The sequence below is a fragment of the Rousettus aegyptiacus genome, unplaced genomic scaffold (genome assembly GCF_014176215.1).
Source record: "Rousettus aegyptiacus isolate mRouAeg1 unplaced genomic scaffold, mRouAeg1.p scaffold_m13_p_19, whole genome shotgun sequence".
NCBI lineage: Eukaryota > Metazoa > Chordata > Mammalia > Chiroptera > Pteropodidae > Rousettus > Rousettus aegyptiacus.
In genome coordinates, this window is record NW_023416294.1 from 4,886,364 (window position 1) to 4,954,236 (window position 67,873).

The window sequence follows — 67,873 nt, forward strand, 5'->3', positions numbered from 1 at the left end:
CAGCCACTGGAGCAAAAGCAGCCCCTGCACACAGCAAGCAGACCAGAACCGGCTCCCTCCTCAACCTGCTCCAGCAGGTGTGCACGGGCCACCTTCCAGGTGCCGCAGGTGCTGGATGAGACAGGCGGACGAACGCTGTGGTTCTGCGCCTGCAGGTGTGGGGCTGGGCGTGGGGTCGGTGGGCGGGGGGGGGGACGCACCGAGGAAATTAGTGAGGCCGTCTGCAGGTAAGCAGACTCGGGGGGAAAGGTGAAGGAGGCGAGAATGTCCGGCTGCGGCTTCGGAGTCTTGCGTGAGACCGGCCAGGAGAAGGACATTGGTGACATGGTAATGAGGTGGTCTCGGGAAGGTGGAGGTGAAGCGAGTCACTCGGCATCTCACCTCGAGGAGACTCCACTGCCCGTGGACACACATCACCATCCCTCAGCACCTGGCGTGGTGGGTCTCCCTGCCGACTTGCTCCAAAGCCTCCCACAGCTCTCGCCATCTGAGTTGTTAACAGCGTCCCCAAAGCGCCTTCCTTAGCGACACGCGGGGCCCTGCTTCCCCAGAGAAGGGCCCCGTGATTTCCGCCATGTTCTGGCGATGCCTCGACCTCCAAGTTCTGGTCTCCGGAACTGTGAGACAGTGAATCCCTGTGGCGTTAAGGCCCCCAACTTTGTGGTCACGGGTGACGCTCATAGAAAACCCACAGATACCCCAGCGAGATCATTATCCACACTGCAGGGCGAGAGTCCCAGGACGGCTTGGGATGATAAAGGAGCTGCCGGTGTCTGGAGAGAGGGGTCCATCCTGCAGCCAGATGGATCTGGGCCAAAGGGCCTGCGCAGCCAGGGGCACGCCGCCCAGCTGCGTCCTGCAGCCTCAAGGCCCGGATGTCCATCGCCAGGCTGCCGCGGGGGGACAAAGGCCCAGGCCTTCTGCAGCTGCCCTGGGCCTGGTCCTCTCTGCAGGGCCCATGCCATCCCCTCCAAGGAAGGGGCATCGCACATTATGGGCGAAAATACATGGGTGGGGGGGAGGGAGACAGATACAGATAGATGATAGGTAGGTAGCTAGATAGACAGACAGATATAGACAGATAATAGGTAGGCAGGTAGATAATACATAGATGACGGAGAGATACATGATAGATATTGATAGGTAGAGGTTATGCAGACTATGGATAGATCGTAGATATTGGATATTTGTGATACATAATAATAGACAGATAACAGATATCAATGGCCTGCTGGCTAGATAACAGATGGATAAATGATAGATAGACGATAGATACAGATAGATACTGCAGATGGTGGCTAGAGCGAGAGATGCCACACAGATGTATGTTGCAGATAATAAACAGATGATGCGCAAACGCAGAATAATGACAGAACTGTCCATAGTCCACAGAATGTGACATAATTGACGTGAGCATGGGCGGCAGGTACAGAGCGTCTGAGCCCCGCCTGCAGAATGTCACCTTGCAGCTGTAGACCGAAAGATGTCGCAACGTCCACAGCTTTACCGCGAGAAAGCAGATGCGTAGGTAGCACGCTTTTTTTTTTTTTTTTTTGCTTTTGTAATAATAAAAACAAAACAGAAATCTGTTAGTGGGCTGCCCGTGATAACGAAAGGGACAGGTCCTCCTCCCTCCTGGCGGAAGGGGTCCCCACAGCCTGCAGTCGTCCTGAGAGCGGCGAGAGGAAGCAGGTGTGTGTGGGGGGGTGCGGCTCGCGCCTCGGCGAGAGCGCAGACAGTTAGTTAGTTATACAGGAAATTTCATAACGGGCTTCCTTTTAGCTACCCCGGCTCTCCACGCAGCGCCGGCTGGCAGGTGGCCCTTGAAGAATTTGCATCCGCCGAGCGTGCCATGCCGCGTTTGCAGGTTTGCAGTGCGCCCGGGGCACAGAGCGGCCGCCGGGAGCGGGGCCGCCTGCGGACACCGGATCACTCCGGGACCCCCGCGACGGGAGCGCAGGGCTTGCGCAATGACGGCCACCTCCCTGAGACCGCGCTGTGAGGCGCGGCGGCGCGCAGCCTGCTGACCCGCTGTCTGCATCCAGGTGAGCTGGGCGCGCCTCGGGTTCAGTTAGCTGCGGGGTCAGGAGCACGGGGCGCGTTCGCGGCGGGTCGTAGCGGGCGCGAACGTGGGACACGCCGGGAGCGCAGGGGACACGCGCGCATCCCCACGTCGTTCAGAGGCGCAGACAGAACAGGAACACCTCACTCAGCTGGGGCACTGAACTGTGTGCTGCGGACACGGATTCGGGGACGCCGCGGGGCTCGGGGTCGCCCCACCCGCCGAGAGCGCACGCGCGCGCGGGGCAGGGGTCTGGAGGCAGAAAGGGTCCCCTGGGCGCCCAGGAGACCTCGCACAGCTCGCGGGCACCGTTTCCCTGACGAACCCCGCTTCTTGCTGCACCTTCAAACTCGTCCCAGAAGCGCGTGGGGACCGCCGAGCCCCGCGAGCTCGCTGGACTCCGGCCTGGGACACCTCGCGGCTGTGGGAGCCGGGCCAGCAGCGGCGGCTCGGCCATCAGACCCAGCGGGGTAGTTTTTTCTCTGTCCTTGTCATGCGTGTGGCGAGAAGCGGGGCTCCAGCCCAGGGAAGCTAAGGGGCTGGGCCGGGCGGGGCAGGGCGGGGCGGCGCCCCTGCACCCCTTCCCTCCCCCTCTCCCTGGAGGAAGACCAGGTGCTCCGCCCAGTGGGACCGCGCCCGCCGGCTGCACGGCGCATCAACTTTTCTTCTGAGCGTTTTCACGCTGGAAAAATGGTATTTTCCCTTGGGTGTCCCCACTGCAGGCCTTTGTGAAGGGAGGGAGATGTGCAAGGTGTACCCAGGACGTGGCGCCTGAACACTGGTGAATACCCCTTGCCCAGCACGCCGACGGGAACCCTGTGGTCAGAGGCATGTGACCTCCAGGTGTTTGCTTAATATGCAAGGCCACACTCAAGCAAGGGACGACCCAGCAGGCTGCGGTGTGACATAGGATGGGGGGGGTCCTTCCCTGAGCTGTGACCTTGTAGGAGAAGGACCGGAAGATATTGCCAGGGGCTTGGAATCTGTTTTGTTGCTGGATGCATTGTGGATGGATAGATGGATGGATGGATGCATGGATAAATTGATGAATGAATTGGTGGGTAGGTAGGTCATTAGGTGAGTAAGTGGGTGGATGGATGGATGGATGGGTGGATGGATGGACAGATGCATGGATGGATGGATGGATAGATGGATGGATGGATGGGTGGATGAATGGATGGGTGGATGGATGGGTGGATGGGTGGGTGGACGGGTGGGTGGGTAAACTGGTGGATGGTCATACGGATGGAAGGCCGGATGGAATAATGGGTGTGTGACTGGGTGGGTGTATGATGGATGGATAGCTGGGTGGATGGAAAAATGATGGATAAAAATGGCGGATGATGAGCGAATGAATACATGTTCAAGAATCTAGAATGGGTTTCTCTTTCTAGATTAAATGCAAAGAAAGTGGAAGGAGGGAAATGATGAGGATGAGAGTGGAGATGGGTGGACCAGAAATCAAAACTATGCACTGGAGGAGAATTCCGAGAGTAGCACCTACAGCCTGCGCCTGTTCTGAGGGCGACTGAGCTGCATCTGCTCAACACTAGCGCTGACAAAGTGATTGGTCAATGTCACGCTCACCGTGGAGGTTTATCCCATGCTGTGCAGAGCTCCCCGTTCTGGGGCCTTAATGTGGATGGACACATAGAACCCCCGCGACGTCCCCTCCGAGAAAATAGTTGACGTGACCTCATGCGTGGGGAAACTGAGGCACGGGGAGACCGAGTGAAGTACCCAAGGTTATGAGACCACCAGCCGATGGTCTATACCATGTGCTATTCTTACTGCTACATTATTGTTATTATTATTATTATTATTGTTACTATTGTTATTATTGCCCCAGGGCTGGGGAGTCTGAGCGTTCCATCTGATGACCGTATTTAAATGCAAGTTTGTTTCCTGTGGGGGTGACGGTAATGCTCTGGAAAGCGACACTGTGGCAAATGCCTCAGATGCCACTGGACCACTCACTCTACAAGGACGGGTCATGTCTCAATTTTTAAAGGATAGAGAGGGAACAGAGAAAAACAAACAAACAATCGTCCACAGCTCTGCTCAAACTTCCTCCTGCCCGACCGCTCACCAGCCTCCCGGCTTCCTCTGTGTTTGGAGTCACGCTTACAGGAAACCAGCCGACGGGCTGTCCCGAAGCCACAGCACCAGTGCCGGCCGCCGGGCACTGACTCCCCCCTAAATAAAGGCCACGGCTGCGTTTCTGGACAGCGGGCATGCAAATGCCCGGCCGGACAGCTCTCCGTGCTGGGGGCCGCGGGCGGCCGCTTCCTGCAGCCCGAGGCGGGCGTCCCCCCGCTGGTGGCTTGGGTTCCCCCCTTCACCTGACTCCGGGACGGTTTCTCGCGTCCGGGCGCCATGCTGGACACTCTGCGATGACGTCAGGCTTTGCCCGCAGTGCCCTGGATGAAAAAGGACTGTACGAGAGGGATGGTGGGCGACCGGGGAGGTGATGGGGGATCAGAAAGGATATTGGGGAGCACAGAAAATATTGGAGCCTGGGGAGAGAGCATGGAGGAAGACGAGGACAGTGGAGACCAGAGAGGATGTCGCAGACTAGTGGGATTATTAAGCATCAGAGAGATTATCGGGGGCCACACATTGGGGAGCAGACAGATTGTTGGGGCATGTGCCAAACACCTTGGTGTGGTTCCCCAGAGGTTGCGATCCCGTTTGGCTCCCAGCGCGGCCGAGCCCTTTGTTGACCCTGAGGACGACTGTGTGTGACCTGGCCCAAGGGCCCAAATTGGAAACTTGGTCTTCGCCCAAGCCCCACACACGAATTAGTCGCATATCCTCTTTTCCCACTGAAAGTGGTTTCCATTTTGCTCAGAGCGTCGGACAACTTCCTTAGCGCCTTATACTTGCTCCTCCGACCGACCGAGGCGGGGAGAGGAAATGGAGCATCAGGGCTTCCGTCGGGCCCTGGAGTGGGGTGGGTCCCCGTGCCTGGGGACATCTGTGTGGCGTGCTCAGGGCTGTGCTCAGCGCTGTCTGCCCCTCCTGAGTGTCCGGCTTCTCACCCGGCCCCAGCCCCACACCACCATCCTCACCTGTCCACTAGGGGCGCACCGAGCACCCCGCCCCACAACCCCCCCTCACTGAGTGCCAGCTCCGGTACTCCGGCGCCTCCCCTGGCTCCGTGACCCCTTCCTCCGACACGCAGATGGGCAGATGAACACGGAGGTGCGTGGTAGCGTGTGCCACAGCCCTCCGTGACACCCCCGATGCCCCCCGGACGGTCCGGCCCCAGCCCGGCTCCCGTATAAACACAGAGTGCCCCGGCTCCCAGCAACGCCCCCACCCTGTCATCCCGGCCATGGTCTGGGAGGGCAACAGCTATGGGACCGGAAACAAGTCGGCCTTCTTCCTAAACGCGGCCCTAAGTGCAGCAGCGCCAGACTGGACACCATGCCGACCCAGGCCATAGTGCAGGCTGGGCCACTGGCTGCCCTGTCCCCCTGCCCCGATGGCCTGGACCCCGGCCGGCGACCCCCTTAGGGGATCTATCCAACTCGGCTCACAGGTGAGCGGCTGGTGAAGAGGCAGTGTTAACTTCGCCTCATGGGCTGACCGTCCACGACACAGGAACAGACGCTTCGGCTTTACAAAGTTTGGGGGAGCACCTGCTTGTGCCCCGGAAAAAGCTATATCGAATCCACTGTGTCGAATGCAGTGGGTTGTGACCTAGGACAGTTTTCTCGCCCTCAGCACTTATGGACATTGCGGGCCAGATAATGTCGTGATGTGGGGCCGCCCTCTGCATTGTAGGGCGTTGAGTGGCATCCATGGTCTTCAGCCCCCGAGATGCCAGCAGTCCCCTCCCCTAAGTGGCGACAACCAAAAATGTGTCCACCTATTGCAAAGTTTCCTCCTAGGTGACCAAGTCATCCACAGTGATGGACCACTGTGGTACACAGACAGATGACAAGATAGATAGATAGGTAGATAGATAGATAGATAGATGATAGATAGATACATAGATACATAGATGATAGACAGATACATAGATACATAGATGGATGGATGGATAGATAGATAGATAATAGATAATAGATAGATTATAAATAGATAGATATATAGATAGATAGATAGATAGATACATAGATAGATAGATAGATACATAGATAGATAGATAGATGATAGATAGATAGATAGATAGATAGATACATAGATACATAGATACATAGATGATAGACAGATACATAGATACATAGATGGATGGATGGATAGATAGATAATAGATAATAGATAGGTTATAAATAGATAGATAGATAGATAGATAGATAGATAGATAGATAGATAGATAGATAGATATAGATAAAAGATAGATGGATGAATACATACATGGATGGATGGATGGATGGATAGATGGATGGTGGATGGATGGAGGGTGGATTGGATGGATGCTTGCTAGATACATAGACGGGTAGATAGACAGATAGATAGATAGATGATAGATAGATAGATAGATAGATAGACAGATAACAGATTGATGGATGAATATAAACATGGATGGATGGATGGTAGATTGGATGGATGGATGAATGCTTGCTAGACACATAGATGGATAGATAGATAGATAAAAATAGATAGATACATAGATAAATAGATACATAGATTCATAGATAGATAGATAGATTCATAGATAGATAGCTAAATGATACGTAATAGATACATAGATGGATAGATAGACAGACAGACAGATGACAGACAGAAGGATAGATGACATAGATCAAAGCAGTAGAGACAGAAAGGGGACAAGTAGAGTCCGTCATGCCGGCTCAGGGTCTCCCCAGCCCCCACATTGATGTGTGCGGCTCGTGGCTGTCGTGGGGTGTCCAGCGTCCTGTAGGGTGTTGAGCAGTGTCCCTGGCCTCAGCCCAGCAGATGCCAGGAGCATGGCCTCGCTCCCCAGCTGCGACAACAGAGCCGTCTGCAGACCTCGGCGAGAGTCCCTGCGGGTCTCGTTTGAGAGCCCGCGGCCGCCCCCGGCCTGAGTGGCAGGCGGCACAGGGACCGCCTCGTTGGCCGGCCGCCCACAGCTCTGGTCTCGGGGACCCATCCCCCTGTGCGCGCCGTCGGGTCTTCCCCCCAACCCGCAGGGCGTGCGTCTGGGGCTCCGTGGTGAGGGCGCGCCGGGCCCACGCTGTGGTCCCGTGTGACGTCACCGGCGCGGGAGGTGCGGACCGGGGGGCCGAGCCGGGCCTGGCGTCGCCACAAGGACGCGGGGCAGCAGGGTCGGGGGACGTGACATGACCTCGCCACTGCGTGTCGACCAGCATCCTCACTCGCGGTGTGTCTGACCGTGGCCGCTGTGACCTAATGACTCTAACCTCAATTTCCTCTTCTGGCAAACGAGAAGAGACAGACTTTCTCTCCCCTCACGGCGAGGGTGCCGGGCGGAGGCGCGGCCCCCGGGAGCGTCGAGCCAGGCGAACGCAGGAGGCGTGGGCCGGCGACTCGCGGTGACGCCGGGCGGCAGCGGCGCCCGTGGCAAGGGGAGGCTCGGCTGGGGTCTCCGGGAACTCCTCGTGGCTCCGGACGAGGTGCCCTCGGGTTCGCGATCCGCACGGTCGCTGAGTTGCCACCAGGCCAGGGCCTGGCATGTCAACTCAGCTCTGAGCCGTCGCCAATTCTTAAGTCGGCCGATTCCTAGCTGGACCTCGGCTTTCTGATACGAAGGCTTGGTGGGGTCCCATGGCAACCTGGTCGGTGAGCGAGGCGGGGATGTTTTCTCCAGGACTCAGGAAGCAGGGCTCGAATGTCCCCAGGGACACGGTGGCATTGAACCCCACCCTGCCTGGGGAGTCCCGGTGTAGGTAGGTGGCCTCTGGCGCACGCGCGCTCGGCACCGCATGCAGGTCACCGCCCCCGCCTGCAGCCTGCCCCGCTCTGCACCGGCTTGGCTCCGCCCACAGGCAGGGGTGACTCGCCCCCGGGAGGGGGAGCTCCAGGAACCGTGTGTGTGAGTGCGTGTGTGTGCGCGCGCGCGCGCGGTGGGGCGGGAGGTCTTCCCAGCACCGCCTCTGATCCCAACACTGAGGGAGCAAGTCCGAGTCCTCCCATCCCGCTCCGAACTGAGCCACCCCTCTCCTCGGTCTGGCCCAGCTCCTGGGACCCGCGAGTCCCTGCCACTTCTGGCAAAATTGCATCTTAATGTCCCCTATGCGGCATTCTGTTCCGCTGCCTGATCCACGCGGGGCGCTTAGAGGCGACCTCACTCCGTCATCGTGTGAGTCTCGCCATGCACGTAGGCGAGCCCGGAGGGAGCATAAGAGGGGGCTCCAGCGTGAGGCGGGCGGTGTCCTTGGCACGAAGCTGGCCCTGAGTCGGACAGAGAGAGGCGTCGCTCTGTGTGCTGGGGATAACCCCAAACGCCGCCGTCTGTGGTCCCGCTTCTCGGCCCTGCGTGGTAGGCACCACACCCCCCCTCCGGGAAACAGAACGTGCCGGTTAATCCTGTGTGTCTACTGGGCCGGATAACAGGCGCCCAGCTATCTGCTTAAACTTTGTTCTGGATGGTTCTGTGCAGGTGTTTCAGGGGAAGAGATTAACACTTAAATGAAAAGCAGGTCCCATTCCGCCCAGTGTGGGTGGGCCACACCCACAGGTCCCACCTGTCCGGAGACCTGAATAGAGCAAAAGTGGGGGGGGCCGGAGGGGGGGCGCCATGAGCTCCCTCCGCCTGCTTGCCTTCCCATGGGGACGTCTTTCTTCTCCTGGTCCTCGGATTGAGACTCACACCGCCAGCTCTCCTGGGTCTCCAGCTTGCAGACGGCAGGTCTCGGGACTCCTCGGTCCCTGTAATCACGGGAGCCAATTCCTTCTAATAGATCTCATCTGTATACATTTGTTCTGTTTCTCTGGAGATGCTAATGCAAGAACCAAGAGGAGATGAGAGATACATAGAAAGAAAGAGAGAGAGAGAAGAGAAAGAAAGAAAAAGAAACAAACAAAGAAAGAAAGAAACAAAGAAAGAACAAAAGAAACAAAGAAACAGAAAGGTAGGTAGACGATACATAGATAGATAGATAAATAGATACATACATACATACATACATACATACGTACTTACATTCATAGACGAATGAGGGGGAAGAGAAAGAGGTAGAAAGAGAGAGATTTATTCTAAGGAATTGACCCGTGTGGTTGTACAAGCTGATACTTCCCAGTTCTGCACGGTAGACCAGCAGGCCAGAGACCGAGAGATGAGCTGATGCTGCGTCTTGAGATCCAGGGGGTCCTCGGGGGACCCCGTCTGTTTCCTGCAAAGGTCTTCAAGTGATTGGACGAGCCCCACCCACATGGCGGAGGGCCGCCTCCTCTTCTGGAAGTCCACCGATGTAGACGATAATGTCACGTAAGAAACACCTTCGCAGCCGCACCCAGACTGCTGTGTGGCCACGTGTCTGCAGACCGTGTGGCCTGAGCAAGGCAATACATAAAGGTCACCCTTGCAGGTGGGCAGCAACCTGCTCGGCCGACACCTGGTCCCCAGGCCCTGCTCACAGCTGACACAGCCTCTCGCTCAGCCTCGCCCAACCCCTGGGGTCCAACCAGGCCCGCGAGTCTGCGACTTGTCCTCCACCAGGCCACCCCCACCCCCAGTCCGACGTCCACCCTGGGTGTCTGTGACCGGCCCCTCGTGCCTCGGGCTGGGCCCGGCTCTCTGTTCAGCTGCCCCCTGCATCCTTGTCTATGGCCGTGGGAAAGGTAGGGGCTCCGCGCGCCCCAGGGAAGAGCAACTCCCAAGGGAGGAAGGGGCTCAGTGACGTGGCGAGCTTCCGGGCACCGTGTCCGCACTGGAGAGGGGCTGTCGGCAGGCTCCCCGCGGCCCTCCTCCCTCGCTAAGCAGGTGCCTTTCTTGGCTCTCCTCTGTGAGCAAAAGCTACCCCGCTGACCTCGGAGAGCGAGGGCGCGCGAGGATGGGTTTGTGTCTGCTTTTCTCGCCCGAGTCCAGTGTGGCTTCTCCTTCCTTTCCCCAGTGGTATTTAGACATAACTGACATGGACATCGCGTGACTCCCAGGTGGACCACACGGCGGCACACGTGTGCGTACGGCAACCCGACGACAGGCAGAGGCAGACGGAACCGCGTTTCACGGGGGAAAGGGAGATGCTTTGTTTCCGATGCGCCGACGTAGTTTTCCGTCGTAAAGCGTGTAAATGGGAAGCGAGGAGGGAACGCGGCATTCGAGGAGTATTTACGCAGCGGCGGGGTTGTAACTACATCATTTGCAAACGCTCCGCACGTATTTTTTTTTTTTAATCCGAAGCCGAGTGATGCCACTCTGCACTTCCTCATCAGAGGTCAGCTGACCTGTTTGGCTACCTCTGCAAAGATTCTCATCAGATACACGAACCCAGAACGTCTAAAAGTCTCCACCCCCACCTTGGAGAACTCCAGGAAGTACACTGAGCAAATCGTATAGGTGCTTGTTCGGACCCCAAGATAAACAGGAAGGGCCCTGTGACATCCTCGTCCCTCCCTTAGCGGAAGGATAAGAGGATAACGGGCTGCTCGGGCGAGATCTCATCAGAGATCTTATCGACTGCACAGGGCGGAGCCCCGAGGCCCTCGCGTCACCCAGGAAGCCCAGCCGCCCTCCGCCGAGGGGCCGTGGGAGTTCATCGTAGGAGGCCGGTCGTACGATCTCGTATCTGTGGTCATTAACAGCCGAAATGCACAGATAAACACTGGGCACACACAGGGAAGTTTGACGTCATTCATTCAGCAGCGAAACAGCAGAGTAATGAGGTGCCTAGTTAGGGAAACACACGCTCAGCTCAGCAGCGTAGACACGGGACAGTGTCCCGAGCTGAGTCGTGTCCCTACCAAACGCAGGAGTTCTGACCCCCGCGACCCCAGAGGGCGACCTCATTCAGAAACAGGGCCTTGGCAGGTGTAATTCATTAAGACGGCGTCAGCCCGGGTTAACCGTGAGTCCCCAACCCCGTGTGACCGCCGTCCTTGTGAGAACAGGAGGTGAGGACAGAGACTCACGCAGAGGGATGACCGTGCGAGGACACAGGGAGGGGACGCGTCCACACGCCCGGGACAGAGGCCCCAGGTGGGACCGGCCCCGGCTGCAGCTGCGCCGCGGACGTCTGGCCTTCACAACCGTGGGAGAATACGTTTCCGTTTGTTGCTCCGTGAGAGGATAACTTCCAGCCTGGGGTCCTTTGGTAGAGCTTCCTCAGGAAGCCCGCACGACGGGCACGCTCCTGCCCAGCATGGCGACTCCCATGACGGGCCGTCTCTGCTTCCTGTGATAACCAGCCGTTCCTTAAAGATGGTGACCTGTCCCGGAGTGCAGACTCACAGCCCTGCCTCATGGGCGAGGCCTTCCGCCCGTAACTCTCTCACTGGCCTGGTGATGGCTTTCAGGGGACTCTCACTGTCTCCATGGCGACTTTCAGCTGGACCCTTCGCCGGAACGGATGGACCCCCCTGCTCTACACAGTCATGCCTCCCACCCACTATGGAAGCTGGGCACCAGGAAGGTGTATAGACAGACCTGGGCCTCACGCCTCCTAAGATCTCCTTACCGAGGCTCTGGAGGCCATGGGCATGACGGTGTTCTCGACAGTCACTGAACGGACCATCTGCTCGGGCCTCAGCCAGCTCCGCCCCTCTCAAGGGATGTAGTCATTCGTGACACATTCTCTGACCTCGGCGGAATTAGCCCGCAACTGAAAGACGACTAGAGAGTCTTCGACGGCCGCGCACTTTGAAACAACTCACGCGCTCAAGAAGAAATACGGATGAAAACATGCCAAAGGCTCTTAATAAATGATACAGCACACAGAATAAGGTCCCCAAAGATGTCCACGTCTTAATCCCTGTGCGGCAGGCAGAATAACGTCCACAAAGAATCTACATGCTGATCCTCGAAACCCGTAAACATGTGAGCTGACTAGGAATGGAAGATGATTCTGGGCCATCCAGGTGGGCTTAATGTCATCACGGGGGCCCTCAAAAGGGAGGCAAACATGGGAAAACGGAGAAGTGGAGACAGACATCGGCACGTGCTACGGAGCGGAGAGAATCCGAGGACTCAGGATGCTGACTTTGAAAATGGAGGAAGAAGCCACAAGTTCAGGAACTCCTCTAGAATCCGGAAAAAGCAAGGTTGTCAGGCCAAAGCTGATGTTAGACTTCTGGCCTCTGGAAAAGTAAGAGAATAAATTTTGTTTGCCTTCAGCTTTGGCTAACTTGGTACAGCAGCCACATACAACCCACGCAAATGATAATGAAGACGCGAACCGAATTGAGCGGGACGAAACCAAAGCCGTGAACATAGGCAGATTCGTAGCCTCGGCGGCGCCCATGAGACAAGAGAAAAGCTGCAAGTCCACGGACCAAGATTCCATCTCGAGACTCTAGACTGAGTCTCTCTTTCTACATCAAACGCAAAGGCCGTTGAGGGAGGGAAATGGCAATGAGGAGAGTGGAGGTGAGTTGAACGGAAAAGAAAAAGTCACTAGCGTAAAATCCACAAGAACAGCACCTGCATCGTGGGGTCCTTTGGAGGGTGGAATGAGATGCATCAGTTCGAGTCTGGTAAAAAGTAGGTGCCTGATAAACGCCCTCTGTTTAGACCGAGAAATCCCAAACCCCATGATACCACCCTGCTTCATTCGACGCCCTCCGAAAATAACGCATTTGCCACGGACACAGCGGAATTCAGAAATGCCTGCCTCCTGGCTACCCCCCAGTCAAATCAGAAAGAGAACAATGTTTGCAATGTTTCTGAGACCCAGAGATTCATTTTACTGATTCCACCATTATTCATTGTGTGTAGAAATGACTTTAAGTCATGCATTTTAGTAAACAGTAAAGCTGTACCTTCAAAGCAGTCATTCGCGTCCGAGGCACGGTTTTTGACTGCCACCCTCCGTGGGGGTGTGAGCTGGTGAGTCAGGAGCGAGTGTGTTCCCAGTGACACTTCTCCGGATGATGTCATTTACCCGGGACGGAGGTCAGTTTCGGACCGTCCTGGTGCACATTCTGAACCTCAGATAGAGTTATTCCCCTTCGAGCCCCCTTCTGGAAAATGCAGGAAATTTGTGTTCTCTCACGAAGTTGTTTAACCTTTGAACACACGTTTCCAATCGCACGAAATCGGAGCCATTTCGTCAGGCACGGGCTTTGCGCTCCGCCCCCTACCCTTGGGTCTTGGGATACAGCCTTTCTCTTCCTACAGGAAGGTTTAGGGCAATGAGGGGTCTTCAAACCGGAGCTCCCAGGGCACCAAAGACCGTCCTGGGGTCCCCTGTGTGCTCGTTTGTAGGAGATGCGACGTTCAGATCCCCTACAGTTGAAGAACCTGCCAGTGTTATAGCAGCCTATGTGCGACATCCTTTATCCTACACCCGCCCACCTCATAACAATCGGTTTTTTTCCAATGGACGTGATCGAGTTAAGCAGGAAAACAAACAAAAAAACACCTCGGAAAAATGCTGCTGTGGCACGTCTCCCCACTGCCCCCAAACGACAGCAACATGCACCTCCTTAACAATCAACCCAAGCACCTCAAACTCAGAGCGCCCCGCACCTCTGTCCTGAGGGTCCCTGTGTGCACGGTTCGCGGCTGACTCAGCAGGTGCGTGAGACTTTTCTTAAAGGCGTAAGAAAACCCTGCTCAGGGTCTGTCTCCTTGACAAAGTACCGTCCACACACGCTTTCTGCCTCTGTGTTCAGTGATGTGCATCAAAGTGCGCAATAAGTCTTTGTCACTTGGATCCATTTTGACCACACGAGCGTTTAGTCGGAAGACGGGTCTGAGCAGGGAGGCCCATCGGCACGGGAAACGGACCAGGTGTTCACGTTCCCGTGCTCACGTGGATTTTTGTGGCCATGACTTGGATGGTTTCAAACCAGCGAGAAAGAGTACCAAGCATGGGGGTACGTGCCCCCGGGATCAGGTCCCGGGGACAGATGCGTGAAGGAAACGCAACTTCAAGGAGAGAAGGGAACGATGCAAAACGCCCCGATCTTTAAAAAGAGCCCGTGAGGGGTTCGTTTCGAGAATGACGGCGTTTGTCAAAACCATGGCCGTTCACGGTCCAGCAGAGACCTTCGAAACGCTCACCAGCCGCTGTATTTTTAAGTGGCGATGTTCACTGTGTGGTAAAAGTTGTTTGCAACTGTTAAAATGTAACCTTTTAGGTGCCAGTTTTGAAATTCTTTTAGGGTGTGCAGAGAACGCTTTTTGTGCTGATTGCCGGGGGCGGGCCCGAACACGGGGCATTAAAACGACAGAAATTCATGGCGCAGAGGGCACTTAAAATCACAGACATCGTTCCTCCCCCAGTCCTGGGGACCAGCGGGGTGAGATCAGATGTCCCAGGGCCAAACTCCCTCCCGAGGCTCCAGGGGAGGGTCCTCCCGGCCTCTCCCAGTTTCCGGGGGCCCAGGCGTCCCTGGGCTGGTGGCCCCGTCCCTTCCACCTCTGCCTCCATCTGCATGTGGCTTCTCTGTGTCTGCGTCTCTTCTGTCCCTTAAAAGGGCACTGACACTGGGTTTAGGGCCACCTACCTCCAGGAGGACTCACGTCAGACCCTTCGCTAATCCCATCTGCAAAATCCTATCTGCCAATAACACTCTGCTTCTGGGTACCAGGGTCAGGATGTGGACAGCTGATGTGAGGACCCTCCACATGACTGAAAGCACCAAGTCCGGGTTAGCTCGGCAGAAGCTCCGCGTGTGGCCTCGTCCCTGTGGGGCCAGCTAGGGGGAGGGCTCAGAAAGGCAGAGCAGTTTGGGGCCACTGGGGAGTGTGTGGGCCGCAGGCAGGGGGCCCTGCAGCAGGGCACGTGGCGGAGAGGCAGGCAGGGTCCCCTGAGGCTGAGTGGAAAGAGGAACTAGCATTGTCACCAACAGAAAGGCCACATAACAGTGGGGGAGGGAAGAGCGTGGGGATGAGGATCAATAAACCCATCTCGGTGCAAGAGTCACCGGGTCCTTTTGCGCATAGCGAGACTACAAAGGGCGGCACTTCCGGATACGAAAATGAAAGATAATGCAGAACTTTGGGGTGGGCAGCGGTGTGAAATGACCCTCCCCGGGACGCTGCCGCCGTGCCTGGCATCCCTCGCCTGGGTCTGGCACGGCAGCCCCGTGACCCGTGGAAAGGTCGGGGTTGAAAATCCCCGCCTCCCCCAGCACAGAACCGAGATTGGCCGTGGCACACGGTCGGCAGCCGGGAACCCAGCAAAGGGCCACTTCCCCCTCGTCTCCCCGGGAGGCTGACAGCGGAGCGGCCGCTGTTTGTTCCTGCTGCAGACACCGAGCCCGCTTCGGGGCCGAAAGTCCCTTCTCCCGGGAAGCCCCTGCCTCCTGCAACGCCGGCCTGCTAGGCCCCCACCCCACAGTCCCGCAGGGGGTGCGGGACGAGCCCGCCCGCGCGGTGTGTCCGGTGTGTCCGGGCTGACGGCATGGAGAGGCCCCTGGGGCCCGCAGGGTCACGTGCCACTCCGAACAGGCACATGGGGGAGGCCACGTGACGAGCCACCACAGCTCGCTGAGGACACGGTGGCCTCAGTGTCGCTCCGAGCCTGGCGTGACCCAGGAATTCGCAGCGGCTCCTCCACTCAAAGCGACACCTGCAGCTTTGCGGTCGTGGCTCCCCTGCTTCCCGCCTGCACACGCGAGGACCCCGTGGTCACGTGGGGCCGCCCGGATCCCTGAGCCCTGGCCCCCACCTGCAATGCAGCCGGTGGCCGCCAGGGACACACGCGGTGTGCGCAGCGCCCCGCCGGCTCCGTCCACGGCGCAGCGGGGCGTTTACACCGGACCCGGCGGACAAATCACCTTTGCTGCGGCCAAGGCGGGAAACGGCTTCATTCCATTTTCTTAGCTGTCCCCCGAGAGCGCTTCCCGCGGGCTCTGGCTCCTCAGCACGTTTTGAAGGGCCGTGCGCTGTGCATAGTGCCCAGGACCTTGTCATGGTCCCAGACGGACCCCGTGTCCCCATGACGCACTGGCTGCCCTGCGCCCCCCAGCCCCGCGAGCGCGCGACTCCAGGCGCCTCCCGCGAGGGGGTCTGAAGGCTTGCTGCCTCGCCCGGCGCACGTGGCTCCGCTGCACCCTCCGTGAGTGGAAGGCGGAGGGACAGGGTCCCGCGCGTCCGTCCGCGTCCGCCTCCCGCGTCTGTCACAGCATCACGAGCAGAGCTGCGCCGTGACGCGGGAGCCGCAGCGCACACCGCGAAGGGGCGAGGCCGGCGCTCGCGGAGCGGGCTGCACCCGGGTCTGCACCCCGGGCGCGGACACGCGCGCGTCCCTGCGGCCCCGCCCCCCCACCCCGGAAACGGTATCTTAGTTCGCTAGGACGGCCATAACAAAGTGTCCCCGGAGGGGTGGCTTGGGCGACAGGCATTTATATGTCCCCGTCCTGCAGGCTGGACGTCTGAAATGCAGGTGTGGGCAGGGCTGGTCCCCCTGAGGCCTCTGGCCTTGGCATGGGGACGCCGTCCCCTCCCCGTGTCCTCACGGGGCCCCTCTCTGTGTATCCGCGTCCTCACCGCCTCTTCTCACAAGGACACAGTCCTGTGGGGTCAGGGCCAACTTGGTGACTCATTTGACCTCAATCCACTCTGTAAAGACTCATCTCCGCTTCCGGCCACATTCCGAGGTCCTGGGGTTGAGGGCTTCACTATAGGAATTTTAGGGGACACGGTCAGCCTGCAATGGGGGGAAGCTCAGCAAACTATGTGAGTCCACCTTCTTGCTTGAGAATAAACGGCACCCCGATCACAGTCCAATGAGGAAGCTTTTCAGTACTTAACATTCACACAGAGCTTTAAAAAAATATTGAACTTATAAACTAAGACTAAACACAGTCGAAGAAAGCCATGCCTACATCCTCTGCCTATTCTCGGGATAAACCAAGTCCCGGGAAATAATTCCTGTACATATCGAAGCGAAACCTAGTTTTGTAATAACATGTTTTTTTTTTTTAATGTATTTAAAAAAAATATGTAAAATCCCCCTTGCTGACCTCCTCCCTGGGGGCCCAGCACGAAAAAGAGGAACCTTTTCCATCCATTGTGCCTGTTTGTTTCGTAACCTTTGTGCGTTTGATTAAATTTGCAGATGACAGGTTGCCGTTAGAACGGCCCACTGGGTCCCTGGAGGGTTGGGGACTGTGTCAGCCGCATGTCCGGTGCTGGGGACAGACGGCGGGGTCTCCAGGAAGCCGGGGAGCTGTGTCTTGGCCTCAAAGCATCCACGTCTCTGCACCAGGGTGCAGGGCCCCCTGCCTGATTCAGCCCGGCTCCTCGGGGACCGCGCGCGAGGGACCACCGCCGGAAGTCACGGGCCAGGAGGGGGACAGCCAGGACACGGCCCCCCAGAAGCAGGGCAGACACAGGTGAGGGGACGCGTCTCCGTGTTAACTGGCCTCTGAATCAAGGGGACAGTGCTCAGCTCAGTTTGGCGGATGTCCACAATGTGTTATCTTTACCCGGGGCCCCTGAAACCCGCAGAGTGTTTGCGGTGTCTGCTCAGGAGCCCTGAGGCTCTGGCGCAGACTCGGGGGACAGCTGGGGGGCAGTCTGTGGGAACCCTGATTCTTGCCCATCTCAAGATGATGGAACCAGGAAATAGCATGAGTTCAGGAATTTCCCCAGAGTCCACACCCAGGGCCGGGGAGGGGGTGCTGGGGGCGCCTCACGCCTGCGGCCGCCAGGGAATGGTGACAAGCCGGCCGAGGTGGGAGCTGTGGGCTCCGTGGGGAACTCGTCCAGAATCTGCCCCCTGCGCTGTTCCGCCCCCCGCCTGCGGACGCACGGACTTTTACTGCACGACTTGTAAGTCTTTCTGCGGCGAACTTGACTTTCGGTAGCTTCGGTCACATGCAAGCTGTCAGATTCAAACATCGGGGTTCGCACTGAGCTTCGGGCACGGCCGGACCCAGGAGCCGCAGGGGCCGCGAGCTCCCGCTGTCTGTTGTCCCTTATTGCAGCTCCGCCCCCCCTCGCCCCCGGGTCCCGTAGCTGCAGGCTCTGGGGTGTCTTGACCGCGGTCACTGGCTCTCTGTGGGGGGAAAGAGGGTCGGCGCCTGCGCCCCCCCCCCCCCGCCCCCGTCTTTACAGGGAATGCGAAAGCAGGCTCTCTGCCTGCCGCAGGTGCTCACAGGTCTTGCCAGCAGCAGCTGGCCACCCCGCGGCCCGTCCCCAAGGACAGAGCGAAGGGCTCCAGATCGCTTCGTCGTGGGCCACATTCCACTGCGGGGCGGTTGACAGCCCTGTGGGGGACTGTCCTCCGCGGAGGGGGACATCAGCTTCCACGGCAGCGGGAGGGGGGGTGACAGGTGGCAGTTGGGGGGCGTGGCCGGGGGCGCAGGAAGACGGCTGCACAGACATCCAGGCAGCAGGCTTCCTGCCGTGCGCTCAGCGCGGCCTCGCCCGCCTCGGTTCCCCGCTCGCTGCCTCCCTCGCTCCGCGCTCAGGGGGAGCCCCTCCCCGTGCGCCCTGCGCCCACTCATCCCTCCGTTCGTTCCTCCGTTCGTTTGCACGTTGGGACCCCGGCGTGTGCGCGGCACATTCGTTAATTCGTGCGCGCCTTCCCCGCGGTGTCTCCACGGGCGTCGCCGCGCGCGCCGCGCGTTCGCTCAGTCTGCGCGCACGGAGCACGGCGCTGGGGCACGCGCGCCCCGCACGGTGGCCGCAGGCGTCGGCCCGGGACAGCAGGGTCAGCGACAGGCGTCGCTGCAGCCAGTGCGGGGCGTGGAGAGGACAGTGCTGGTCACGCGGGGCGAGCGGCGTCTGCCGCCTCCCAGCAGAAGCCCTGCGGCCTCGTGCGCGCGGCGCCTGCCGCTCACCGCGCATGCTCCCCAGGCCCCCCGTGCCTCCGTTTCCCCGTTCGGAAGCCGAGTCATCCAAGGAAGGTTCTAGAACACAGGACGTGAGACTCACTCAGAGGGTGAGAGTTCAAGAGATGCGTGGCCCGGGCCGCCCCGGTCACCCCCACATCTTGACGCCAGGAAGAACGCTGCCCGTGGCCTTGGGAGAGAAGGAAATTAAAACAATGGCCGCCCACCCCCTCCCCGCCCCCCGGGACCTGGGCGCCGTGGACGCTGGCTTCCTGGATGGGAGCGAGACGCCATCGGCGGGGACGTGGGGGTGGCGGGGCCGCCGCTTCCTCCCGACGCGGGGCCTGCCTGAGATGGATCGTCCCTGGGGACCGCAGAGCAGAGGCGGGCGGCCAGCTCCAGACACCCTGCCAGTGAGCAGAGGCTCGGGAACGCCACGTAAAGGGACGGGAGCCTGCGAGCATGGGGTGAGCAGGGAGCCGGAAGGTCGGAGGAACACACGGGAAAGTAGGGAAAGTAAGGCAGAAACGCGTTCAGCCTTCGCTGGCTAGTCGCCGCATGTTTTACGCTGAGATGCGGTTCCCACGACGGGCACTTAGCGTTTGTAAAGGGCACAAGTCCGCGGCAGGCGGCGCGTTCCCTGACCACCAACTCTCTGGGGTTCCGCATCCTCATCTCCTCCTAAGGCAACTCCGTGGTCACTAAGGAACCAACCGCACCCCGTTCCCCTGGCAACCATCATCCACTATCCGCCTGCAAGGGCTTGGCTGCTCTGCACCATTCGTACCAGTGGAATAAGGCGGCACGTGGCCTTGCGCGTCCACGTCTCTCACTGTGCGCCCAAGGTCCGTCCACGCGGCAGCGAGTGTCGGCGCCTCTGTCCTTTTCATGGCTGCGTACTATTCCATTGTGTGACCAGACTGCGTTTGGTCGATTTCTCCCTGTGTGGATGAGCACTTGGGTGGGGAGTGGACGGCGCAGCCGTGGACCCAAATTCACACGCCTCCGCAGGTGTGTCTCCTTCCGCCCGGCCTCCAGCCAGGGGCGGGATCGCTGCGGCCGGTCACAGCCCTGTGTCTCGCCGAGGCGCCGCCACGCGGTTCCCCTGTGGCTGTCTGCTACCAGGGAGGCGTGGAAGGCGACGGCGCTGGCTCTGGTCCTGGCTCGCAGACCGCGCGAGGCCTCCTGCTTCTCCTTTATACCGGAACGCTCAGGCCTCACCTCGGTCCGACTTGGCACGCAGCCCAGAGCGCAGACTCTGCCGGCACCGACGATCACCATGATGAACGGATGAAGGTCGTTCTGCTCTGAGGGGGTCACACAGAGTGTGCGGACAACCCCAGTTACGTCTTAGAACGGTCCTTGGGGTTACCGGCACCCCCGTGTTGGGCTGACACTATGTCCCCAAAGGCCACGTCCCACCCAGCACCTCAGAACAGGATCTTCTTTGGAAATACGGGCTTTGAAGGTTTAATTAAGTTACCGATGTCAAGAGGAAAGTGTCCTGGAGCAGGGTGGCCCCGAACCCAACGACAAGTTCACCCAGAAGATGTGACAGACGTAGAGGAAGCCAGTGGAAGGGACGGAGATGTTGGAAAGTCTAGAGAGAGGATAAGAAGATACAGATGCCTAAAAGATGGTAGATAGATGGGTGGTAGATTACATAGATAGATACGTACATATATAGTAGGTAGACAAATGGATAGATGATATGTAGTTAGATAAATAGATGATAGATACATAGGTAGATAGATGATAGACAGACAGACAGACAGCTAGTAGATAAATAGATAATACTTAAACACGGGTAGATACATGATAGAGATAGATAGAGAGAGAGAGACAGAGACAGAGAAAGAGATGATAGATATAGATAGATATAGATATAGATATAGATATAGATATAGATATAGATATAGATATACAACAGATGAGAGGTGGACAGACAGACAGACAGATCACAGACAGATGACGGGTGGGTGGATGATAGACAGGTGCGTGTATTCTCCAGCTGGGTGGGTGGAATGGTTGAGCACATTTGCTTCAGCCACTGCCCCCCCGCCCGGCCACTTGTCTCATTTCAACGCACAGTGTGTCATCTGATTTTAAAAAGGCCTCACCGGTCGCCGACCGCTCCTCCAGCAGGAACCGCCCCTGCTCACTCCTGGATCTCGCACGTGATTCTGGCCTTCAGAACGCGGAGAGGACACATGTGGATTGTTCTGAGCCACCGAATTGCGGTCATTCGTTCCAGGGGGCCCAGGGCACTGACGGAAGCCTGGCCTCCCACGCTCGCCCGGCCTCCCACAGGGAGGCTTCCGTCCAGGGTCACCCAGTTCGCCAGGCACAGAGCCGGGACGGCGACCGGGTCTGGCCACCTGCGCCTCTGTTGAAGCCGTGTACACCCCGAGCCACGTCATTGCTCACGGCTGGCGCGGGGCTTGGGCAGACTGGCTTCGGTGAGCAGGTGACGCCTGTCCTAAATGAGGCTGCAGGCTGTGCGCTGGAGTGAGACCATCAGCAGCAAAATGTGGGTGCAACCGTGCTTAATTTTGACACCCGCCTGTCTGCGCCATCTGTCTGTCCATCCATCCGTCCACCCACCCAGCCATCCATCCACACATCCATCGCGTATCACCTATGTGATCCTCTGCCTATATCTTTCATTCGTCTCTCTAATGTATCCATCTATCTATGCATCTGTGTATCTGTCTAGCTACCTATCTGTCTGTCCATCCATTCATCATCCATCTAACTATATCTATCCTCTACTTACCTGTGTATCCAATCCCACACTCTATCACCTATTTTTAATCTATCTATCATCTATCTATCTTATACTATCCTCTGTCTGCACTTTCCATTTGTCTCTCTAATGTATCCATCCATCTATACATCTGTGTATCTTTCTAGATGCCTATCTGTCTGTCCATCCATTCATCATCTATTTATCTGTGTATCTAATCCTGTCCTCTATTGCATATCAACTATCTATCCACATATGTTATACTATATTCTGCCTACACTTTCCATCAGTCTCTCTAATCTGTCATCTCTGTATTGTCTATCATCTATCCATCCATCCATCCCTCCATCCATCCATCCATCCATCTCTCCTGTCTATCATCTGTCTGTCTATCTGTCTATTTATTTATCTATCATCTATCTACCTACCTACCTATCATCATCAGCAGCATCATTTATCTTTCTAACATCTATCTGTATCCATCTATCCTGTCTATCAATTATCTATCTATCTATCTATATCTATCATGTATCTATCTATCTATCATCTATTATCTATCTATCTATTATCTATTCTATTCTTTGTCTCTCTGTCTCTCTCTCTGTCTCTCTGTCTCTCTCTCTCTCGCGCACACACACACACACACACACATCTATTAAGCAAATCTCTCCAGCTTATTAGCCCTGCTGTCTGCCTCAGTCCTGGCATAACGCCTTGAACTTCACACATGTGCTACCTGCAAACTCCCGATTCCCAGCAGTCCCCAGCCCGCAGACCAGCTGGGGCTGCCCAGCCCCCACCCACAGAATGGCGCTCTGCGTTAATTAATGCAGCCTCCTCCACCGGCTTCCTGCCTCTCACACACAGGCTGGTTTTGCAGCTGCGACTCAGACAGTGCTGCAGGGAGCACGTGCGTGTGTGGAGGGGCACAGTTCGCCAGTGGAATGAGCCCTGGATCGCTGACAGAAAGCGGGGGCTCCTTGCTCATCACAGAAGCTGGGCTCTGGCTAGTTAGGGCCCCGCGTGGCTCTGCCCCAGACTGGCAGCAGGAGACAGAAAGCAGAGAGCCTCGCACAGGCTACAGTGTTGCAAGAAGCACAAATGACATCTGCGCGGCGGCGTGCGGATGCAAATCACCCGTCGCTCGCGCGCGCCGCGGTTGTGCAATCGAGAGGCGGACGGACGAGGGGACCGAGATAAGAGACCGCGCGTGCGTCTGTGCTCGGCGGGGACGAGTCCCGCCCTGCTTCTGCCCGGCACGCAGACGGCGGTCCTCGGCCCCCAGCCGCCCACCTGTGGCCCCCGGGGGGCCACCGCTCCGCGCTCCCTTCGAGACGGGACGGCGGCCGTGGGCGGGCCCCAGACGTCGGGGCGCGCAAGGCGTCGTCAGCCACGCTGAAAGAGAAGGTGACGGCAGCCTCTGCAGTGACCCGGAGGCCACCAGCGGCGCCGTCCCCTGACGTCCAGCACCGCGTGACAAGGCCCGGTGCGCGCGCTCACCCGCGACGCGTCCGCGGGCGGCGCCGGGCGGTGCTGGGGCCGCCGGGCAGGGCGGTGACCAGCACGCGCTTCTCCGCCGTCCACCGGTGCGGTGTGGCGAGGCGTCTGCTCAGCTGCTTGGCCCAGCCTTAAACTTATTTTGTTGTTTTGTTATTGTGGAGAGTGCTTTTGGTGGTCGGTTTTAAGTATGTAGTTATTTATTCATTCTATGTACTAAGTGGCTTAACCGGCTGGTAGCTCCCCGTTGAGTTTTTTTTTTTTAACTTATTTATTTATTTATTTATTTATTTTATGGTGCCATTGGTTAACAAAATCCAGTAAGTTTCATTTCTACACTTCGAGAGCGTTCACGCTGCGTGTTCACCTCCCGCAGTTAGATTTCTTTCTGTCACCACATATTTGACCCCCTCGACCCTGTCTACCTTCCCCCTCCCCCGGTCACCACTACTCCATTGTCCATGTCCCTGAGTCTCTGTTTGTCTGTCCTGCTCATTCGTTGCTTTTAGGTTTTATCCCACATATAGGTGATATCAGGTGCTTTTCAGCTTCTTCTCTCTGGCTTATTTCTCTTAGCATGATTATCTCGAGATCCAAATGGCAGTATTTCATGTCTTCTTATGGCTGAGTCATACCCCATTGCATATATGTACCACGGCTTCTTTAGCCGGTCATCTATCGTAGGACGCTTCGGCTGCTTCCATGTCCCGGCCACTGTGACTAATGCTGCTATGAGCATCAGTGTGCCAATACCTTTTCGAATATGGGTTTCAAGTCTTTGGGGTAAATACGCAGTAGATGGATTGCCGGATCATATGGTAGACAGATTCTTAGTTTTTTTGAAGAAGCTCTGTACTGTCCTCCAGAGTGGCTGTAGCGATGTGCAGACCCACCAGGTCACCACTGAGTTTTAAGGGTTGTCTGTGTATGTCCGATACTGGTCTCTGTTCAGATGAGTCTTTTGCAAACACTTTTCCCAGTGCATGGCTGGCCTTCTCGCGCTCCTGTCCTTGCCTTCTGTAGATCAGAGTTTTTCATTTTAACGAAGTCCGGCTTATCAGTGATTTCTTCCACGAGTCGTGTCTCTGGCGTCGAATCTCAACAGTCCCTGGCGTACCTGAGGTCTCCCGGGCGTGTTTCTGAGTCCTCTTGGACGGGTTCTGAACTTTTGCACATTACGTTCAGGTCTGCGGACCCTTCGGAGTTCATTTTGGTGCAGGGGGCAGGGTCTGAGGCTGTGTTGCCTTTTTACACGTGGAGGTCCACATGTCCCGGAGCCCCTGGCCGACGAAAGCGTCTTTGCCAAGTCGCTGCCTCAGCTTCCTCGTCACAGAGCCGTTCAGGACGTTCACGACGGCCACAGCTGGGCTCCCGTTCTGCCCCCCACGCCCCGATCTCTCCGTCTGTTCCTCCGCCAACGCCACCACCCTGCCTGGAGTCCAGGAGCTCTGGAGGACGCCCCGAAGTGAGCCGGCGTCACCCCTCTGAGTCGCTCCTTCTCCTTCAACACTGTGTGGGCTGTGCGGGGTCTTTTTCCTTTCTGCATAAACTTCGAGGCCCGTGGGTGGGCGGGCACGTCTTGCAAGGTGGCGTTAGGATTGCAGGTGTGTTTCCTGTACTCTGTGAAAACCACAGCACCTTCAGATGGGGCCAGACAGCCCCAGGGCGGGGGACGGCCGGACTCGGGCGGGTGCATGAGCTCAGGAGTCTCTCAGGTCCCGTGGTGCCCGAGCATCTGTGATTTTATGCTGCGTTTTCTCGGATCCCACCGTGAGTTCGCTCTGCAGGCACTGAGCCTCTGCTAAGAGCAGGCCCATGACCATTGCCGTGTGTGACACCAGCAAAAATGACAGTGTGGCCTGGGCAACAGCATGGGGGTGACAAATGGAACAAGGAAAACCATTAAGGCGCTCAGAACAGAGGGAGGAGACCCTTTCAGAGCTACGGGAAGGAAGAGGCGATCCAGAGCAAGGCGTGGGGCACAGAAGCCACGGTGGGAATGCGCAGGGACACTAAGACATAACGCGTGAGCAATGCGGGCAATGCCACCAATGGAACCGAAGGGCGAAAGCAGGTGGAGAGAGCCCTTTGCGGCAGAGGTGGCAGGCGAGGGGTCGTGGCCCCGGGCAGCCAGCACAGGCCTGGAGGGGAAGGGCGCAGTCAGGCGACAGACATCGTCCGACGCCAAGACTTACATCAGGACAGGGTGGTGCAGGGGACAGAAGCACCCGTCCTGGGTGAGCACCGTCAGGGGAAGTCGGCAAAGGACGGCTAGCGCGGACGGGACAGACGGGCGGGTCAGCAGACGATGGACGCTGAGATGGATGATGGGTGGGTGGGTCAGCAGGTAGCTCGCTGGCTACCTAGATAGATGAATGGATAGATAGACAGATGATAGATGATGCTAGGTAGATAGATAGATAGATACATGCATACATACCTACATAGACAGAGATAGATAGATGATTGATAGATAGATAGATAGATAGATGATAGATAGGTAGATAGATATAGATAGATACATAGATACACAGATATATATGAATGACAGATAGACATGATAAATAGATATAGATAGATGATAGATGAATGAATAAATAGATAGATGATAGGTGATAGATAGATAGATAATAGATAAATAGATAGATAGCTAGATAGATAGACAGAGATAGATACATGATAAATACATAGATAGGTGATAGATAGATAGATAAACACATAGATAGATAGATGCTAGATAGATGATTGATAGATGATAGATGATAAAAGAATGGATAAATAGATAGACAGATGATAGATAATAGAAATAGATAGATACATAGATACACAGATATACATGAATGACAGATAGATATAGATGATAAATAGATACATGATAGATAGATACATGATAGATAGATGATAGGCGAGCCTCTTAGCCCGGACGAGGCTCTCTCGGCTGCATGCTGACGTCCGGGCTGATGGCCCTGTGAGGTGGCGTCTGTCTTTCGTGCGCTGCGGGGTGTCCAGCGGGGTCCTCGGCCTCCACCCGCAGAGGGCAGCAGCCCTGTTTCACGCACTGGCAACAAGCAAAAGTGTCGGCAGCCACGGCCGAGTCCCCGGGCGGGCCCGGCCACGTTGCGCGGGTGAGAACCCGTGTGCTGGGTGCCCTGCCCGCCACCCCTGTAGCAGCCCTCGCGGTGTAGACGGCCTGCCCTTCTTCCTAGTCGGTAATCAAGGGTCTCGCTGAAACAGGGCCGAGCACACAGCGGGTGAGTGAGGGGCCGCGCACCACCCCTGCCGACCCAGCGCAAAGCCGCATCCTCCTCGAGGCCAGCGTGCGTCTGCCTCCAGGCACACATCTGTCGCCCTGTCCACACCAGGGCTGCACGGGGTGCTGTGTCCAGGCGACGGGGGCGTCCCCCAGCGCCACGGGGCCCTGGGATGGGATGCGGGGCGCTGGGGAGCAGCAGAGCTGAGTGGGGGACCCCGTAGTTCCTTTAGTCCCCGGTGCCCGGCAAGGGCAGGGTGGTCCAAGCCCCACGTCCTGGGCTCCTGCAAACTCGTTGCGATGCGTACACTGAGCCCTCGAAGTTTGTTGGCCAAAAACAGGGTCCCCTGGAGGTGGTTCGCTGCTGCCGTCGCTTGCAGCGCAGTTTTGACAGCGAGCACGTCTGCCGTGCTCCTCCGTGCGCTGCCTGGGCCTGCGGCGGCTGCTCGTCGCGTCCGGGACCCCGCGGCCCTCGCGCCGCCCCGCTGCGCCTGCGCGCGCGGCTCCTGCCCTCGCTTCTGCGCCTCGCGGTCTGGTTGCCGCCGCGTCCCGGCTCAGCGGAACCCGCGGGCCGAACGCTTCTCGTCTTTCCTCGTGCGGGAGCCTCCAGCAGGTGCCAAGGTGCCGGCAAGCGGGGGACTTAACGACAGAATCGGGCTTCGCTCGCAGCCCGGAGACCGGCCCTCTAAAATCACGGGGTCCACAGCGCTGGTCGGCTCGGGGAGCCCCGGGTTAGGGCCTGCTGCAGCCCCGTGTGCAGCTCGCCGCGGGCGTCTGATGTCCCCTGGGCCTGTTGTTAACTCGAGTCACGCCCTGAGCTACGCACAGGTGTGACCCCAACACGTAGATCTGGGGGTCACATGTCTCAGCCCACGACAACCGCGGAGTGTCCTTGGTGCACCGCCCATGGTTGACCAGAAAACCTACAGCAGCTTCCTGTGCCGGCAATGTCTCCGCATGCGCCTCAGCCGTGGGCCGAGGACAAGAAGGGGGTGTCCCAGAGCACGCTGCGTGGCCAGGGGCCACTCTCAAGCTGATGGGGGTGAGCGTGCGGCCTGAGGAGAAGTCACCCGTGATGGATGCTTGCAGTCGATGGAAGTGGGGGCCCCGGAAAATCGTCCAAACACCCCTTAGCAGGATTCTCCTCCTTGACATGTGCAGTGGCCTGAATCCTGAGCCCCAAAACACAGGTCCGCATGCTGACCTGTGGGACGCGGAAGCGGGGGTGTTATTAGCAAACAGGGTCTGCAGATGGGGTCAGTGAAGGGTGTGAGGTGAGTCCTCCTGGAGCAGGTGGCCCTAAACCCAGAGGTAGGGTCCTTATAAGGGACAGAGGGGGAGACTCAGACACGGAGGTGACGGAGGCAGAGACGGGAGGGACGCGGCCCCCAGACGCTGGGAGAGGCAGGGAGGACCCTCCCCTGGGGCCTTTGGAGGGAGCGCCGCCTGACAGTCATTTCTTTACGACGGTCTCAGGAGACTCGCTTGGTTCTCGGCTGAGTTACTGTGTGGAGCTCAGCACAGGGCATGACCTGCTTCGTGGTCGGCAAGTCACTGTGTCACTGAACGTGGTGAGCCAACCCCCTGCTGTGGCAGATGAGGACCCTGAGGGTCCAGGGAGGGAGCCCCGCGCCCTGTGGTCACAGCCTTTGGCCCTCCAGCGCCTCCGCCTCAGGCTGCTGGCCAGCTCAGTTTGGCGCTGTCCACGCCCACGGGGGTGCTGAGGCCGGCAGAGGGGCCCGCCTGGAAGGGAAGGAAGCAGCCGGGTCGCTGCCAAGCTCAGCTCGGTGAGCTGCTGCGGGTTCGGTCCGCACCGCCGGATCTCCCCCTCCACGCCCTCGGGGGAGTATTACGCAGCCGTGAAAAGGAGGGAGTCGGCAACACCAGCTACGATGTGGACGGAGCTCGGACACACGATGCCCAGTGACAGACGCAGACGCGGAAGGTCACACGGTGCGAGGTCCCATTTACACGAAATGTCCAGAACGGGCACGTCCACGGACAGGAAGTGGGGGAGGGGCGCGGGGGGGAGACCGGTCAAGGGGACGTGTGTCCTTCCGGGGTGGCGGGCATTCTCTGCAAGCAGAGTCGAAGGCTGCAAGTGCTGTCACTGTGCTCCATGACACGTCAATCGTCCCCTTCACACCAGTTGCCACACTGGAACGTTTAATTTAAAACTGTTTATAGCTTGGGACTGGGGAGGGCGGCGTTGGGGGCTGAGGCCCTCGGCGGGCAGGATGTTTTTAGGGGCGATGCAAACATTGTGGGGTGGGTTGACGGTGACGCTCACACGTGTCGGGACACATTGAAAACCACGAAATTCTGTGCTTTAAACGGGGGAACCGTACGGTATGTAAATGACACCTCGCGGGGACTGTTCAGGAGGGCGAGAAGCAGAGGCGAGTGCGGAGAGGCACAGTCACCCCGGACGGCGACACGCAGCTGGAGCGGCTCTGGGAAGCTTCCACGCGTCGCCCCTGCCCGCCCCTGCCCGCCGCGACCGCCCACGCCGGGCCTTGCGCAAGAGCCGGCTCAGCTGGCCCCGCGCCCCGGGCAGCGCGCGGCAGCTGCCAAGAGCAGCCGTTTGTGCTCGACTCAGAAAATTTCCACCCTGCCGCCCAGGTCGCCTCCGGCCCCAAACCACAAGCCGCCCCTGTGTCAGCCGCGTCTGTGGTGGCGATTTCTTTATTAATCAGCCGTGCGCTCAGCACTCAGGCCGCGCGCCCGGCGGCCACTGCTCCCGGCGTGAGCTGGGCTGCCCGCCCCACGACAGGTGACGCGGATGGAGGCGCCAGGCAGAGTGGGGCGGAGCGCGGCGCCCACGGGTGCTCCGCAGCCGTCCCCGCGCTCACCGGCCCTGCGCCCTGAGCCGCGCGTGGCCTGTGCATTCGCCGTGACTCCCGCAGGCGGGGACGTCCACCGCAGTCTGTGCAGAAACGCAGAGAATTTCCCCCAAACGCGCGTGACCTCGGGAGCCCACAGCAGCACCTACTTCGCGGCCACCGTGTCCCGCGTCCAGCAGCGTCCACGGGGCGGGGCCCGCGGCAGGGTCCGCGCACACGCGCCCGCCGTCCCCATGAATTTCCTCCGCGCGCCCCACCCCCACCACCGCGGCGCGGCGCGGACCTGCTCCGAGGAGCATGCGTCCCTTTGGCCCCGGGGGCCCGAGGACGAGCCCGGGGAGGGGGAGCCAGGGACAGCCCCCAGAGGCGCCTGGGGCTTGCACCTGGGCGTGCACAGGCAGCGCGGAGCTGCACACTCAAAGCGAAACTCGCCGCCGTTTTTAAGTGGCTTCGGGGAAGCTGCCTGCACTCCGGCGGCAGATGGGGCGTCGTCCCCGAGGAAGAACTCAGCCGCTCCCGCCCAGCGGACAGAGGGCGACAGTCCAGACGTGCTCGCAAGGCCGTGCGGGCCTCTCCACACCCGGGCGGGAGGACACTGCTGTGGCCGGACGGCCGACGTCCCGGGGCGCCAGCGCCACCGTCCCTGGAGCGTCGGGGAACCGCCCCGCCCCGTGGCCCAGACAAGCCCGGAGGGGGGGGGCGGTGGCCGGCTCCGCCCCAAACTGCGTCCTGTCCCTCCGAAGTGATGAGCGGGCGGACGTCCCGCAGGCACCGAGGGAGGACACGGACCCGCGCCCCGCCCCCACTGGCACCCCGGGGCGCCTGCCCGTGAGGTGCATGACGCACGCGGCGTTCCGCGCTGGCTCCGGACCCGCCGACCACCGTTAGCTCGCGGCTCATCGCAGGAACGTGAGTCTCTGGCTTCTGAGTGGCCCATGGCCGTGGGGTGGGGGGCGGGCATATGGCCCGGACTGGACAAGGAAACGCCGCAGCTTTACTCCCCCTCGTCCTGGACGCGGGGATCCGGGGCGCGGATGTGCCCACGGACAGGTCCTGCGGACAAAGGTCGCAAGGCCCCAGACTTGCTGGACGTACCCCGCGCCTGCCGAGCTGCGTGGCCGGTGTTTCCCTGACCAACGAGTGTGGACCTGGGCCTGCCCTCCGCTCAGCCATGGCCCCCAGGGAGGGTCCAAGGGGCAGGCGGCGAGGAGCCGGGGGTGTGTGCACGTGCAGGGGGGTGGGTGGGGGTGGGGGACAGCAGGGCTCACAGAGCTGCAGAGGGAAACGGCCCGGGAGGCCGGGCATGCGTGCCCCAGCAGCTGTGACGGCCAGCACCCCGCCTCCGGTGGGTGTCTGTGTTCCTCCCGCCCGTCTGGCCCTCGGCGTAACGGGATGCACCCGAGCCTCCTCCTTCTGCCCAGAGCCTCGTGGAGCTCCGAGCTGGCCCCTCAGAGCAGCTGGAGCATGGGGCAGGCGGCCGGACAGCTGACAGGGGCCCAGCTGAACCGGCCAGCAGAGCTCCCAGACCGCTGGGCTACGGGCCTCTGCCGGTGCCAGGCGCCAGCACGTCGGGCCGGTCTGCGGTGTCTCTCAGGGTGCATGCATGCCATGGCCCGGGGGGAAGGCCTGTGCTCACGGGGACGGCCTTGCCTCCAGGCCTCAGGCGGCCGCTGCGGAGACATCGTCCCTTCGCCCGTGGCTGTCTGCGTTTGGGTGCTCCACAGCCCTGGGCACACGGGACGAGCCACGCAGGGCTCGGTGTGTGTCAGGGAGGGGGAAGGGCAGGTGGCGGAGGTGCCAGACCCGGTGAGGCCCTGGGACCCTCTGCACCGTGTGTGTGGGGGGGTCCCAGATAGCATCACAGGCAGCCCCGTCCCCCAAACTGTACCCTCTCTGTCCTGGCAGGAAGTGGCGGGGGGCAGGGTGGGGGCCTGGCTGTACAGACGGGGGGGACAGAGGTCAGAGGGTAGAGCCCGGCTGCAGAGACCCAGCCCTCGGACGCTCTGCTGACATGCGCGTCGGCGTGGGAACGGTCACGTCCGGTCACTGTCCCTGCAGCCCCCGGGAGGCCTGTCGGGACGTCACCTCTGTGTCAGCGAACGGTGTCCAGACAGCCGGAAACAAAAGGATGAGGAGAAATGGAGATCGAGATAGACACACAGATACGCAGACAGACGTACGGATACAGCTGTCGAGACAGACGGACAGAGGAGAGGGGCATACGCAGACAGACAGACGGACAGATGATAGAGGACAGGATGCAGGGGCAGATAGACGCAGGTAGATAGAGAGGTCGGTGGGCAGGCAGACGGACAGACAGACAGACAGACAGCAGACAGGATAGCTGGGTAGGTACAGAGAGATCGGTAGAGAGATGATGATGATGATGTAGATGATGATGATGATGATAGATAAACAGACAGACAGGTGATAGGTGGATTCACATCATAGGCATGGAAGACGATATACATGCATGGACCAGGAGACACACACGTGTGTCTATACACATGTATGCATGTAACAGAGCATGCACCTACGCACACGCATAGATGCAATCGGCCACGCATGGATGTGCATGTGTACACGCATGTGCAGTGGAAAGCCTGCACGGCCGCGTAGGCGTGTGCACACATGCATGCACACACACACGTATGATACGTGCAGCCGCGTGCACAGGTGTCTCCCGGCCTCCCTTCCTGTCAAGGCCAAACGCTCACACCGTGACAGGGTCACAGTGCCCAGGCCGGGGCGCCGGCTCGGTCAGGCGAGTGCAGCTGGCTCCTCCATCTCTTCCCAGCCCATTGTTACCTCTCATTCCAGCCTGCTGTCTGTCACCTCCCCTCCCAGCCCGGCGTCACCTGCTGCAGGGCTGAGCACATCATTTTGCTTTCTATTTCTAACTGTCTGGTGGAATCCACCAGAAGCAAGCAAAGGGCCCAGCAGAAAATGAAAGGCATGTCTCAGACGTGCTGGTGACCCGGCAGGCGGGTCCTCGGGCATCAGAGGCCTGCACGGGCACACCCCTGGGCATGCTCGCTCCTCCTCAGCCCAGGCGCCCAGCACACCCAGCTCCGGCCCGACCCGTGCCTCACAGGCAGGGCACAGGGGACACCCCACGTGGTCACCGGGTGGGGGCCGCAAGGCTGACAGCAGAAGCCTCAGAGAAATGGGTGAGCAAAACAAATAAACCAAGTAATTGTTCTCGGAAACCTCGGTAAACAAAACCCCCAGAGTCTGCTGTGCCCACACTCTCATTAGGGGTTCACACGGCGTGGTCCCCTGTCCCCAAAGAGCCCATTACATCCTAGGGCAAAGCTACAGGGGCTAATTTCAGAAAGATGTCCTATGCCGACGGCGACGCGGCGGCCGGTCAGGAGCTCGGCGTTCCGTGGTCTTCGGTGCGAGGCGGAACGTTCCGGAAGTCTCGCTGCCCCTCGGTCCTGAGTTACGGAGCATTCCCCAGGCGGCCGCCGGGCGGCTTGGCTTCAAAACCACGCCGGTCACGTGAGCCTAGACGCGTAGGCAGTGCGTCGTGTGTCGCCTCGAGCGTGCTCATGGCCTTGAGAGCCTTGCAGCATCTGGGGGTGGAGGGGGGAGGGGAGGGCGGACGAGGCATGAGGTCTGGGGCTCCGACATGCCCCCAGCCACTGTCTAGCGCCCCCCATGGGCGCACGTGGGTTCCGGGCGCAGAAGGAGTGGAGCCTGTGTGTCCAGACATAAGCACAAGGGGCCATGGGCAGGACAAGGCGCGGGGGGGCCCGGGCCCGGGGTGACGGGGACCAATGGCACAGCGCCCTCATGTGGCTGGGGAGCGAGGGCGGCGAGGACTCCCCAGGTTGGTCCTGGCGGAGACCCCGCTGTCTTCACCGCCTGCAAATGAGGGCCGCCCCCCCCCCCCGGGGCTGGGAGCTGCTTTGCATCAGCTGGTGACTTTGTAGCCTCGAAACTGGCGCTGTCGCCAGCATCCTGGTGGCCTCAGCGTTCACGCCCCGTGCGAGGTGCCTGTTGCACCCCCCGCGGAAGTTGGCAGGGGCGGCCGTGCGGCGACCTCATCGTGGGCTGTGACGGGAAGAGGCTCGTGCACTCTGCCTGCCCTGGTGGAGGCGTTGGCGCGCCTGGTGCCTGGGGGAGGGAGCGAGGGTCCGGCGCCCGGAGGGGGAAGCTGGAGCTGCCGGTCCGCGCCAGCCTGGGCGTGCGTCCCCCGTCTGCGGCTGCTCACAGAGCAGCCCGTGCCCTTGTCGCGGGGCCCCGTCCCTGCCCCCCTCACGCGCTGCGCTTTGCCTTGCAGAGCGGCGCTGAGCGCGCGCCGGGCGCCCGGCAGGATGGACATCAACATGACGCGTCCGGACAACGCCACGCTGCAGATGCTGAAGAACCCCGCCATCGCCGTGGTGCTGCCCGCCGTGTACTCCGTGGTGGCGCTGGTCAGCATCCCGGGCAACCTGTTCTCGCTGTGGGTGCTGTGCCGCCACATCGGGCCCAAGTCGCCGTCCGTCATCTTCATGATCAACCTGAGCGTCACGGACCTGGCGCTGGCCAGCGTGCTGCCCTTCCAGATCTACTACCACTGCAACGGCCACCACTGGGTGTTCGGCCGCTGGCTGTGCAACGTGGTCACCGTGGTCTTCTACGCCAACATGTACTCGTCCATCCTGACCATGACGTGCATCAGCGTGGACCGCTTCCTGGGCGTGGTCTACCCGCTGGGCTCGGCCCCCTGGCGCCGCCGGCGCTACGCCGCGGCTGCGTGCGCGGGCACATGGCTGCTGCTGCTGGCCGCGCTGTCGCCGCTGGCGCGCACGGACCTCACGTACGCCGTGGAGGAGCTGGGCATCGTCACCTGCTTCGACGTGCTCAAGTCCACCATGCTGCCCAGCGTGGCCATGTGGGCCATCTTCCTCTTCACGCTCTTCCTCGTGCTCTTCCTCGTGCCCTTCGTGGTCACGGTGGGCTGCTACACGGCCACCATCCTGACGCTGCTGCGCGCGCCCGACGGCCACGGCCGCGGCCAGAAGCGGCGGGCTGTGGGGCTGGCGGCCGTGGTGCTGCTGGCCTTCGTCACCTGCTTCGCGCCCAACAACTTCGTGCTGCTGGCGCACATGGTCAGCCGCCTGTTCCTGGGCAAGAGCTACTACCACGTGTACAAGCTCACGCTGTGCCTCAGCTGCCTCAACAACTGCCTGGACCCCTTCGTCTACTACTTCGCCTCGCACGAGTTCCAGCAGCGGCTGCGCGGCTACCTGCGCCCCCGGCCGCGCCCCGTGCGCGGCCCCGAAGTCAGACGCGACAGCCTCTTCTCCACCCGCGCGCTGCTGGTGCCCTCCGTGTCCAGCGGCCCCGCGGACGGGCCGGACGCGGCCAGCCGGCCCTGCCTCAAGAGACAGGAGAGTGTGTTCTGAGCCGCGCAACCCGGGCGGACTGCCGGGAGGAGGCGGCGCGATGCCTTCCTTTGTTCCAGCTGCAGCCGCTGTCTGGGAGCCACAGGGGACGGTGTGCAGGCTGCCGCAGAAGCCAGCCCTGACTGCCAGCCTCCAAACAGCTCCGCTGGCCCAGGGACAGGAGCAGCGGCACACACACACCCCACGACTTTTTGGGAGACGGTGGCCCCGTGCCGGATACAAGTGTCCCTGCTCCCCGGGGACGGTGGCCCAGCCTGTCCCCTCCTGAGGTTGAGCGAGTACTCGGCCAGCCCAGCCGTGTCCGCATCAGCCCCTGACATTCTACTAGGGCACCCGCCTGCCACCCTAGGGTAGGGATCCTCTGCTGTCCCCACCAGACACACCCTGGACCTGGATCCTCTCACCCTAAGTCACTCTGAGTGGCAGGCGACATGCACAGACCCCGCCAGCCCCGAGCTCAGGAAGCTCGCGCACCCCTTCCCGTCACCTCGTGCCCAGGAGCCAAGCGCGGGGCCTCCAGAGCTGCCGTCACTGCAGCCGGTGTGGGCTCACGTTCTCCCTCAATGTCACAAGCAGCAGCGATGGACGTCCGCCAGGCGTGGCTCAGGACCCGCACGGGCCGAGGGCTCCGGGCGGACGAGCAGCGGCCGAGGCCATGGCGTGGACGACAGCCACTGTCTGTATTGACAATGGGGCCCCCAAGATGGTCTGAGGTCCCACGCCCGAGACCCCTAGACCACGGCCAATCCCCCCTGGGCTCGAGGGGACTCCCCCACAGTGAGCACCCAGCAGGAGCCTTGTGGGGACCTGGGCCCTATGAGAACGCCCGCCACATGAGCCCGCGGGAGTGTCTGCGGCCGAGCCTCTCAGTGCCCCACGGCCAGGCCAGCGGAGAGGCTTCTGCACGTGTCTGGCCCCGACACCGTGTGCCCCCCTAGGGCCAGGACACGCTGCCCCTGGGGTGTCCAGGAGGCCGAATGATGGGCTCCCAGTGGCCAGGACTCACCTGGAATAGCAAAGTTCTGCATTCCACACATCACAAAGGGACACGAGGCCTTGGGCTCGGGGCTCTCTTAGGACAAGGGGCAGCCCCAGAGCCTGCAGGGCGAGAGCTCGGAGGGGCCAGAGGACTCCGGGGCCAATGAGGCAGACGGCAGAGGGACGGGCAGCCTCCTCACATGGGTCTCGGATGCCCACAGGTGGGTGAGCTGCCATACAGGGGCTCGGGAACCTCCTGCCCCCTGCCACCACTGCTTTGGAAGAAAGCAGACTCAGCTGTGCTGGGTAAATACTGTCCCCCAAAATCCATGGCCACCAGGGACCTCAGAATGTGACCTACTGGAGCGGGTGACCCTAAACCCAATGAGTGTCCTTATAAGGGACAGAAGAGGAGAGACACAGACACAGAGAAGCCACGTGGAGACGGAGGCAGAGACGGGAGGGACGTGGCCACCAGCTCAGGGACGCCTGGGGCCCCCAGGTGCTGGGAAAGGCAGGGAGGACCCTCCCCTAGGGCCTCCAGAGGGAGCGAGGCCCTGGGATCCCTGATGTCACCCTGCTTGTCCCCAGGACGAACTTGTGTTGTTTAAGCCCCTCCCCCCAGCCCAGGAATGTGAACGACCATTGGCCATCGGCCACAGCCTTCCAGCTGGGACATCCCCAAGGACAGCATCTGAGTCACTTGGTCCTGAATGTGCCCTGTTCACGGGCAGCTGACAGCCACCGTGGGAACCTTCGTGTGACAGCCCAACACTTACCTGACAGAGGACGTCCACAGAGAGTCAGAGGCGGCTCGGAGAAAGGCTGGCGGGAGGGACCCGGCTTCCCAAGTGTCCCAATGCCAAACTCTAGAAATCAGTGTCAACTCAGCAACGTCCAGACCTGGAGACCGTGACCAGCAAGACGCCGGCATCCGAGGCTTGGGTCTGGGCCTCCCGCATCTGACGCAGGAGAAAAAGAAAAAGCTGTGATAACCCTCAAACCAGCCACACGGAACACCCCTGGAAGAGGCTGACAGACCGTCTAGGTTATAATGTCGCCGCCGACAGACGTCACGTCCCTGGGGGCCTTCGTTTACCCAGGCTGCTGCAAGCAACGCGGTCCCTGCCTTTCGTCACTGTTATTATTTGGTGGTGACACCCCTCAGCCAACAAGGGCTACCGACACCCCCATTAGCTCCGCGTATTGGGACCCCAAAGCCACCGAAGTTACCTGGGGGCCCAGAGCATCTTCAGCACCGGCGAGAGCTCCATTCCGGAGCCTGCGGCTTCTGGCGACCGTCGGCCTGCCCTGGGGGTGTGTCCCGCAGCACGAGGCGCCAGGCTGGCTGCTGTGGTCCCGCCTCCGCATGCCCATAGCGCTTCCTGCATCTTTGCCCAAGAAATGCATTCCGTGTGCTCACCTGTTCAGCGTCAAGGAAACCGGAGCGCGTGTGTGTCCACGTCCACGTCCATGGGGGGGGGGCGGGGGGAGGGTCACACATTTGTCGGGTGGGATGCTGGTGCCGTGGGCTCGTCAGAAAATACGCCCCAGCCGGTTACAGGCGCGTCGGCCAGCGTCCCCGGCTGGAACGCGGTCCTGTCGACGTCTGCTTGAGTCACGAGAGCAGGCGTGTGGATGGACAGACGCGCCCGTGCGCGCGCGCACACGCCGTCGCTTCGGCCGCGTCCGCCACCATCACGCCTCCTGGACCCCCCCTGGCCGGACAGCCGCCACGTCCACCATCGCCAGGGGACCTCGTTTCCGTAATCACGGTGCTGATTTTTGTACGAGAAGCTGGAGAGGGAATCCCAATCGCCCAATGGCGGCCAGCTTGCTTGCTTTTTTTTTTCTTTTTTTCTCCAGAAGGGATCCCATCCAAATACTCCCCGACAACGAGCTGAAACAGCCAAGGCGCCCAAAACAAAACAAGCCAACGGCAAAAGCCCTGCTTCTGCCCGGAGCTGAGCCGCGGACACGTTTTTACCCCAACACTCTCGGCCCCCGCGGCCCACGGACGAGGCGGCGTGTGTGACATTTCCCGCCCCCTGCGAACGGCTCTAATTCCCCCCAAGCAGACGGGACTCGGTCCAGACGGGCTGTTCAAACGGCTTTCGCTTTGGACCTCGGCGGTTTTTTCTTTTTTCAATCCCAGCCTGTCTTTGGGAGAGCCGTGCGATCCCGGAACGCCGAGCAGATTCGTTAGTGCTATTCGTTAAAGAAGGCTCGGGGCGGAGGATCTGCGGGTCGACGACACGGTGACGTCGTGCCTGGGACTCAGGGGAAACCCTGAAAATGGCCAGCAGTGATTTAACCCGCGCGGAGCATGCGCACGCCAGCCTCCCACGGGGAGGACCCCTGTACCCCACTGCAGCGGAGGGGTGCTGGGCCCAGTTTTCAGAGGAGGGCACCCACGCACCCAGAGGTGGGGTCACCTGCCCGCTGCCCCCGAGCTCGTGAGTGGGAGGACCAGGATTCAAACCTGGTTCCTGCCTGTGAGCCCCGACCGCACGCCGCGGGAGCCCGCGACCGCTTCGCGATCCTCGCCTGAGGCCGGCGGCTCACGCCCTCCCGTGATCCGGGTCCTACCCCGCCCGCCGTCTCCTTCTTGCTCATTTTCTCGTCCGCTTTGTTGGGTCATTGACTGTCACAAAGACAAGATCACAGCGCCGGTCAGCCCATCGCCATCCTTGCAGGGTACCCCGAGACAGAAGGAAGTGGGGACCACCAAGGAACAAGGGACGGCCCCCGAGGGGACCCCGGAACAGGACGGAGAACGGGCGGGACTGGAGCACAGTCTGGACGCGGACCCTGGTCCTCGACTGGGACTGACGGAGCCCGTGACGTGGGCCGTTAACATCCCGGGGAGGACCCAGCGACCCTGAGCTGTTCGTGTTATTTCCACGGCCTGCCCGCACTTCTGAAACTATCGCCAAGGAAACTGTGACGATTTTTTTTTATTTTAACAAGATGGTCAACTCGTGCATGGAACACGATAGGAGACTTTTGGGGGGGCACTTCCTTGTACTTCATGCCACGACACAGACAGCTGGATTCTCGAAGGGCTGGTCTTTCAATAAATGGCTTTCAGGTTTGACCTTAAAATGTCTCCATTTCCTCTGTCTTCACGATATTTGAGTGAGATCATCGCTGGGTGTGGAAAGGAGGGGGCCCCCATCAGACTCAGTGGGCAGGAGCACGATTTTATGTCCCCTCTTGGGTACATGATCCAAAAACACATACATACACCTTAAACTTTCTGAACAGTTGTTGGCATTACTGAGATTGAATTATTCCATTATGAAGGCTTTATAATTGGCCTTGATTGTCCCTCGAATGCCCGTGCTTACAAATAATAATAACTAGTATCATTAAATATCAATGATTAATATTTGATTGAATATTTAATAGTTCAATATTAATACACCAACATAATTCATGTCTAATGAAATACATATTTGATAATAAAGTATTATTTCCAACACTTGAGGGAACTAGAAACTTCGACTGATGGGGAAATGACCACCCCGCAAATCTGTGGGACATTTGGGGGCACGCTGTCTCTGGTGAGGCCAAACGGTGACTCTGAAGCCACCCGCTTTTGAGAAACTGGCTGGCGAGTGGTCACCCCTCCAGTGGAAGTCACCAAGAGGGGCTCAGTGTGGAGTCATGGGGGACGAGTCGGACAGCGACAGGGACAGGCTAGGAACTCCAGGTCCTGTCCGGCAGTTCACAGCTCCAGGGACAAGCACAGAGGCCAGGGTGAGAGGCCAGGGTGAGAGGCCAGGGTGCAGCGTTACACTGCCCACCCAGCCCCCAGCTCTGAGAGGGGGCCGGCCAGACCCACCACTGACCCCAAACACCGTCCCCTGGCACCAAACCCTGGCATGAGGGACTGTCCAATGCCTCACAGGGAGTCAGCAGTGCAGAAAATTAAGGGGAAAAAGTAGGTAACAATGCCGTCATGATACATAACAGGATGCCACGCCAACATATACATAGACACCATGTATGCAGACACACGCACACACGTGCACATATATTGGTTTGCGTGCAATCGTGTGTACATGTCTAGGGACATTTTTGGTTGTCACAGCTGGGCCAAGTGCTGCTGGCACCTGGTGCGTGGAGGCCACAGACACTGCTCAACACCCTGCAATGCACAGGACACCGCACGTCAGAGTCATCGGCCCAGATGTCAGTGGGGAGGTTGAGAGAACGTAGTCTAGCATGTAAGATTGTGACTGTATATACATCTATCCATAATCTATCTATCTATCTATCTATCTATCTCTATCTATCCATCATCTATCTATCTATTCATCTATCTACCTATGTATCTATCATCTATCTATCTATCTATCTATCTATCTATCATCTATCTATCTATCTATCTATCATCTATCTATCTCTACGTGGTTCTCAACTGAGAATATTTCTATCACCAGGGAACAACACCTGGAGATGTCTGGTTTTTTTGGTTGTCACGACTTGGAAGGAAGGTGCTGCCATCTAGTGCAGAAACTAAATAAATACCTTGCAAAGCACAGGGAAGCTGCCCAAAACCAAAGACGTGACCCCAAACGTCACCAGTGCTGAGGCTGAGAAGCCCTGCGTATCTATCGACCTATCATCCATCATCTACCTATCTATCATCTATGTATCGACCTCATCTATGTATGTGTATCTATCCACCTATCGCCTACTACCTGTCATCCACTGGTCTATAGACACCATATCGCCCATCTCGACTTTCCACCTGGCCCCGGGAACCCTACGCCGATTAACAAGGGACGCCGCGACGCAGAGGTTCTGGGGGAATTGCACCCCCCCCACCCGGGCCAGGTCCCCCACCCACGGCCCAGCCCACGCCCACCTCCTGGAGGAGGTGGCCGGGCGGCGAGGCGGGGGGCGGGGGGGCCGAGGGCAGGGGGCCGAGAGCAGAGGGCGGGAGTCGGAGGGGCCGGGGCTCCAGCAGACATGCGCGGGCCGCTTCATGGGGGCGGGGCCACGCATGGGGCGGGGCTCCGGCGAGGCGGGGGCGGGGCCTCCTTCGGGGCGGGGCCGCGGCGTGGCGTGCGTGGGCGGGGCCGCGTTCCCGCCCCTCTGAAGCGGGGCCGGGACGTCCGGGGGCGGGGCTTCCGCGGCGAGTGGGCGTGCCCTCCGGCGGGGCGGGGCCTTCCGGGCTGCAATGTTGCCGAGCTCCGGTTGCAAGTCTCCCGTGTCCGCGGACACTTTACCGGGCCCGGTGCGGTCTAGCCGAGGCGACATTGCCGAGAGTTGGAGTCGGGCCCGACGATGATGTACCCGGTGATCCGGCGGTTGCTGCATAAGCGCGTGGTGTTGGCCAGCGCTTCCCCGCGCCGCCAGGAGATCCTTAGCAACGCGGTGAGCGGCAGGGGCGCGGGCGCGCTTTGGCCCAGGGTCTCTGGCCAGGGAGGGCCTGGGCTGCCGGTCTGCCTCCAGGACGGGCTTGGGTCCTGGGCTGGGGTCTGTGTCCAGGTTGGACTCGGGGCCTGGGGAGTGTGAAGGGGACTGCAACTGAGGCCTAGTGACCAGGGGACCTGGTGACCCCGAGGCCTGTTGACGGGATGGAGACTCTGTGACTGGGGGCCTGGGCCTAGGGACCTTGGGACCTGTGACCAGGGACCTTCTGATCCTGGGGCCCAGTGACTGCAGAGAAGGTCCTAAGGAAGGAGGTGGTCTGCCAGCTGTGTCCAGGGACCCTAGGGCCTGTGACCAAGGGTGGAGTCACTGGGGACTGGGGTCTGCCAGACAGGGTCTGGGGAATGGGGGCCAGGGTGTTCAGGGGCCAAGTGAGCAGGCTTGGGTCTAGTGACAGGGTCTAAACGCCAAGGCTCGGGGCCTAGTGACCTGCTCGGCTGGGGTGTGCGTGGCTACCAGGCCAAGCCAGGTCAGTGTGCCTGAGCTCATCTATCTGGGAGCTGGGCAGGTGTAGGGACAGAGCCCGTGGGCGCTCTGTGGGGGCAACTGAGGGGTAAAACTCCCCTCCGCTGAAGGCTCACACGCTCGGCCCACGTCCAGCCTCCCGTAGGGACTGTCTTTCCTGTTTGTAGAGTTAGGGGACCGAGAGGCCTGTGACAAGGAGACAGACAGAGGGACCAGGCATATTTCCCCCTCACGCAGCATTTATTTATTTATTTTTGCAGTTCTCGAGGGCAGCATATTTTTGGTCCCTCGGGCCCTGTGGGCTTAGGCACCGGGTTTGGGGTGCTCTGGGAGCCCTTTGACCCTGGGGATCTGTGCGCCCAGCACCTCAGTCAGTACCGACTCTTTGGCCCTTGTGTGTGTGACGGGCAGCAGATGTCGCCCTCCAGGCTCGCCAGCCCTGGGCAGTGTGGGCGTGCGCTCTGGGTGAAAATTCAGCGGACAGTGCGGAGAGTCGGGAAGGGGGACCCCGCACGGTGAAGGCCACACTCGTTGTACCCTTGTACATCCTAGTCCGCGTTGCATTTTTCTGACAAACCAACAGGACCCCTCCCCACTTCTCCTGTTCCAGGGTCTCAAGTTCGAGGTGGTTCCTTCCCAGTTTAAAGAGACGCTCACGAAAGCCTCGTTCCCCACCCCCTCCGCGTACGCCGTGGAGACCGCCAAGCAGAAGGCCCTGGAGGTGGCCCACAGGATCTACCAGGCAAGGGCTTCTGCTTCCGCGGCCTCGGGCTCTCTCGCTGCGAGGGGTTTGCAGGTTTCTGGTAGACGCACTGTGAGTAACTGACCTTTTCCGACGTGCGAGGACTGGACCTCATTTATCGCCGAGTGTTACTGTGAAGTACACTGTTACAAGTGTGTAATAGTACCGTTTGTGTAATAGAGCTTAGCTAGCACTTGGACACAATGTAACATTGTCGTAGTTAATATAACGGTATCATTTCTGATAAAGAATCAGTATAGCTTATCTATTACTCTGTTAATATTTACTATTGTAATTAACATTATGGTATCATTTACAACAAAGAATTAAAGTAGCTTATCTATTACTATGTGTTACTTTATAACATAGTGTTGAATTAATATAATAGTATCATTTATTTGGTAGAGTTTATGAGTTACTTTGTTAACGTGTAATGTACCTTGGCGATTAGCGTAGCAGTATCATTTGTTACATGGAACTAACGTAGCTTAGCTCGTCCATTACCGTTACCGGGACCCCCTACCACAATCCATACAGTAAGTGCGTTGCAGCTACTGCTGTGAAGAGCTCCGGTGTGAATAAACGGACACCGGCAGACGGGTTTTCGGCGTGGAAGATTAGCGTTTAAGGGCAGCCCAAGTTCACGGCTGTGTGCAGACTTCAGGTGACAGGCGACCGTGCGAGAGTCACACCGCTGTCCTTGTCCGGCACAGAGGAGAGACACGGGTCTTGCTTTTTGATAGAAGCCTGGCTCCCTGCCAGCGATGCTGTTTCATGCGCATCAGGACTCAGACTGTGTGTGCGACAGGGCGTCACCGCTAATGCTGAGTTTGGGTTTCTTGCAGAAGGACCTCAGGGCCCCCGACATCGTCATCGGAGCAGACACCATCGTGGTGAGTCCGGCCTCCGGTTCGGTCTGCACGTCCTTGGTGACCAAGGTCCAGGTGTGAGCGGGGCTGCACGGTGGCCTCTGTCCCGGGCCCCTCCACACTCTTCTGGGGGCTGCTGGCGGTCTGTGGCGTCTCTGGGTTTGTGGCTGCGTCACCACAGGGTCTCGCTTTGTGCCCACGTGTCTTCTCTCTCTGTGCCAGTCTGTGTCCAGATCTTTCTCTTCTTATGACTGCACCAGCTGTAACGACAGAGGGCCCGGCCAACTGCAGTAAGACCCCGTGGTCGATTCGACTGCATCTGCAGAGCCCCTCTTTGCATACGCTGGGGCAGCAGCCTCACAGGCCTGCTGGGGGGCACAGCTCTGCCACACACATGGATTTGGGCCACCGAGAGTGATTCTGTCCTGGGAGGTCACGGGCATCGGTCCTCACCGAAGTCCTGCTGGCGACAGCTCTCTGTCCCCATGCACAACTTGCCTGCTGGCCTCGGGGCCAAGCCCGCAGCACGGTCTGCAGGCGAGGGGCTGCCCCCGTGAGTCTGGACACGGCCCAGGGTCAGAATGTGCCGGCGGCGCGATCCTGGGGTCCGCCTCACTCCCGCACGGTCCTCGCGGCCCAGTCGGATGCTTGTGCTAAGGCGTCTCTGTGCGGAGCCTGCGGCCTGGACACGTGCTGCGGCCTTCTGGAAGGCGCGGCGTGGAGGCCCTGTGTCGTGCAGCGTGTCCACCGCTACGGGCTGCTCTGCGTCCCGTGAAACCCGCACGTGGAAGTCCCCAGCCCCAGGAGCTGGGGACGTGGCGGATGTGGAGATGAGGCTTTACGGGGGGGCGTGAAGGTGCAGTGAGGTCGCCAGGTGGGCCCTGGTCCCACAGGACTGTGTCCTTATAGGAAAAGGGGATGAGGACATGGACGCACACAGAGGGACGAGCGTGTGAGGACACGGGGAGGGGACGCGTCCACACGCCCGGGAGGGAGGCCTCAGGAGGGACCGGCCCTGCCCACACCTGGATCTCAGCTGTGCAGCCTCCAGGACGGGGACAAATCAATGTCTGTTTTAAGCTACCAAGTCTGGGGTCCCTTATGGCTGCCCGAGCAGCGTCATGCACCTCCTGTTGTTACGTATATACCCCAAGTAATTAAAAATGTGTGTTCGCAGACCCCCGGATATGGCAAACAAGCCGTTAGTTGCTGAAGGGGAGGGAGTTCGGGGTGGAGAAATATGTTTACTTGTCTGCAAACAGAACGTCGTCCACACACGGTCACAGCAGCGAGGTTTACAACAGCCGGAAAGTGGGAAAAGCTCAGATGCGCATCAGCTACTGAGTGGATAAGCAGAAGGGCCCCCATCCACACAGTGGAATATTAGGCAGCCAGGAAAAGGAGGCAGGTGCTGACGTGGGCTACGACGTGGCCGGACCTCGGACACGCGATGCTCAGTGACAGACGCAGACGCAGACGGTCACACGGAGGGTCCCATTTACGTGAAACGTCCACAGCGGGCATGTGCACAGGCAGGAGGTGGATTGGCAGTAGGTGGGGGGCAGGGGCGGGCAGGGGGGACCGCTCATGGCCTCCTCCCTGCGGTTCTCTCGCAGGTGATCGAGGGCCTGATCCTGGAGAAGCCGGTGGACAGGCAGGATGCCTACAGCATGCTGTGCAGGTGGGCGGCGTGGGGACCAGCCCCGTGTCAGGGCGAGCGAGCCCAGGGCGGGGGAGGGGCTGCGGGGCCTCGTGGGGTCACTGCCGTCGCTGGTCCCCCGCCCCCTCCTTGCCCTGCACGCCCATGTCCACGTGACAGGCTTGCACAGCCCTGCACATCGCGCTTCTGCCCAGGGGACGGGGAGGTGGGCCTGGGCAGCCGTGCGGGGTCCTCACAGCCAGCATCCCAGCCACTGCCAACGACACCCCAGAAAGAGGCAGCAGACAGCCGCCCGTCGGGGTCCTCTCGGCCTGGCCCGGGCCCCTGTGGGGTTTGTGTGCTCCCCGACCGCATGGACTTCCCGTCCTGTACACCCCTCTCCCCCAGGGGCCGTTCTGCTCCGAGATTCCCGAGCTTCTGCCTTGTCCTGCACCCCCGGGCCTCCCGGTTTCCCTGGAGACGCAGTGGCCAGCTGGGGGGGGCAGGGGGCGGGGCTGCGGGTTGCCGGGTAGCGAGGACCGAGCCTGTGGGGGTGGAGTGAGGGGCTGCGGGGGGCCGGGGAGTGAGGACCGAGCCTGCGGGGGTGGAGTGAGGGGCTGCGGGGGGCCGGGGAGTGAGGACCGAGCCTGCGGGGGTGGAGTGAGGGGCTGCGGGGGGCCGGGGAGCCCCGTTGCGGGCGGGGCGCGTGCTTCGCGGGGGCTCCGGCCTGAGCCGCGCCATGCGTGCGCGTGTGTTGCAGGCTCAACGGGAAGGAGCACAGCGTGTTCACGGGCGTCGCCATCGTCCACTGCTCCAGCCAAGGTGCCCGCGGCCGCTGCCCCCCCGGGGTCGGGGCGGGAGGGAGCGGGTGCTCTGCGGGGGGGACAGCTCCGGGTCACTCTCCCTACAGCGCGTCCCTCCCAGCCCGTCCCGGACAGTCGGGGCGACGTGCGGGTCTCGGGGTTTCCCTCTGAGCGCTGGGCGCAGTGTCCCCCAGGAGGAGGGGGGCCGCGCGGGTGTGGGAATCACGTGTAAGACCGCACTCAGCAGGAGCTGCCCATTGCCCCTGAGGTCTGTGGTCTGCAGGCCGGGGTGGTGCCCCACGCGGGTGTGTGCCAGTCACACCGCGGTGACGAGAAGCTTAAAAATCTAAGAAACCCCGAGGAATTACCGTGACAGCTCCTCTGAGGAGCGTTGTGAGGACGGCTCGACAGGACACAGACCCCGCGCTCCTGGCCCTCGGCCGCCTGGCCACGTGCCGCTGGGGGGCCGTCCCCTGCCTGCTGGGCAGCGACGGGGACGCCTCGGCCCGCCGTCCATCTCGGACTCACACAGGGCCCTTTGGGTGACGCCGGTCACTATCAGATGGTGTCTGATGCTCACCTGGGGGCCACAACCACAGACCAACATCCCCCCCCCCCCGTCCTGGGGGCCAGCAGGGTGACATCAGGGGTCCCGGGGCCTCGCTCCCTCCGCAGGCCCCAGGGGAGGGTCCTCCCTGCCTCTCCCAGCATCCGGGGGCCCCGGGCGTCCCTGGGCTGCTGGCCGCGTCCCTCCCGACTCTGCCTCCGTCTCCACGTGGCTTCTCTGTGTCTGATAAAGACACTGTCGCTGGGTCTAGGGCCACCTGCTCCAGGGGGACTCACCTCAGACCCCTCGCTTAGCCACGTCTGCACAGACCCTGTTTCCCCAGAGCGTCCCGTTCCCAGTCTGCAAGGGAGATGATTTTGGGGGCGCCGTGCACCCATAGGGCACCCGGCGTCGGGGACTTTCCCTGGGGACCCCGACGCCTAGTCGCCGTGCCGGTGGCTCCTCCAGCCCCACGGCGGAGGCCCGTGCGGCCTGAAGTCGTGGCCCGGGGACGGTCCCGTGAAAGCAGACGCTCCGCCTCGCTCAGCTGCCGGTGGCAGCTCCTCCTCCGAGCGGCCGAGCGGCCGAGCGGCCGGCGCGTCCGTGGTCTCTGTCACTCTCCCGCCTCTCGTTGTCCTTTGTCTGAAACAACCTCCCCCCACAGTGTTGCTGGCAAGTGCCCGAGTTGCACACGCGGCTCAGGCGCGGCCCCCCCCCCCCACACACACACGTGTGTCGCCGCAGACCCCGGGACGCCGCGGCCGCCCACGGCGCCATGCTCACCGCCCGGCTCTGTCCCCGCAGACGGCCGGCTGCACGTGGACGTGTCGGAGTTCCACGAGGAAACGGCGGTCACGTTCTCGCAGCTGTCGGACGAGCTGCTGTGGGACTACGTCGACAGCGGGGAGCCCATGTGCGTGCCTGGGCCTGGGTCCGGGGGGGGGGGGGACGCCGGAGGGGACGTGCCGGGCGCTGGGGCGCGGTGCGGGGGGGGGGCCCAGGCCCCTCTGCCCCCTGCGGTCGTGTCGGCAGCCGTCAGGACCCCCACAAAGACATCGGAATGGGGCGCCTAGGGCAGGGGGCCGGGCCCCGGCCTGCACCTTCGCCGGCCACCGGCACCAGGCCTGCGACGGGAGGGGGCACCTTCCCCTCGTGGGGACGGCCCGTGGCCAGGACCAGCTGTCACACAGACTGGGGCCTGGAGCTGGAGCAGAGGCGCTGGCTGCAGACCGTTCATGGGGTCACGTGCACTCACTGTGACAGGCCGCACCGGCCCCTGGGACCCGGGCCGCTTAGCTGAGCGCCCTAACCTCTCCCCTCCCCCTCTCGTCTCCCCCTCGTCCCCCGCACCCAGGGACAAAGCCGGCGGCTACGGCATCCAGGCCCTGGGCAGCGTGCTGGTGGAGCAGGTCCGTGGGGACGTCCTGAACGTCGTGGGCTTCCCCCTGAACCACTTCTGCAGGAAGATGGCCGAGCTGCACGGCCCGCCCCGCCCCGCGCACCGGCCGCAGGCCCAGCGCGACTCCGCCCCCACCACGGACACCTCTGAAAGCCTGAGCGACGTGGCCCCCGGGGGCGCTGGCTCGCACCGCGCTCGGAGTGACGAGGGCCGCGGCCACGGCAGGGCGCAGGGTGGGGCGCAGGGCCGCGGCCACCCAGGCAGCCGGGACGCAGATTGCGACCTGCCCCCGTTCCCGACGGGCCTCCTGGAACTCATAGACGGCTTCAAAGCATCGAAGGTACCTGCGCCCGTGTCCTGCGGTGGCCACAGACCGGGCTTGAAGCCGCAGGAACACGTCCTCCCCCGTCCCGGGGCCCAGCACTGTGACATCAGGTGCCCAGGGCCTCGCTCCCTCCGGAGGCCCCAGGGGAGGGTCCTCCCCACCTCTCCCAGCGTCTGGGGCCCCAGGCGTCCCTGGGCTGGTGGCTGTGTCCCTCCCGTCTCTGCCTCCGTCTGCTCTGTGTCTGTCTCTCCTCTTCTGTCCGTCATAAGGACACCGTCGCTGGCTCTAGGGTCACCTGCTCCGGGAGGACTCACCTCAGACCCCTGTAATCACATCTGCACAGACCCCGGTTCCCGATGAGGTCTGATGCAGAGGTCCTGGGCCGTTAGGTTTTCAGCAGACCTCCCCGAGGCCACCGCAGGGCTGTGCCGGGCCTGACTCTCTGCTGTCCCTAAATGGCTGGGGACAGAGATGGTCTCCTGGGCCTGGTGGAGGGTGGCGTCATCGGCCCAGGTTTCTGAAGGTGCACCCTGGGGAGCGAGGCCTGTGCCCGTGGCCACAGGAGCCATGCAGACGGGCTGGGCTCTCTGGGCGTTCGAAAGTAACTGGTGCCCGCGTGACCCCGGCGCGGGGCGCTTGGTGCTCACCCGCCCTGGGACGAGAGGCCAGCAGCTGGCTGAGCAGCAGCCGTGGGGAGCCCTCGACCCTGCCGACCAGGAGCAGGGGGCTGCGGCACCAGGTCCCGGGTGCCCAGGGCGCAGGCCAGGGCAGTGTGGCTGTTCTCCGTTCCCCTGGCCTCAGCCTCGCGGGCCGCTGTCCCCGCCGGAGGCTGCCGGGCGGACCAGGAGCCAGCGGCCAACAGGCGGCCTTGGCGGTGCGTCCGGCATCCGTCCCGCGTGGTCAGCGGTGCCGTGTCCGGCCACGCACTCACCTGTCTGCGCATTCATCCATGTGTCCATCACATACACGTCTGTCTGCCACCCGTCCGCTCACGCGCCCATATGTCTACGATCCGTTCATCCGTTTATGACCCTTCGTCTGTCCGTCCGTCCGTCCGCTTACCTGTCTACGTGTTCACTTATTTATCATCTGTCACTACCTATCCATTTTACCTGTCATCTGTTTGTCCATCGACCCACGATCAGTTTACGTATCTGTCTGTCTTCTGTCCATCTCTGCCTTCACTTATCTATCATCGACCGAGCTGTTCATTGATTCATCACGAATGCGTTACCCATCCACGTGTTCATCTGTCTGTCTAAGCATTTGTCCATTTGTTACCTAGTATCTGTTTAGCCCTCCATCCGCTATGTATCTATCATGTATCTACTTATCTGCTGTCTTTATCATCTACTCGTCTGTCCGTCCATCCACTTCTCTGTCACCCGTGGGGCGTAGGGATCTGCCTCCCCCCCTACTTATGCGTCACCCACCTATTCCATGGGTCGTGTTACCGGAGCCCCCCGCTGGCCACGCCCGCCGGCCCAGCGGGGGGCTGCAGGGGATCAGGGGACAGGTCACGCGCCAGGTCGATCCTGGTCACTCCAGACTCAGCGCAGTGCCCCGCCCTTCATGGAGGGGTCTCCGTGGCCACAGGAGGTCTTTGCGTGACGAGGGCACGGCTCGCGTGTGGCTTCTCAATGTCACATCCCGGGCAGAACAGGGAGTCAGTGCCGCTGGGGAGGGACCTCTGTCACCAGACGCGGCCACCTTCTGGAGTCCTGGCATCCGGCTTCCACATACGGATCTCGGGGTGCAGTGGGGGGCGGGGGGCACCATCCAGCCTGTGACAGCAGCATGTGGCTTTTCTCCCCGGGGACCGTGTTCCTGCTCGAGGTTCACCAGTTCGCTCTTGCCTTGCTCCGGCCGGAGCCTAAACGCGGTCTTCTGTGCAAATGTTTCGGTCGAGGACTGACTGTTGACAGTCAAGACGAGGAGAGGAGGAGCATTTGAGGAGTCGGTCATGTCGGGGGTCTGACTGTTCCCGGTTTCCACCGACAGGCCCTGTTCACGGCTTGCAAGCTGAAGGTGTTTGATTTACTAGATGATGAGGGTCCGCTGAGGGCCGTGGACGTTGCCAGCAAACTGGACATTTCTGAGTGTGGTGCCGGCCGCCTGCTGGACGTGTGCGTGGCCCTCGGCTTACTAGACAAGACAGACAGAGGTGAGGCCCCCCGGAGCCGCCTCGCCGAGGCCCGGCCTCCAGCAGGGAGTCACTGAGCGAAGGCGGCCTCCCAGCTCGGGTCCGGCGGGCCCGGCTGTCCATCCCTCTGTGGGCGGAGACGTGACTCCGCCCGAGGGCGGGAGGCAGAGGACGAGAGGAAGAAGAAATGGAGGCCATGTGCGTGTCCGTGTTTGGGGGGCAAGTCCTTATGGGCTCTGGTGTCAGACGGACCAGGCCAGCCAGGGCTCTCCAGAGAAAGGGGACCCACGGGGCGTGTGGATGCGCGGCATTTTCCCTCATTTATTTAGCTAGATAAGACGGAGGGGCAGATGCACAGATAGATAAATAACGGAAAATAGGGATGGATGGATAGATGGAAGGAAGGAAGGAGAGAGGGAGGGAGGGAGGGAGGGTGGGAGGGAGGAAGGAAGGAAGGAAGGAAAGGTCGATCGATTGGTAGGCGGAGGGACACACAGACACACAGACAGACAGCAGGTGACAGACAGCACAGTGGATGGGTGGAGAGACGGGTAGCTTGGCGGGTCAGCAGGTGGCCGGATGGCGGTCTGCCTTGCTGACCTGAACAGGACTCGCGCCTGCTGGCCGGGCAGGGGGTCCCGCAGGTGGGAAGGTCACGGGGGCAGAAGGCTCAGGACGGGCAGGCAGCGGTGCTTTGCGGGAGGAAGTGAGGCGGGGTGCTGGCGGAGGCCCCGGCACGTGCTCTTCACGCAGAGGCGCTGGGATGTGTCCCCACGAGGCGGAGCAGCAGACGCGGAGCCCCTTCCACCCCCAGCGAGCTCGCACGGGGCTGCCGTCTTCTGCGGGGATCGTGCTGAATGGCAGGACCATGGCCAGCTCCACGCGCTTGGTCCCTGGGCCCGCGGAGACCTGTCAGTCACGCTGGAGGGCATCTCGTGCGGCCCCCGCCCAGCAGCCTGTGCGCTGCTCCCCCGGTGTGCCCCGGGCCTGCTCGCTGCCCAGAAGACCTCGGGTCTCCAGGGTCGTTGGCATGAACACGGTGCTGTGCCTCTCGCCCGGTAGCTGGCGTTGTCGGGGCCTGTCTGGGTCTCCGCCAGAACCGCCTGTACCCCACCATGCCAGGGCTTCTATTCTGCAGTCGGGGGCGTCCTGGGAGGGCTCGTGGCTGGGCCTGCGGGCGGCCTACCAGGATGCAAGGTGGCTGCAGAGAGGGCGGGCCCCGGGTGGTCACGCTGCCCACAGAAACAGCCTATAGGGTGTGGACTCGAGTTGCCGGGAGGAGCTGGCCATGCAGCGGTGCGGCTGGCATGCCGCGCCCCGCACCCCGCACCCCGCGGCCGGACACTGGGCAGACACCGCCGCCGCTCACTGAAGCCCGTCTGTGCCTTCGCGGCCTGCCCCGCTGGGCGCGGCCACCCACACGCCCAGGCGGCGTCTTGCGGGACACTCAGCCGCCCGCAGATGCCGACGGCAGCTACAGCCCAGCCGCGTGGCGCCGTCTAGCCCGGGGCTGCTCTGCCCCGTGGGGACCGCAGGGGCCGGTCCAGCGGGATGGCCGGCGGGGACGCGAGCCCGCGGGGGGCTCTGACGTCAGTCTGCGGCTGCTCTCGGTGTGGCGGCTGCCCCGGCGCGTGGGGTTCGCCCCAGTCGGCTGCATGGTGGTTGTGTGGCCCTTCCCGGGCCCCCGGGTGGTGGCTCGCGTGCGGTCAGCCCGGCCCGGGTGGCCGTGGCGCTCGTCACACGCAGCCGTCCCGTCAGGTTACAGGAACACGGAGCTGGCCGGCCTGCACCTGCTCTCCCGGGGCGAGCACTCGCTGCACAGCCTGGCCCTGCACTGCGATGACCACGCCTGGCCCCACGTCGCCGGCCTGGACCGCGCCCTGCGGCCGGGAGCCGCCGCCGCCTGCAGCCAGCCGGCCTCGGGCGCCGAGGCGGGGGCCGCGTGCCCGGTAGGTCGCCCGGAGGCCCTTCCACACCGCCCGCCCTCGCGGAAGGCCCCGTGGGGTGGGCCCGGCTCCCTGACGGCCGGCCGTGGGCAGGACGCTGGGCTGCTGGCCGCTCACAGCACCGCTGACCTTCCAGGGACGGGCGTTTCCAGCCGCGCAGGGCCCGGGCAGGGGGTCTGGGAAGGCGGCCGGCCTCCGTGACGCTGTGCGGATGCTGCTCGCTTGCTGTGCCCACGCTGTGCACGCCCCGCCAGCCCCGTCTCCCTGGGTCCTGCCCGCCAGGGGGAACTCGGGCTGGATGTGCCCGACGGCTCTGGGGCCTGTGCGGCCCTGCCTGGCCATGGGCCTGGCTCTGCACCGCAGGACACTCGGGGACCTGGGGGGCACAGCGGTCCCCCAGCAGCGGCTGCCGAGGGCGGGCCACCCGGGCGCCGAGTCGGGTTGTCCGTGTGACACTGAAGTGACTGGACAGGGCTTCGGTCAAGCGTGAGGCAGATGGACAGAAACGGAGATAAAAAAGGGAAAGACACAGAAAGCCAGAGACGCAGAATGAGACCCGTGGGGAGAGGGACAGCGACAGCGAGTGAATGGGGCGGGGACCCAGGGGGAGGGGACCGAGGGGGGCGGGAGGGGGCGGGCTGGGGTCGGAGCCCTGTGGGTGGAGACAGCTGGGCAGACGCACGCGGGGACACGCAGGTCTTGGGTGCAGCCGAGAAGTCACAGTGTGCGGGGCGGGCTTGGAACACTCCCGAGGGCCACTGCAGGAGCCAGGCTGCTGTGTCCTTCAGAGAAAGAGGGATAGGGGACCGGACGGGGGAGAGGGGGGAGAGGGAGAGGGGGGGGACACAGAGCCGGGCAGACGGGGAGGGACCGAATGGAACCGCAAAGCTGCCCCGAGGCGGGAGCCGCCCGTGAGCTGCCCGTGAGGCGCGGCCGCACCGCCCTGCACGCTGCCCGTGCCCCAGAGCGCTGCCCCTCGCGCCCCGAGCCTCGGTGGCACTCGGTGTCTGTTACAGGCGCATTCGGAAGGAGCTGCCCCCCCCCCGCGATCCTTCCGCCCCTGGGGCTGTGCTGGCCCCTGCCCCGCCCAGCATCCCCAACGCTCAGCCCAGCCCCACCCTGCCCTGAGGCTCCCCACCCCGCGAGCCCTGGGGTCCCCCACCCGGACGTGCCAGGCCTCTGTGCAGCCGCTCACACCCTGCCATCGTTTAGGACTGCAGCCAGAGCCCGGACACGAAGCTGTGGTTCTCAGGGGCCACGCACGGCCTCGCCAGGCTGACCGCACGCCAGGTGGCCACGGCCTTCGACCTGTCCCGATTCAGCTCCGCCTGCGACCTGGGAGGTGCGTGCGCCCCGGGAGTCTGTGCCCAGGCCCCGTGTGCTCCTCCGCTTGTGTTAATCCGCGGGCCCCTTACCTGCTTCTTAGACTTGCAAAAAGGTTTATGGCTTATGAGACCCCTGAGGACCCACGTGAGGCCGGGGTGGGTGCGGGGCTTGGGCACACGTTCCCGGCTGCTAAGAGGTTACAGGCCCCTTCCTGGTACCTGCCGAGTGCAGGAGAGGACCACGCCGCCCTGCGTCCCCATCTATCAGGCCTCCGGCCCACACGCCGCACCCCACCTCAGCTGAGGACCGTGCACAGGGGGAGAGCCGATGCCTGCCCAGGGCGGTCGTGGGCTCAGGGTCCCGACAGGACGTCTGAGCCGCCGGCTTGCACGTTGCCATCCTCTCCGCACCCCGACTGGTGGCCCGGCATGGCCGCTGTGACACCAGCCATGGCGTCCGCACCCCGCAGCAGAGAGGAGGGAAGGGTGCGGCCCTCACAGCTTCGCTCTGAGGATCCCCCCTTCCCGAGTCTGCGCCCGCGTCCCCAGCACTCCGCACCCCGCTCAGCCGGCCGTGGGGGGCCCCAAGGCCGCCGCGAGACCCCAGCCATGGCCCCCACAGCTGGCTGTGTTTCATAGCACGGGCCTCCACCCATTCTAGAACATCGTTTCGTTGTGCTGAGGCTGAACGACTCACCCCGGGGTTTTCTGAGGCCCCAGAGGGCCAGGCCGCAAAGTGCGTCTCTGCCGCCCGCAGGCTGCCTGGGCGCCCTGGCCCCCGAGCTTGCCCGGGCGCACCCGGGCCTCAGGGTGACCGTGTTCGACCTCCCAGAAGCCGCCGAGCACGTCGCGTGTCTCCGCTCCACCGGACGACGGACCGAGCAGGTCCGCTTCGTGCCAGGTAAAGGCTCCTGGGCCGTCGCACGGGGGTCGGCGCTCGGCCCGCCTCACGCCCCTGGGACGCGGAGCGTGTCTCTGCACGCGTGTGTGTGCGTGTGCGCGTGTGGTGCCCTTGCTCCAGTCTGTGCAGTCGGGGTCCTGTGTGTGCCACGGATCGGCCCCAGCACCCCCGGCACAGCTACGTCTGCACACGCTCAAGTCCCTCAGCGGAAGCGACGGTGTTCGCACATTGCCTCAGCGCGTCTCCCGCGGCCCTTGAATTGCGCCCAGGCTGTGTGTAACTCCTGACGCAGTGACAATGTCGTACGAGTGGTCGTGATGCCGTATCGTTTCAGGGGTGATGACAAGAACAGAGGTTGCACACACAGGCAGCCATCCCAGTCTAAGGAGTAACAATGTAGCGTTTGCTGACAACGTAACTTAAAAAGTTGTTTTCTGTTGGCATTACTTTCCCGTGGCTGTAAAAACAGACCACACAAAGGGATGGCTCATAGGAACAGGAATGCACCTCGCCCGTCCTGGAGACCAGCAGGGTGACATCAGGGTCCCAGGGCCTCGCTCCCTCCGGAGGCCGCAGGGGAGGGTCCTTCCTGCCCCTCCCAGCGTCCGGGGGCCCTAGGCATCTCTGGGCTGGTGGCCACGTCCCTCCCGTCTCTGCCTCCGTCTGCACGTGGCTTCTCTGTGTCCTTGTCTCTTCTTCTGTCCCTTATAAGGACACGGTCCCTGGGTCTGGGGCCACCTGCTCCAGGAGGACGCACCTCATAGCCTTCACTTAGCAAAGACCCTGTTTCCAGACGAGGCCCCGTGCTGAGGTTCCAGGATGACGACGTGGACGCGTGTTTTTTGGGGGACGCAGTCTCCCCACTTCAAGCAGCATCTGTCTTCATTTCCATTGCGAGAGTGGCACCTCCCACTGCCGCCGGGCGGGGAGTAGTTCTCACGTCCCCGACGACCTTCTTTCGTTCTGTGTGAAACCAGGTGACTTCCTGAAGGACCGCCTCCCGGAGGCCGACCTGTACATCGCCTGCGGACTTCTCCGGGGCCGGCCCGACGACGGGGCGCTGCTGAGCCGGATCGCAGGCAGCTGCCCCCCAGGTGAGGCCGCGTGCCGAGGCCCCTGCCCCAAACAGGGGGACGGTTTTTGCTAAACACACACACGTGACTCTCACAGCGTGGGTGACCCCAGCCACCGGCTGGTGCTCAGCTCTCCTTCCCTGAGGACACCCGTAATTCTCGGGTGGCGGTGACAAGTTTCTGACCTTTTGCCACGTGACCCTGAGCTGTGGCTTACCCGAGTGTCATCGTGCTGGGCCCACAGTCCCCGTCCCCGAAGCCCTGGTCACGTCCCTCTGCACCCCTCACCGGCGCACGCCCCCACCCCCCCCCCCCCACATTTCCCAGCTGCCGTGGGTCCTGCTGTGCCCTCGGTGGCCACCCTGTGTCACCAGGCTGTGGAGCGGAGAAACCCTCGTGGCCAGAGCCGCTCCGCGGGCTCCCTACGCCCCCGCCCCATGCCGGGGACCCCAGTCCCGCGTCCCCGCGAGGCACGTCCCTGCCTGCGACTCGGTTTCGCATCGTGACGCGCTCCGCAGCCGGGGGTCACTCAGCACCGAGACGCCGCCGCTGTGTCCTTCATCCTCGGGCGCCCCGTTCCCAACAGCAGGCAAGCGAGGGTGACGCCCGCCGAGTGGTCTTTGCAGAAACCGACCCCCCGCGGCCCCCCGGGCCTCTGCCCCAGCAGGAACGACCTCCCCGACAGGTTAACCGGCCCCTCCCCCGAGCCCCTGGGCTGGTTCCCGTGCAGCTGGAGGCCGTGTCTGGGTTTCCGAGGTCCACTCCTGGGGCACAGCGGAACATTCTTCCCCACAGAGGGTCTGGGGGTCTCCGTGTGCCAGCCCTGCTGTCCCTCCGTGCCTGCTCCCCTTGCCGACCTCTGGGTCTCCCAGCTCCAGGAGGCGCCGGCAGCCGCCGAGCCCCCCACCCCCTTCCTGAGGTGAACAGGGAGCCGGGCTGGAGAGCCCCCACGGCAGCCCCCAGTGCGCTCGGGGACCGGTGTCCCCAACCGGAGAGTGATGCGCAGCATGAAACAGACAGAACCAGTTGGGAAGGGAGGAGTCGCAGAGTCGTGGCGTTTCCAGAGCAGGCGGGTCGGGGACGCGGGAGCTGGACCCTCGGCTGCCTGGGGAGGCAGTGGGGGACCGTCCCTGGCTTCGGAAGAGAGGCCTGTAGACGAGGCTGGCCCCGTGCAGGGTCGGGTGTGGGGGGCCGGAGCTCCGACCCGCCGGCCACAGCCACGTGTGAGGGTGTGAGGCGCACGGCTCCCCGCCACTGCCCACCCCTGCTGGAGGTCAGGGGCCACCGCGTGGAGGCTCGGGGTCACCGCGTGGAGGCTCGGGGCCACCGCGTGGAGGCTCGGGGTCACCGCGTGGAGGCTCGGGGTCACCGCGTGGAGGCTCGGGGTCACCGCGTGGAGGCTCGGGGTCACCGCGTGGAGGCTCGGGGTCACCGCGTGGAGGCTCGGGGTCACAAGGGACAATGAAGGGCGGCGCCTTTGGGAGCCAGTCGTCAGCCCCGTGTGTGTCTCTCTGAAAAACCTAAAACGTAGTGACGGCAGGCGGGCTCCGGGCGCTCCGCGTCCTGATGGCCGTCGGTAACGGCCGCGCCTACGCCAGGCTCTCCCGGTGACGCCAGGCTCTCCCGGTGACGCCGGGCTCTCCCGGTGACGCCAGGCTCTCCCGGTGACGCCAGGCTCGCCAGCTGACGCCAGGCTCGCCCGGTGACGCCGGGCTCTCCCGGTGACGCCAGGCTCGTCAGCTGACGCCAGGCTCGCCCGGTGACGCCGGGCTCTCCCGGTGACGCCGGGCTCTCCCGGTGATGCCGGGCTCTCCCGGTGACACCGGGCTCGCCAGCTGACGCCAGGCTCGCCCGGTGACGCCAGGCTCGCCCGGTGACGCCGGGCTCTCCCGGTGACGCCAGGCTCGCCAGCTGACGCCAGGCTCGCCCGGTGACGCCAGGCTCTCCCAGTGACGCCGGGCTCTCCCGGTGACACCAGGCTCGCCAGCTGACGCCAGGCTCGCCCGGTGACGCTCCACCGTGCTGGCCCTGCCCCGGGAGCTGCGGCTCCTGGGCCCAGACCCGCCGAGCCTTTCCCGCGACCGCCGTCCGCAGGCAGAGCGGAAGGAGAGAGTCGCAGCCCCGCGGCTGGTCCTGCCGTGGCTGTCCCCGGGCTCTGTCCCCACGCCCGGCGCCCCGTCCTCCACGACCCCGTTTGAAAATGAACAGCCGCGGACAGACGTACGCAAACACACTCACCACCACACTCACTCACACCTGCCCTCACACTCACCTGGCCGTCACTCAGTCTCACCCTCACTCCCACTCACACACTCAGTCACATTCACACTCAGTCACCCTTACACTCACCCTCACACACTCACACTCACCTTTGCAGTGACTCACACTCACCCTTACACTCACACCCATACCCACTCACACGCCCACTTACATTCCCACTCGCACGCATACATTCATCCTCACACACTCACCGACACTCACCCACACGTACCCTTGCAGTCTCTCACACTCACCTTACACTCACACCCTCACAGCCACACTCACACCCACACTCCGACATACTCACACTCACACTCCCACACTCACACTCACCCTCGCACGCCATCTCTTCAGAGCTCTCGCTTGACTTTGTCCACCGACGGCCCCGCCCCCCGCAGCGGCCGGCGTCCACCCCAGGCAGCTCGGGCCCAGGTTCCCGAACGATGGATGTATCGATGGACTGACCGCCCGATCGCTCGGCTGCTCCCCGATGGGGCCCCGATGACCCTCCGCCCCCAGGGCCCCCGCACAGTGACTCCCCGCGGGGGCCCGGGCAGCTCAGGCTCCGTGTCCAGCCGTCGGCCCCCCGGCCCGTGTCCGCGTCCCCTGCTCCCTCCGTCCCCGCCCCTCCCTGCCTCCCTCCCTCGCCTTTCTGTTCCTTCCCCTGCGTCTCCCTCCCTCCCTGTCCACCTTCCCTGGTGCTTGCAGTCGCTCTCTGCGCCCCCATCAGCCCCCCGTCCCCGCCCCTCAGTGCCGCCGTCCCCCGGGCATGACCCAGCGCCTGTCCTTGTGCCCGCAGGCGGCGGCCTGCTGCTGGTGGAGCTGGCCCTGCACGAGGACGCGCGGGAGGCCCGGCCCGGCCTGCGGCGCGCCCTGCACTGCCTGCTGCACCCCCGCGGCCCGGAGCGCGGCCTGAGCCACCACCGACGCCTGCTGGAGCGACTCGGCTTCGCGGACGTGCGGGTGGCCCACACGAGCGACGTCCTGGACGTGGTCCTGGCCACCAGGGCCGCGCCCTGACGGCGGCCGGCACGCTCGCTCTGTTGGAGGTCCGGCGGCCGGCCCTTCCCGGAGGTGGACGGGCAGCGACGTCTCCTGGGACCAGCGCACACATTAAACTCTGAGCAGCTCAGGCTGGCCGCGCTCGTTTCTGGGGCCTGGGGACCGGCCGCGGCAGGGCGACGGGGGACGGCCCGGGGCGCCCGGCACAGAGCAGGGCCCGGGGCGCCGGGCACAGAGCAGCGCCCGGGCCGGCTCGCCCTGCTGCCCGCCCGCAGCCCTCACGCCACAGCGGCCGCCTGCACGTCGCACCCGCGCGCCGTCTGCCACACGGTGCTCAGTGCTTGTCCTCCGCGCCCCGAGTTTGTCCCTGTCACGTCCCGGCCGCTGTCTCATGGGGGCTGTGCCGCGGACCACACCCAGCACGCTGTCTGCCCGTCGCCGCGGTGACCGGGAGAGGAGCCCTGCTGGCCCTGAACCGACGTCTGTAGGGAGCTGTGGCTCGTGCAGGTGGATGTTCATTGTGTCGGGATGACGGTTTACCGCACTGTGCCCAAGCTTCCCACCTGACGCTCGTTTGGTTTCAGGAACGTAATGACCGAGCTCGCACACACTCTCCTGTGGATCAGGCAGTGTGACGTGTGCGGCAACTTACAGCTTGTCTGCCTTTTAGATAGATGCACTGTTCCTGGAAAAAAAACAGGGCGCCGCGTGGCCGTGGACGGCACTCCTGCTGAAACCGGCAGGTCGTTAGATGCACAGGTAACTTCGACAGACACAACTTTCTGTATAAGGATATGTTTTAGGTAGAATATATAAACTCTGCGTGTTTTACATGTAGAGATACAGGTGTGTAAGCAGCTTACACACTTTGTCCCCACACCCACGCCGTGCCCTTCAACCAAGCAGCCACCCGTGGGAGACCTGCAGGCGGGAGAGTGACAGCCGGAGAGCTGTGGAGGCCGAGGGCTCACAGCCCTCGCTGTCCCTTTGTGTGCTGGACCTTTGCACAGAACGGCGACGAGAAGCTGTGTCCTACGTACACCGCTCTTTTCATTTACTAGGGACATGATGCAAAAGCGGTATTTCGGGGTGGGGGGCTCAGGCCGCGAGCGCGTGGGGGTGCACACATGCGTGTGTTTCCACGGTGTTGCTGTTCTTCAGGAAGCACACGGACTTCCAGGTTGGGCTTCCGTGCCTGACCTGCCCCCCGCCCTCCGGGCGGCATTCGTTCCATCATTGGTTCACTCGGCAGACATCTGAGCAACCTGCATGTGCAGGACCGTCTGGGTGCCTTGCCGGCAAAACGGGCCGCACGTGACGGTCATCGGCGCCGGCACGGCCCCAGACCCCGCTGCGTTCCCTCACAGGGTCCCCTGGGTCTCCGTCAGGCACCACACCCTGCAGACCAGGCTGCTTGAAGACAGGGCCTGACCGAGTGGCCGTCGGCCCCCCAGACTGACTCTCCTGGGGCCGATGACAGCACGGCCCCCCCCCCGGCCCATCCCGCTCACCACCCGATGACTCTGAGCGGGCAGCTGAGACCTGAGGTCCTTCAGCACGGCCCCCCGTCTCTGTCAACCCACGTAACCGGATAGTCTGCAGACATGGGGGCCATCAGAGTCCCTGCTGGCCTGGCAGCCCTTCATCACTCTTGTGACTCATGAGGAGTCTGGGGACAGGTCTCCCCACCCCCCCCCGTGGGTCTTAGAACTCACCCCTTGGACAGCACACCGCACCGACCCCAGCACCCCGCACCTTCCTTTACCACGTCCACATGCTCCTTGGTTTTCAGTGCCCGAGGCCCTGCTGCCCTCCCTAGCAGAGCAGGGGCCCGCGCCTCTGTCTCTGTTTCTCTCTCTCACACACACACACGCACACACACACACACATGCACACACACACACACACACACACACACAGACGAAGTGGGTGTCCGAGTCTCACACCCACACGCGGTGCTTTCTATGGCGCTATGTTCCGAATCCCCGTTTGCAACGAGGGGAAGAGCCCACATCCACCCATTCCTTCCAGAACCATCCACGGAGCCCCCGCTGGGTGCCAGGCCCAGGCGGCCAGGGACCCTTAGGTGCTCAGAAGAGCAGCAGCTCAGTGCTGACCAGTGGGGTGGCCGTTTGCAATGCAGGCACAGCACAGTCCGGGGACGGGACGGGGACAGGACCTCTCAGAGCTTAACTGCCACACGGGCAAGAGAGACGACGGTGCTGACCCACCGCTCAGGTCTCCCGGCCCTGAAGCTGTTCCAGGGCTGCGGTCTGCAGCCCCAGCCTGGGCAGACACCGACCAACTTGGTCCTGGATGAGCAGCTCCTGCTGGCTGGCCCCTGCTGGCGCAGTGAGCAGAGACGCTTGTCTCCAGAGACCGTCCACGCCCAGACGGGCTGGACCTGGCACCAAATGCCAGGCAGGGGAGATGCCTTCTCCTGCGGAGTGCAGACACAGCCCCCGCCCCGGAGCAAACTCCCTGCCCTGCTCGCGAGCCCCGAGGCCTGTCCTCTACTCCAGAACCCCAGGGAGGCTGCTGGCGTCAGCCCCACTGGGCCCTCCAGGCCGTTGTCCCCGGCTCCCTCCTGAAGGCTGCAGGTTGTGCCAGGACCTCCAAGGCGGTCCCCACAGCGCTGCTCCCGGGTCCACACCTCCCACCCCTCCAGTGACTTCTGAGCCCCTCTGACCATTCTCTGCAACCTGGCAGCCTCAGGCCCCACCCCTCACCTGCCTCTGCCTGGTCAAGCTGGACCCAGGAGGGCATTTTCAAGGACACTGGCGACTGGCCAAGTCACTTGTGTGCCACGGGTGCTCCTGGCTGCTTATCAGCCTCCAGCCACCATCCAGTGCCTGGAGCTTTTACCTGCTGGTGGGGGGACGGGAGACAAAAGAAGAAAGGGGGAAAAAGGAATGAGAAAGAGAAAAGGACGGAGGAGAGCAGCAGAACCCTTGACTGTGGGTTGCTACTAATAGGAAGGTTTCTGGCCCTGGCACGGCTCACAGCGCTATATTGTCTCTGAATTCCGCCCTCCCTTCCGCCTTGGGGCTGCCTGATGGCTCCTGTGACAGTTACAATTCAACAGTTTACAATGTTTCAAAACATCTGGGCCTTCAGAGGCTCCCTTCTCAGGGGATGTGCTACCTAGAGTGCGTTGACTGTGAGCGTCTGAGCGCTTCTGCGTGCGTGTCTCAAATAGGGAGGACACCTGCTCCTGCCCCTCTCGGGCCCCCCACGTCGCGCAGCCCCTGGGCTGACGCGGAGACCCCGAGGCAGACAGGACGGCAGGGGTGGTGCGACCAGGCGTCACGGGGTCGCAGCGGGGCGGGGTCTTCGGGTATGGGGAGTCGCCCGACGGACACAGGACGGGCATGGGGCGAGCGAACCCGAAAAGCCGGCCCCAGGGGCGTCTCAGGATGAGCGCGTGTGCGGCGCTCCGGGCGCCGTAGGGATGGAGGGCTCGGACCGCGCGTGTCGCACGGCTGCATCCTCGGGCCCTGGGACCCGCGGCCGGACGCTCCTCCGGCGGAGCGGCCCGGGGACTTTCGGGGCGAGACCGTGAGTCCGCAGCTGGCCTCGCCCCCCTCCGCCACCGCCCCTCCGATCCGTTCAGGGCCTGACGTGACCTTCACAAGGTCACGGGGCCCGCGGACGCCTCCCCGGGCCTGCACAGCGGTAGGCGGAGCCAGCCTCCCGATAAGTCCTGGGCAGCAGCGCGCGGAAGGGGCGGGGCGGGGCCAGCCGCGCAGCCAATGGGCTGGGCGCGCGGGGGCGCGGCGCGCGGGAAGGGGCGGGGCGTCGGGCGCGGCGCGGCCAATGGGCTGGGCGCGCGGGGGCGCGGGGCGGGGCGTCGGCGCCTTAGTGGCTGCGCGCTGGCCGCCCCGTCCTTTCGGTCCCGGCGGCGGCATCGCTGAGCCCGTGGCGCGCACTTTCCAGCTCTTCGCGCCTGCCCTCCGCTCCGCGCCCGCTGCGCCACCATGACGGAACAGGCCGTCTCCTTCGCCAAGGATTTCCTGGCCGGGGGCATCGCTGCCGCCATCTCCAAGACGGCCGTGGCCCCGATCGAGCGGGTCAAGCTGCTGCTGCAGGTGGGGGCGGTCTGCGCACGCGCGGACTCAAGGAGCAGGGCGCCGGGGCGCGGGGAAGCGGACCGGGCCGGCCGCGGGTCCCGGGCCCTGCGGATGAGCAGGCGCCGGAAGTGCGATGCGGCTCCGCTTTGTCCGCGCAGCAGACTTCCGGGGGCGGCCGGGGAGGCGTGTCACGTGAACGGAACGCACGCGCAGAGGGGCCCCGGCCGCACGCGCGTGTTCTGCGTCTCGGGTGACTTGCGCGCGGGGTGGCTGCGCTGCGTGGACGGGTCCCGCGGCGGGCAGGCGGGATCCTGCTAATGCCCGTCGTTGGGCTTAGAATTTTCCCCCCTTTCTAGTCGTCTGGGCTAATAAACGGGAGTATGTTGCGCTCGTGTGCTGTGAAACTTGCAGATGTAGCGCGCCAGTTGCATCGTTGTTGCGGCGGCAGTTGTGACTTAAAGGACGGGCTTTCCCGATTTCAGCTGCTAGGGCAGCCGCGCGGCTTCGTGCACGAGGCCGTTTTCTAAGCGCGTTTAGTACGGACGAGCTGGACGTTTGGCCAAGGCCCGCTGTGGTGCTCTCCCTCCGCTCCTCAGGTGCAGCATGCCAGTAAGCAGATCGCCGCGGACAAGCAGTACAAGGGCATCATGGACTGCATCGTGCGTATCCCCAAGGAGCAGGGCGTGCTGTCCTTCTGGAGGGGCAACCTGGCCAACGTCATCCGCTACTTCCCCACGCAAGCCCTCAACTTCGCCTTCAAGGACAAGTACAAGCAGGTCTTCCTGGGGGGCGTGGACAAGCACACGCAGTTCTGGAGGTACTTTGCCGGCAACCTGGCCTCCGGGGGCGCGGCGGGAGCCACCTCGCTCTGCTTCGTGTACCCCCTGGATTTCGCCAGAACCCGGCTGGCGGCCGACGTGGGCAAGTCGGGCACCGAGCGCGAGTTCAAAGGCCTGGGCGACTGTCTGGTGAAGATCACCAAGTCGGACGGCGTCCGGGGCCTGTACCAGGGCTTCAGCGTGTCCGTGCAGGGCATCATCATCTACCGGGCGGCCTACTTCGGCGTCTACGACACGGCCAAAGGCGAGTGTCCCCCGCCCCCCACCTCTCACCCCCCACCACCGCGGGCTCGGTGGGGCCTAGTAACACACGTTTATTTCCGCTGTTGGGGAGGCTGGCCATCAGGTTCAGGTGTGGGCGGGGCGGGTCCCTCCTGCGGCCTCTCCGTGGAGCGGGTGCCGCCTTCTCCCTGCCTTCACGTCACCGTCCCTGTGTGTGTCTGTCGTTTTATAAGGATTCAGTATCATTAATTGGGGGAACCCTGGTGACCTTGTCTTAATCACCTTTTGAAAGAGCTGTTTTTTGATAGAGCCACGTTCTGGGGTCCTGGGGTTCGGGGCTTTGTTGTGAGTTTTGAGAGGGTACCGTTTACTCCTGAAGGAAAGCCACCCTGATGGCGAGGGTACAGGCGTTGTGGTACCCGTACAGGGAATAGTCTTGAACGTGTGGTCTCCGAGGGGGCTCTGCACCGGGAATGTGTGCCCGCTCCCCGAGGCCCGTCCGTGCCTGCTCCTGAGCGGCCCTCCTGGGCGCCGAGCGGGCCACTTGAGACTGTCCGCTGTATCTTGCAGGTGGCTTTGCTGCCTCAGGGCCTGAGGCTGGCTGTGCTGATCTCTCCAAGGTCACCGGCTCCTGTTGGCTGCAGCTGGAGCCTGGGTGGGGTCGGGTTTGGGGGCAGCCCTGGCCCTGGGGCCAGGGCCTAACAGTGCGTGCCCCCCAGGCATGCTGCCGGACCCCAAGAACACGCACATCGTGGTGAGCTGGATGATCGCGCAGACGGTGACGGCCGTGGCCGGCGTGGTGTCCTACCCCTTTGACACCGTGCGGAGGCGCATGATGATGCAGTCGGGGCGCAAGGGAGGTACGTCGTCTCAGGGTCACAGGGGCCCCTGGGCAAGGGCGGAGTCCATGAGGCCCGGGTCATCCTGCTGGCCTCAGGCCTTGCGAGGTGGGGAGCCGTGGGAAAAGGTGGGTCCAAAAGCGGTTTGAGGTGACGTTTTGTCCCAAAGCGGCCTGGCCAGGGGGGACGGGTCCTCCCCCAGGCTCACCCAGGGCCCCAGGCCTGTCTGGGCACCTGTCCCCGCCCTCCCTCTGACCTGTCGGGTGGCCTTGGCTCTGCGGGGACCCAGGGCTGGTCTCTTTCTGTGGCGGGCCCCACCCCCAGCGGCAGAGGGGCCCTGGCGTGCAGGACCCCACGTCCTGTGGTCAGAGCTCCAGGTCGTCCCGGCTGTGGGCCCGGGGTCAGGACCGCGTGGCTTGCTCCACGCGCGCGCCCTGACGGATGTGTGGGTGACCTCCCCCCCTCCCCCCCGCAGCCGACATCATGTACACGGGGACCGTGGACTGCTGGCGCAAGATCCTCAAGGACGAGGGCGGCAGAGCCTTCTTCAAGGGCGCCTGGTCCAACGTGCTGCGGGGCATGGGCGGTGCCTTCGTGCTGGTCCTCTACGACGAGCTCAAGAAGGTCCTCTAGGCAGCGTGCGGCGCAGGGCCCCCTTGCCGACCGCGGGCCTTCCCCACGCTCTGGGCCCCGTGCGGACACGTCGCGTGTGGACGGCTGGGGGCTCTGCAGCGGGCGCGTGGTGGTCGCCGGCACCCCAGTCCGCGCGTCCGTGGGGGTTCCTGGCCCAGCCGGGGGCACAGGGCGCCCGCCACACAGACGCAGCGCCCGCGCCTGTGGGACCCGCCCATGTCTACGTTTTTATTTAAAGAAAATCACGTCTCCGCTTGTACCGAAGCACCGTCCCGGCCTGCACAGCGGGTGCTCGCGATCATGTTCTCCGGGGCATCCCGCTGCTAATAAACACGGGCCGCACGGCCGCACTGTCCTTTCCCTGAGTGGCCGGCGGCTGGTTTGTCGGGGACGGGGCTCCAGGCGGCAGGTGCTGGAGCTGCCTGGCGGGGCCGCCTTCCACTCGGGGTGGAGGATGGAAAGCTAGGCCCTGTCCGCCGGGGGGTGGTGAGGGGAGCAGGTAGGTGGGCCCCTCTCAGTGGGGCAAGGCCCTGCTGCTGAGTGCCGTCGGACGCGGTGTGGACTGGCTTGCCATCCCGCCGCGTCAGACACCCGGGCTCAGGGCGTGGGGCCCGAGACGCGAGCCCTCGCCTGTGCACGGCAGCGAGGCAGCCAGTGAGATGTGGGGCCTTCGGGCAGGCTCTGCCCAAGGCGAGGTGGCAGCCGGCTACGGAGGGAGGGGATGGGGCAGGGCAGGACGGTCCGCCACACCGGTGTGCCTTCTGCCGGGCTCCACGGGAGGCGCCTCTGGCCTGGGGGCCCTGCCTCCGAGGGAGGTGACCTGGCGCCGCCCGCCAGTCCTGCCTGGGCCGGTGGCAGCTGCCGCATTCTGAGCCGTCTGGTTTCACGCCCTGTTGGTTTCTGCCCAGCTGGGATCAGCCTGTCCGGGTGTGACCGGCCCTTGTTAACTAGCAGGTCCCCACGTGTCCTTATCTGCAGGTGCCCTTGGCCTCCAAGGACGGGCTGCCCGTCGTGCCCCCTTGACCCCGCAGGCCCGGCTGTCCCGCTGCAGCTGGCACTTGCAGCCCGGGCGAGCTCTGCCCCACGCGACCTCGCAGTGAGGCGTGGGCACAGCCAGAAGTGAGAGGGTGTCTCCGCGGAGCCGTGGACGGCGTGCACCGCGGGCCTCTGAGCGGCAGGTGCCTGTCTTCCGGATGGGGGTGCAGGTCTCAGGTCCCTGTCACCCTCCGCACCTGCAGCTTCCCCCACCCAGGCCACACGTGGCGCCCCTTCCCTCCCGCCCAGACGCCTCCCCGGGGCCCCACACGTAGTCGGTGCCGGCATGTTACCCCTCCCAGGTGGCAGAAGGGATTCCAGGTGCTGACGACCCGACCGGGAACGCAGCAAGGAAAGGCGCCAGGGTCACAGCCAGGACGCTGCGGGGGCGCCTCCCGGCCCCAGCGGGGGCAGGTCCTGCGGGCGCCTCTGGGCGCCGCCCACTTCACGGGCTGGAAGGAAGGGCCTGGGGGTGACAGGCTGCGTGGGGGGCCAGCGAGTGGCTTCACGAAGCCCTTTATTCAGGTTCTTCCTGGGGGCAGCTCGCGAAAGTTGCACTGGGCGTTCCCACGACCGCCCCCGCCACCGGCCTGCATCCAGCCAGCCGCCAGCCGCCAGCAGCCTGGGCGCCCTCCAGCCTCACTGGGGGCAGCTCGCAAAAGTTGCACTGGGCGTTCCCACGACCGCCCCCGCCACCAGCTTGCATCCAGCCAGCCGCCAGCAGCCTGGGCGCCCTCCAGCCTCACGCTTCGCCCAAGACCTGCACGGCCGCCACGGGACACTCCTCCTGGCCGGCTCTGCTGCTCTCCCAGGTCATCTGCAAGGTGACAAGATCGTGAGCCCAGGGCTCCCATGGGACAGGAAGTGTCACCTGAGCGCTGCAGGGAACCTGCCCACACCTGGGCACGTGGCTCACTGGGGCTCCCGGCCCTGGCCTCCTAGGGGGCCCCCTGTCACGGGGACTGCCCCGTAGTCACAGGCTGGGAGCCTCCGGGTCCAGCCACCACCAGGCCCCACAGACGAGCGTCCGGTCCCTGGGCTGGGCTGTGGCCACCTCGTCCCCAGAAGCCACACCTACCATCTTCTCAGTGTGAGCGTTGTCACCGAGGGGGTCTTTCATTTGGGGGATGGGAGGGAAGAGCCTCTGCCGCACGGAGCACCTGGGTGAAGAGAAGTTTCCCCCACGTTGGGCGCAGCATCAGCCGGCGCCCGCGGCGGGGGGGGGGGGGGGGGGGGGGGGGGGGGGGGGGGGGGGGCTGCAGCGTCCCGGGGTCTCCTCCGCAGCCCAGGCACGGGCAGTCACTGTCCTGCACAAAGCTGGTTGTCCCCCACTTGGGGCGGGTGGTCCATCCACCCCTAAAACCCAACCCCTGCCCGGGGAGGCTGGGGGCGGAGCCAGGAGACAGACCCGAGGCCGGCAGCGGGCCGCGCGCGGCTCACCGGTCAGCCTGGGCGCCGGGCGCGCACCCAGCAGCAGGACTGTGCTCAGTGGGCAAGGCCACGGTCGTGCAGTCGCTGACCGGTCACCGCTGCCCACTGGCCTGGGAGGGGTCTCGGAGCAACCATGTCCTGAAGGATGTCAGGGACTTTGGAAGGAGTCTGGGCCAGGTGTGGGGGAGCGGAACGTGGCGCCAGGTCAGTCTCGCTGCAGCCGCGGCTCCACAGAGGAGCCGAGGGTCCGGGAAGCGGGGGGCAGGGGAGGGGGCACCACGGGGCGGCGCAGCACTGGGCACCAGGC

At 62.5% G+C, this 67,873-nt stretch overlaps 4 protein-coding genes across 13 annotated transcripts in view; 3 read left to right on the plus strand and 1 right to left on the minus strand.

Annotated features, from left to right (window-relative positions):
- Positions 1–1,576: 1,576 nt before the first annotated feature.
- P2RY8 (P2Y receptor family member 8) lies at positions 1,577–35,642 on the plus strand. 5 transcript variants are annotated; one of them, XM_016148157.2, is made up of 5 exons: positions 1,577–1,692; positions 1,783–2,045; positions 17,182–17,458; positions 30,006–30,146; positions 33,526–35,642. In XM_016148157.2, exon 5 carries the CDS (start codon positions 33,560–33,562, stop codon positions 34,634–34,636), a length of 1,077 nt encoding a protein of 358 aa, XP_016003643.2. In that variant the 5' UTR covers positions 1,577–1,692; positions 1,783–2,045; positions 17,182–17,458; positions 30,006–30,146; positions 33,526–33,559; the 3' UTR covers positions 34,637–35,642. The 5 variants fall into 5 exon arrangements, with proteins under 5 accessions (XP_016003643.2, XP_016003624.2, XP_016003650.2 ...); XM_016148138.2 differs by lacking the exon at positions 30,006–30,146 and having other exon boundaries at positions 17,182–17,897; XM_016148113.2 differs by lacking the exon at positions 30,006–30,146 and having other exon boundaries at positions 1,578–1,692.
- A 5,142-nt stretch (positions 35,643–40,784) lies between these two features.
- On the plus strand, positions 40,785–59,617 carry ASMTL (acetylserotonin O-methyltransferase like). 4 transcript variants are annotated; one of them, XM_036235729.1, is made up of 13 exons: positions 40,785–41,002; positions 42,135–42,266; positions 43,112–43,159; positions 44,752–44,816; positions 45,535–45,596; positions 46,929–47,037; positions 47,479–47,863; positions 49,850–50,012; positions 51,750–51,940; positions 53,150–53,279; positions 54,020–54,163; positions 55,141–55,257; positions 59,168–59,617. In XM_036235729.1, the coding sequence occupies exons 1-13, from the start codon at positions 40,913–40,915 to the stop codon at positions 59,302–59,304; spliced, it is 1,773 nt and encodes a 590-aa protein (XP_036091622.1). In that variant the 5' UTR covers positions 40,785–40,912; the 3' UTR covers positions 59,305–59,617. The 4 variants fall into 4 exon arrangements, with proteins under 4 accessions (XP_036091622.1, XP_036091621.1, XP_036091623.1 ...); XM_036235728.1 differs by lacking the exon at positions 59,168–59,617 and adding an exon at positions 58,295–58,627; XM_036235730.1 differs by lacking the exon at positions 59,168–59,617 and adding an exon at positions 57,850–58,135.
- A 2,759-nt stretch (positions 59,618–62,376) lies between these two features.
- Positions 62,377–65,460, plus strand: SLC25A6 (solute carrier family 25 member 6). The gene is made up of 4 exons (XM_016148215.2): positions 62,377–62,585; positions 63,164–63,650; positions 64,348–64,488; positions 64,943–65,460. Exons 1-4 carry the CDS (start codon positions 62,475–62,477, stop codon positions 65,098–65,100), a joined length of 897 nt encoding a protein of 298 aa, XP_016003701.1. The 5' UTR covers positions 62,377–62,474; the 3' UTR covers positions 65,101–65,460.
- A 1,287-nt stretch (positions 65,461–66,747) lies between these two features.
- The window catches only part of IL3RA (interleukin 3 receptor subunit alpha), a 19,978-nt gene continuing 18,852 nt past the window's right edge, over positions 66,748–67,873 (minus strand). For all 3 annotated transcript variants that reach the window (XM_016148206.2, XM_036235731.1, XM_016148194.2), the window contains 2 exons: positions 67,214–67,295; positions 66,748–66,952 (listed from right to left, as the gene is read on the minus strand). In XM_016148206.2, the coding sequence (XP_016003692.2) occupies positions 66,878–66,952; positions 67,214–67,295 (157 nt within the window). In that variant the 3' untranslated portion in view covers positions 66,748–66,877. The remainder of the gene's footprint in view (positions 66,953–67,213; positions 67,296–67,873) is intronic.

Excerpts from the sequence above, each read along its gene's own strand:
- P2RY8 (XM_016148138.2), top strand. The coding sequence starts at position 33,560 with ATGGACATCAACATGACGCGTCCGGACAACGCCACGCTGCAGATGCTG.
- ASMTL (XM_036235727.1), top strand. The coding sequence starts at position 40,913 with ATGATGTACCCGGTGATCCGGCGGTTGCTGCATAAGCGCGTGGTGTTG. Across the intron at positions 44,817-45,534 it reads GCCTACAGCATGCTGTGCAG|GCTCAACGGGAAGGAGCACA; the intron begins GTGGGCGGCGTG and ends CGTGTGTTGCAG. Across the intron at positions 45,597-46,928 it reads CGTCCACTGCTCCAGCCAAG|ACGGCCGGCTGCACGTGGAC; the intron begins GTGCCCGCGGCC and ends CTGTCCCCGCAG.
- SLC25A6 (XM_016148215.2), top strand. The coding sequence starts at position 62,475 with ATGACGGAACAGGCCGTCTCCTTCGCCAAGGATTTCCTGGCCGGGGGC. Across the intron at positions 62,586-63,163 it reads GGGTCAAGCTGCTGCTGCAG|GTGCAGCATGCCAGTAAGCA; the intron begins GTGGGGGCGGTC and ends TCCGCTCCTCAG. Across the intron at positions 64,489-64,942 it reads GCAGTCGGGGCGCAAGGGAG|CCGACATCATGTACACGGGG; the intron begins GTACGTCGTCTC and ends TCCCCCCCGCAG.